Here is a 72,089-nt window from a genome sequence, read left to right on the forward strand (position 1 = left end):
AATTTACTTAAAATAAAATTAAAAAAAAGAATGAATGAAATTATTTTAGTGCTGTGAAGTGTGTAAACCTGGTGATTCACAGACCTGTACCCCTGGGGATAAAAATATATGTTTATAAAAAATAAAAAATTATATTAAAAAAATAAATAATCATTAAAAAAAAAAGACAGATTGAAATCTAAAAAAAAAAAAAATAAAAACATAGGTGGGAAAAATACAAGTTAAAAAGCTACTGTGAGGGGCACCTGGGTGGCTCAGTGGGTTAAAGCCTCTGCCTTCAGCTCAGGTCATGATCCCAGGGTCCTGAGATCAAGCCCCACATCTGGCTCTCTGCTCAGCAGAGGGCCTGCTTCCTCCTCTCTGTCTGCCTCTCTGCCTACTTGTGATCTGGGTCTGTCACATAAATAAATAAAATAAATAAAATCTTAAAAAAAAAAAGCTACTGTGAAATATAAGTTGATATAATAAACCTCTAGTTGGAATGAAAGATTAAGAAAACAGCAGAAGGAAAGCATAAGAAAAAGAAAAAGAAAGAAAAGGAGTGTTTTATCTGAAAAATAAACAAGCCTGGAGCTCAATATACAATTTTCCCCTGGCAGTGGAATTTTACAGTCTTTTTTTTTTTTCCTCCCAAGATTTTATTTATTTATTTGTCAGAGAGAGAGAGAGAGAGAGAGAATGAATGCACAAGCAGGTAGAGTGGCAGGCAGAGTCGGAGAGAGAAGCAGGCTCCCTGCTGAGCAAAGAGCCTGATGCCCAGGACGCTGAGATCATGACCTGAGCCGAAGGCAGCAGCTTAACCCACTGAGCCACCCAGGCGTCCTGGGATTTTACAGTCTTATGGGGTCATAGGGGAGGGGACATATGGGGAGGGGACAGCCTCGCTGTTTCTCAGGCATCCCTGCCTGGGCAGAGTTTTCCCATCCCATTAGGGGGATCAGCTCATTGGAAACCCATCCTCTGTACTTTTTCTTCCCTGGTGGCTTTCTTTGCTTCTTCCAAGGGTCAGAGCAGAAATGGCTGCAGCCAAACGTCTGGCCCAGAACAGAGAAATTGCAGTATGCTCTCTTCGGTAAACCCTCCAAGACAAACCACATCCATATCTGTCTGCACTGCTGAAAACCACAGCGTCCTGTTGTGTGCACCCATAGCGGCTCTCTCAGTGGTGGTCACAGGAGCCCAGGACTGCCTCTGCCGTCTATGCATCTAAAACCGCAGGTGGCCATGGGCATACACAGGTGCCTGAAGCTTCTGGATCAAGTCCTGGATCATGGCTCACTCCATCCTTCCTTCCTTCCTACTTTTCCTACTTTAAAGACTTTTCCTGGCACTACCACCCTAGGAGTTTTTGCCTATTCACCAGGTGCACGTTCCTGATTTTTTTCAGGCTACTCAAGAGAAGAGCGATTCTCATCTCACCTGGCTTGTGGTTTATGACGATCTGAGCTGAGAGTCCCTTCCTGGGCTCACTGACCATACCTGCTTTTTGGCTCCACTTCTTGGACACTCTGCTACCAGGAATCTTCTTTGGTTCTAAGGCTTTTTGTACCAGGAGACTGCAATACCCTACATAGAATTCTGACTTTTCATTTCCAGAGCCCCTTTCAGAGAGGGATGTCTCTCTTAGAGCAGGTTTCTAAGGGTTCTGATTTTGCGCTCCAGTGTTCTACCACTTTCCGGGAGCCGGCTTATGGAGGCTCCCTCCCCCTTCTGTTTATCTTCTGATAAGTCCCTGCAGATTCAGGATTCTGCACATCCTACCTTGCAAAACACGGCCGCTTTTCTGCTTGTTGAGATCCAGATATGTATTCTTACATCTTAGGCTGATTTTGTTGGTGTTCAAAATGGTTTTGTAGATATCCTGCTAAATTCAGGGCGCCGGTGAAATGGGATCCCATACTCCTCCAAAATCTTGCTTCTCCCTTTAAGGGTTTTTTAGGTAGAGTTTCAGTCACTGTTCAGTCATGGAAGAAATATAAGCCGTTTCAATGAAAGCATGTTTAAGATAAAAATACTTCGAGTAGATGTTGGTAGTCTTGTCAAGTGCAGGAAACACTGAAGTGTCTGCATGTTGAGTGTAGGAACCCGCTTCTAGCCCAGGGCTGGGGTATAAGGGCAGAGAGCCCAGGTGCTTTGTGCAGGGCCAGGTAGAGCTGGGACTCAAGACTACCCACTAGACGTTCCTCCTGGCTGCAGCAGTGCCTGCAGAGCACTGAGAAGGGGGCACTTTCCTGTGGGTGCTGGTGAATCTGAAGAGCTTCCGTGTGGTGGTGGTAGGTCAGTGACTACATGGAGACTGGATTATGTGGTGTCACTGGGGATGCTCACAGGAACAGAAACAGAGTAATGAGGAAGTTCTTCCTACTTTATACAGCCTTCGAATACCTATTTATGGCTGTCTGATAGAATCCAACTAGAAGTGCCTTGGCAAAGAAAAAATGTCATTTTAGGTGACCCAATCCAGCACTGCAAAGCCCGGTACAGAAAGTTAGGTTCAGAGTAGAAAGTTTAGTATGTGGCACTGGCTAGCTGTATGTCCTGTGTAATGCTCAACTCATCTTTAGATTCTCAGCATCTATACATCTCCTTGCACACTAGCTTAGCAAACTAGCATAGCAACTTTCTGCTTCTGCCTAACCTGAGCAATTGTTCAGACAAATAAAAATGCTCTCATCATCTCCCCCAAAAGAGGAGACAAAGTCTCCAAAGTCTTTTTATTCATTTATGGGAATTTTAATTACCCTTCTAATTCAGTCATAGACCATTCGTATATATAGCAAACTAAGAGTGGGGTTTGCATTTTATTTACTTATTTATTTGTTTATTTATTTAATTCAATTTTATTAAGGTGTATATTTTTACCCGAAAGTTTAATTTAAAGTGTAGTTAGTGGATGTGGTGCATGAACAATGAATCTTGGAATGCTGAAAAAAGTAAAATTAAGATGTTAAAAAAGTAAAAAAATAAAAAGAAAAAATAAAGTCCAGTTAGTTAATACATAGTGCAATATTAGCTTTGGGTGTAGCATTTAGTGATCCATCACTTACATACAACCACCTGTGCTCATCATAAGAAGTGTCTTCCTTCATACCGCCGGCCATTTAACCTATCTTTTCCACCCTCCAGCAACCCTCAGTTTGTTTTCTCTAGGTAAGTTTGTTTTCTGGTTGCCTCTCTATTCCCTCTCCCACATGTTCACTTGTTTTGTTTCTTAAATTCCATACATGAGGGCGCCTGGGTGGCTCAGTGGGTTAAGCCACTGCCTTCGGCTCAGGTCATGATCTCGGGGTCCTGGGATCGAGTCCTGCGTGGGGTTCTCTGCTCAGCGGGGAGCCTGCTTCCTCCTCTCTCTCTGCCTGCCTCTCTGCCTCCTTGTGATCTCTCTCTGTCAAGTAAATAAATAAATAAAATCTTTTTTAAAAAATTCCATACATGAGTGAAATTGTATTGTATTTGTCTTTCTCTGACTTGTTCCATTTAGCATAGTGCTCTCTGGTTCCGTGCACATTGTTGCAAATGGCAAGAGTTCATTCTTTGATTGTGCTTCGGTCATTCCTATTGATGCTCAGCTGCTGCTTGGGCAGGTGAAGTACTTTCAAAATGGCCCGCCCCTCCCTCCCTCTGTTCCTTCCTTCCTCCATTCCTTTAGGAAAACAGTCCAATGATCTTAATATTTTCCTGAACCCACTGAGAATAATTTGTAGCCATGATGCCCCCTCATCACACCTGAAAATATGTCATGTATTTCACGACATAAGGGCATTCTTTTACATAATCACTGAATCCAAGACCTCACCATGGGCAGAATGCCCTTCAGTTTTTGTTTGATGTTTTCTTATTACATTCAGGTTATGCATTTTTGTCAGGGACATTACAGCAGTGGTGCTGGGTTCCTTTTCTTGTGGAATATCAGCTTGTACACAATTTTGGTATGTCATATTAATGATGTAACCCGTGATCACTTGGTTAATGTGATACCTGCTGGTTTTCTCCATATAAAGTTGATCAGTTTTAATAAACAGTAATCAGAATTTGGAATAAAGTTCTGTGGGGAAGCAATTTCAGAATGTGTAAATAACCCAGTGCCCAACAAACTCACCTGCCAGTTAAACATCCAATTATATTTCTTGCTTGAATTATTTCTATCGTGATTTTCCTAACCCTATCTTATCATATCCCACCATTCTGTCTTCCTGTATTCATTGGTTGGTATTTACTTCACATCTTATCATATCCCATTTTTTAATTTGTATCTGTGTAGACTGATGGATTCCTATTTTGTTCAGTGATCTGTAAGCTGTGATTATTTTTATTTATTTTGATGTGCAAACTGTCTAAGATTGTACCACTGGGCACCCCTTCAAGCCAGTTTCTCTGTCTTTCCTACATATCTCCATTATTTGAGTATTACTTTCTGGTAAAAAAAAAAAAAAACTTCCTGGGGCGCCTGGGTGGCTCAGTGGGTTAAAGCCTCTGCCTTCGGCTCCCGTCTTGATAATAGAATCCTGGGATCGAGTCCCGCATCAGGCTCTCTGCTCAGCAGGGAGCCTGCTTCCTCCTCTCTCTCTGCCTGCCTCTCTGTCTACTCGTGATCTCTGTCTGTCAAATAAATAAATAAAATCTTAAAAAAAAAAAAAAAAAGAACTTCCTGAGTTATCCACCTTTCCCTGCCCCAGCCCTGGGATAAGGCATTTGTCTAAAATTTCTGGTTTAGCAAGGCTGCCATTCAGAATAGAAGAAGAGATAATCAAATTCCCAGAGGAAAACACCTGAAGGAGTTTGTGACCACTATACCAGCCTTGCAAGAAACATTAAAGGGAACTCTTTGAGTGGGAAACGATATATCATGCCACCCTGAGATCTGCTGCTAACCCTACTCGTCTTTCCTTGTACCTTAGGGAGCCTCTTTTTTCTTTGTTTGTTGTTGTTGTTCATCTCCATATTTTGCAAATTTAGCTAAATATGTCTTGGTGTTGGTCTGTTCTTGGGGATTTTGATGGAATTTTCTGTGCTTCCTGAATTTGGATATATGTTTCCTTTCCTAGATTAGGGAAGTTTTGAGCTGTTATTTTCTCAAATAAACCTTCTGCCCCCATTTCTCTCTTCTTCCTTTGGGACTCGTATGATCTGAATGTTACTGTGCTTAACGGAGCCACTGAGCTCCTGAAGTGTGCTTTCATGGTCCAACACCTTTCTTTCGCTTCCATGTCACTTATTCATTCCTCCGCTTCTTCCATCCTTGTGGTCCTTAGCTCTAGTCTGTTTTGAATCTCCATTATATTTTTCATTTTGGCTGATTAGTTTTTTTAATTTAATTTCTTTTCAGTGTACCAGTATTCATTGTTTTTTTATTTTATTTATTTATTTATTTATTTATTTTTAAAAAAGATTTTATTTATTTATTTGACAGAGAGAGATGACAAGCAGGCAGAGAGGCAGGCAGAGAGAGAGGAGGAAGCAAGCTCCCCGCTGAGCAGAGAGCCCGATGCGGGGCTCGATCCCAGGACCCTGAGATCAGACCTGAGCCGAAGGCAGTGGCTTAGCCCACTGAGCCACCCAGGTGCCCCCCAGTATTCATTGTTTATGCACCACACCCAGTGCTCCATGCAATCCATGTCCTCCATAATACCCACCACATGGCTCCCCCAACTCCCACCCCCACCCCTTCAAAACCTTCAGATTATTTTTCAGAGTCCATAGTCTCTCATGGCTGATTAGTTTTTAATTAATTAATTTGACAGACAGAGAGTACCAGTAGGCAGAGAGGCAGGCAGAGAGAGTGGGGGGGAAGTAGGCTTTCCGCCGAAGCAGAGAGCCTGATGCGGGACTTGATCCCAGGACCCCAGGATCACGACCTGAGCTGAAGGGAGTGGACCAACCCACTAAGCCACCCAGGCACCCCGCTGATTAGTTTTTAAGTCTTTTATCTCTGTGGTAAGAACCCTCCTGGTGTGTTCTATGCTTTTCTCAAGACTAGCGCGTATCCTTATGATTGTTGCTTTAAATTCTGGATCAGGCACATTACTTATATTACTTATATATGATTAGATCCTGGCTGTCACCTTTTCTTGGTCTTTCTTTTGGGACGAATTTCTCTGTGTTGGCATTTTATCTAGTTCTCTGTCTTCTTCTCTGGGTTAGAAGAGCCTGTTAATGTGTTCCTGCTCCTGAGAGTAATGGCTTTGTAAGAAGAGGTCATATATTGTTCAGGGCCTGGTGCTTCAGGAAGTGTCTATGATGTGTGCTGCTTACACCCTGCTGCTGTGTTATGGCTGCTTTTACCCTCAGGCCAGTCCTCTACAGAATTTCTTTGTGCCTGCAGCAGGGACCTTGGCCAGAATGTGGATGTGCTCTTGTCTGCTTGTTAAAAGAGACCTGATGCTATTTCCACTAGAGCTGAAGCTTTGCAGAACTCTGTGGTCAATAAACATCATGCGTATGGGTGGGTTTTCTTCTGGGAGAGAGTCCCACTGCTCTGGTTCTCAGCACACTTGCCTGAGAAAAGGAGTAGCAGCAGATGGTGAGGAGAAGGCAGGACTTGGTGTAACCAGTTTAGGCTGTGCTGTTGGTGCTGTGTTTCTTGCTGAAGTTAGTTTATGTTGAGGGATGGGGGAGGGAATTGACACAGGTTGCCTCACTCATGTTGGAGAAGGGAGCTTCCACATGCTGTTGTTGGGGACAGTTCACTTCCAGTGAACTACCTTCCCTGGTATGTCCCAAGAATGCCTCAGATCCCTGCATTCACCCTATCTGTGTCCAGACTGTCTGACTCCCAGCAGTGCGATGCACCTATGTTCTATCCTAGACAGGCTGGCTGAGTTTTTAAACTCCAGCTTTAGGGACTGGCATGGTCCTCTGTGGGGAGGATCTTACTGTACTGGGACTGATGCAGGTTTGTCCCAGAAAGACAGTCCCACCAAAGCTCAGGAACATGACATTTGGAATAAAGTGCAGCAAAGAGCTATCCAGGTTAGCTGCCCTCAGCAGGTGTCTCTGTGCCTATGCTGAGGTAGGTGTGAGGGTAATGACGTCTGCCAGTTCTTTTTTCTCTGCAGAGGCAATATTGCTTCTCCCAGATATGCTCCGAGATGGGGGAGCCTTCTCTCCCTGTGCACACCATCTCCTCAGTTCACACCATCTGCTACTGGGCTATCTGCCCTCCTCCACAGGAGTACTGCGGCTCCCTCAGGGCTCCACACCGCCCTTAAGCCAGACATCTAATACTCCAGTGTTTGTATCCATTTTGTAAAGACGCATGAAGTTTAGCTCCTCTCACTTTCCGTGTCGGTGGCTTTGGGGGAGTGTTTTCCAGGCGTGATCCCCTGTTTTCCTCTCTTTCTTGCTTCTGTCTGTGACCAGGGCTCCCTCCTCTATGCAGCTCCTTCGATCCATTTATCAATGAAAACGCCATTCTGCCCCTCCTACTTTCCACAACGTGACCTCTTACCTCCCTCTAGTTTGAAGTTTGTTCTTCTGGTCTTCAGATTGATTTCTCAGGTGTTCAGAAAGATTTCATATTTATCTAGCTGTGTTCCAGGAATGGGGCAGGCCGAGGGTCCTCCTGCTACTCTGCCGTCATAGCTTCTCATGATCACATTGAGAATAAACATCATGTGAAGTAGAAGCCCTCTCATGAGTAGTTCTTTCCTTGCTGCTGCTGGTGTGTCTTCTATGACTCTGCCACTTTCCCATTTTCTTGCTGTTAGCAAACACATGAAGTATATCCGTTGCAGCTTCCTGGGAATCATCTTCCCACTACTGTCTTGAGACTGACCCCTTGCTCTACTCAGATGTCTGGGCAGAGAGCCCTCCCGGACCACCCATTCTAAAATAGCATTTTCTACTACTCTCCCCTAACTCTCCTTTATTTTTAATGTCTTTTTAAAAATTAGGGTTTATTGAAATATAGTTGAGATATAAAATTGTAAGATATTTAAAATAAACATCATCGTGATTTGCTGTTTTATATATATATTGTGAAATTATATCTCTCCCCAATTAATTAATGAACTTATCCATCACCTCGTGTTTTTGGTTTGGTTTGTTTTGGTGAGTATCTCAGTTCTATTCTCTTAGCAATTTCAATGATAAAATACACTATCACCATGTTCTACATGAGCTCCTCAGACCTATTTATCTTATAGCTGAAGTTGGTGCCTTTTTATCAACCTCTGTTTCATTCCCCAACCCCTGCCAACTTTTTCACTACTCTGTCTCAATGAGCTTGACTCTTTTTTTTTAAAATTTATTTTTTATTTATTTTCAGCATAACAGTATTCATTATTTTTGCACCACACCCAGTGCTCCATGCAATCCGTGCCCTCTATAATACCCACCACCTGGTACCCCGACCTCCCACGCCCCCACCCCTTCAAACCCCTCAGATTGTTTTTCAGAGTCCATAGTCTCTCATGGTTCACCTCCCCTTCCAATTTCCCTCAACTCCCTTCTCCTCTCTAACTCCCCATGTTCTCCATGCTATTTGTTATGCTCCACAAATAAGTGAAACCATATGATAATTGACTCTCTCTGCTTGACTTATTTCACTCAGCATAATCTCTTCCAGTCCCGTCCATGTTGCTACAAAAGTTGGGGATTCATCCTTTCTGATGGAGGCATAATACTCCATAGTGTATATGGACCACATCTTCCTTATCCATTCGTCCGTTGAAGGCTTGACTCTTTTATAAAGATCCACATATAAGTAATATCATGCAGTATTTGTCTTTAACTTATCTCACTTGGCATAATGCCCTCAAGGCCCATCTGTGTTGCCAGTGTCAAGGTGTCCATTCTCATGGATAAGTAATAGTCCTATTATGTATATATAATAAAAAATTAAATGCCCGTATTATGTATGAATTTCTTTCTGGGATTTCTCTATTATTCCATTGATCTATGTGTATGTTTTTATTTAATACCACACAGCTGTAGTTAGTATGGCCTTGTAATGTAGTTGACATCAGGAAATGTGATGCTTTAAACTTTGTGGTTCTTTCATGATTCAGGTTCTTTTGTGGTTCCATACAAATGTTAGGACTGTTAGTTTGTATTTCTGTGAGAAATGGCATTGGAATTTTGGTAGGGATTGCATCGAATCTGTAGCTCGCTTTAGGAAGTATGTTCATTTTAACAATATTTTTCCAAGCCATGATCATTTATTTGTGTCTTCAATTATTATAATCAATTCTTACAGTGTTCAGTGTGTAGATCTTTCAGGTTCTTGGTGAAATTTATTCCTACCTCTTTTATTCTTCTAGATGCAATGGTAAGTGAGATTAATTTTCTTGATTTCCCTTTCTGGTAGTTTGTTATTAGTCTATACAAATGATGTATATTTGTATATTGATTTTATATCTGCAACTTTACGGAATTTGGTCAGTAGTTCCAACAGTTTTTTGGTGGAGTCTTTAGGATTTTCTATGTAGGATATCATGTCATCTGCATATACAGACAGTTATTTCTTCCTTTCTGATTTAGATGCTTTTATTTCTTTTTCTTGCTTTGTTCTTCTGGCTAGGACTTCTAGTAAGTACTGTGTTGAACAGAAGTGGTCAGGGTGGACATCCATCGTTGAGTGTGATGTTAGCTGTGGGCTTGTCACAAAGGCCTCTATCATGCTGGTGTATCAGCCAGCTCAGAGACTGAACACAGGGCTCACTGGGATGCACTGTCATGAAAATTTGGAGAGGGAGTGTGCCTTCTGAGGAGGTCCACTGAAGCTGGTTCAGAGACTTGGAATACTGGTCCTCCTTATGATAGGAATGGTCAGGGCTTATACCTAAAGAACCATCATCCCACACAGGTTCCTGTGCACCTGTGGGATCCCAATAGGCACCATGGCACATATGGCACTAAGCAGTAATGGAATTAGTGCACTTAACACAGGGTGTTTCCTGGTTGGCATGCACACTGAGACACTTACTTTTGGAATTTGAAATTTGGTGACCATTCATGGGGAAGGGGAGCCCAAAATGCAGGCACTGAACATTCTGGTAATACTACAACTGGGGGCTGATGAATATATTGGAAAGTAATGATAGTAAAGAAAAGCAATAGGCCATATTTGTGCTCAGAATTCATGGAACATTTCTTCCCTGAAAGATAACTGATACAAAGGACAGAAACTTTCCCACTGATATTTTTTTTTTTGAGAGTTTTTAATTTTTTATTTTTTATAAACATATATTTTTATCCCCAGGGGTACAGGTCTGTGAATCACCAGGTTTACACACTTCACAGCACTCACCAAATCACATACCCTCCCCAATGTCCATAATCCCACCCCCTTCTCCCAAACCCCCTCCCCCCGGCAACCCTCAGTTTGTTTCGTGAGATTAAGAGTCACTTATGGTTTGTCTCCCTCCCAATCCCATCTTGTTTCATTTATTCTTCTTCTACTCACTTAAGCCTCCATGTTGCATCACCACTTCCTCATATCAGGGAGATCATATGATAGTTGTCTTTCTCTGCTTGACTTATTTCGCTAAGCATGATACGCTCTAGTTCCATCCATGTTGTCGCAAATGGCAAGATTTCATTTCTTTTGATGGCTGCATAGTATTCCATTGTGTATATATACCACATCTTCTTGATCCATTCATCTGTTGATGGACATCTAGGTTCTTTCCATAGTTTGGCTATTGTCCCACTGATATTTTTGTTGACTAACATGAACATAAAATGTGACCCATCCTTTTCACATGGCTACTCTAAATGTGCACTTAAAATGATGAACTTTAAGTTATTCTTTCACATATTTCCTTTGATTCCACCAGTGCATCTAAAACAGAGTCTAATTTCTTTTGAATCCTCCAAAGAAAATGCATAGTTTTATAAAGTGTTAATAATGAGTATTCTCTGAAGAAATGACAAATGACATGTAGCTAATATTATTCTCTATTGCAAAGGAATTGTTTGAACACTGATCTGACTTTGTTTAACTGAACTGAAAGCTGGGAGCAGAAATAGCCTCATATCTATTTAGGACAGGTTTGCTGCCAACAGAGTCATGAACAGAATTTTAGTTTCAGAATTGTGAGGAAGGGATATTCAACCTATTCTGTCATTTCTTCTTTTCCCTAATTAAAAAAATTCTTTTAAATCCAGTATAGTTAATACCCAGTATTATATTAGTTTCAGGTATACAATATGCAACAATTCTCTATATTCCATAGATTCAAAAATTCTATACATTACTCAGTGCCCATTAAGATAAGTGTACTCTTGCTGTGAAGTGTGTAAACCTGGCGATTCACAGACCTGTACCCCTGGGGATAAAAATATATGTTTATAAAAAATAAAAAATAAAAAAAAAGACTTTTGCATTAACCCCCCCCCCAAAAAAAAAGATAAGTGTACGCTCCATCTGCTTCACTTGTTTCACCCATCCTCCCACCACCTCTGTAGTACCCATCAGTTTGTTCTCTATAGTTTGGTTCTTGAATTCCACTTCACGTGAAGTCATAATGGTATTTGTCTCTCTCTGACTCTCATTTTGCTTAGCATTATGCTCTAGATCTACCCACATCATTGCAAATGTCAAGATTTCATTCTTTTATATGGCTGAGTAATATTCTATTACATATGCTGTATGTTATAACACAATACTAATATATAATAATATATTTCTAGCCGTCCTGCTTTATCTTTAAAAAAGTATGTATGTGGCTCATTGAGTAGCTCTGTTTTTATCTTCTTGAGGAACCCCCATGCTGTTTTCCAAATAGAGCTACCCTATAACCCAGCAATTATACTACTAGGCATTTATCCAAAGGATACAAACATAGTGAGTTGAAGGGACACCTGCACCCCACTGTTCATAGCAGTAATGTCCACTGTAGCTAAGATATGGAAAAAGCCCAGATGTCCTTTGAGATGAACGGATAAAGAGGATGTGGTGTCTATAGAGAATAGAGTATCACTCAGCCATCAAGGAGAGTGAAATCTTGCCATTTGCAATGATGCAGACGGAACTAGAGAGTATTATGCTAAGTGAAGTAAGTCAGGCAGAGAATGACAAATACCATATGATTTCATTCATATGTAGAATTTAAGAAACAAAACAGAGAAGGGAAGGAAAAATAAAACACAATAAAAATAGAGAGGGAGGCAAACCATAGAAACTCTGAGCTATCGCGAACAAACTGAGGGTTGCTGGAGTGGAGGTTGGTGTGCGGATGGGGTAACTGGGTGACGGGCATTAAGGATGGCACTTGATGTAATGAGCACTGGGTGTTATATGAAACGGATGAATCACTGAACTCTACTCCTGAAACTAATAAAATGGTATATATTAACTAAGTTGCATTTAAATAAAGAATTAAAATAAGTGTTTATGTGGCAGCAGATAACTGATACAACCAGGAAAAGTGAGATGTGTGTTTCCCCAAACTCACAATTATTCTTTGTGTTATAAAACTTTTAAATGTTATTCCAGGGAATCTCCAGCACTTGGCCCTGATTAACTGAAGCCATCCTTGGGTCCAAGATGTCAGTCACTTACCTAGAAGACCATTCACACTTTCCTCCAGGTGCTGTAGCCTGGGTATGTTTCCTCATCCATCATGTTGTCTCACAGGAGATCTCTGTCATCTGTGTGGACAGGGACAAGCATGTGCTATAACAGTGTAACATTGTTTTTCCAATCTTGTCACTGTCAACTTCTTCCCTGTGACATTTTCACATCACAGTTATACCGCATGTCTGTTCACATACAGTTGCTCTTTCAAAGGCCACCAATCACTTGCCCTTGGGAGTGATTTATCTGATGTGAATTCATACCTTGGGAGAAATACAAATTTTAGGATTATTTGTTCCAGCTCTTTGAAAAATGCCAGTGGAATTTTGATTGGGATGGCATTGAAAGTATAGATTGCTCTAGGCAGTATAGATATTTTAACAATATTTATTCTTCTGATCCATGAGCATGGAGTGTTTTTTTCATCTTTTTATTCCTTCTTCAATTTCTTTCATGAGTGTTCTGTAGTTCCTCGATTACAGATCTTTTACCTCTTTGGTTAGGTTTATTCCCAGGTATCTTACAGTTCTTGGTGCTGTAGTAAATGGAATTGATTCTCTAATTTCCCCTTCTGTGTTTCATTGTTATTGTATAAGAAAGCAACTGATTTCTGTGCATTGATTTTGTATCTTGCCACATTACTGAATCGCTGTATGAGTTCTAGTAGTTTGGGGGTGGAGTCTTTTGGGTTTTCCATATAAAGTATCATGAGAGAGTTTGACTTCTTCCTTGCCAATTTGGATACCTTTTATTTCTCTTTGTTGTCTGATTGCTGTTGCTAGAACTTCTAATCCTATGAATCAGCTACTCAGTGTGACTAAAACTTTAATATGGAAGGAAATAATTTAAAAGGAAATCAACTAAAGAGTTAGCAGTCATTATTTCTAGGTTATGAGATAATTGAGAAACTTTTTCTTTTATTCTTCCTGTTTTTCTCACGTCCAAATACACACTTAAAAGGATTCCATAATATTATGAGGGTGAAAGAAAACCTAGAGTATCTTTCCCTTCTTTTAGTTGTCAGGTGTTGCAAATGTTCTAAATGTTTAAAGCCTAAAGATGTTGCTCCTGTATTCATTGCCCAATGAATATTTGTTATACTCTGTAGAATAAGAACATTTCGGGGCTCCTGGGTGGCTCAGTGGGTTAAGCCGCTGCCTTAGGCTCAGAGTCCTGGGATCAAGCTCCGCATCAGGCTCTCTGCTCAGCAAGGAGCCTGCTTCCTCCTCTCTCTCTGCCTGCCTGTCTGCCTGCTTGTCATCTCTCTCTGTCAAATAAATAAATAAATAAAATCTTTAAAAAAAAAGAATAAGAACATTTCATGTATATTTATTAAGAAAATATCCATTCACTTATTCATTCTCTGTATTTATTAAACATGTAGTTCATGTCAGAAGCCAATTTAGACACAGGATAATCACACATGAGTAAGAGGTTCTATGTTGTTGAAAAGCTCACCAATGCCTTTCCCCAAACATACATACAGACAAGTATATAAAATGAGGTAATGCCATAATAGTGGCAGGGACTGGTTTTGGAGGGAATTCAAAGGGCAGATTGATGAGATTTGTAAGAATTTCTATGCAGAGGTAAGATTATAACTGGGTTTAGGAGTCTCGTGAGAGGTTTGTAAGTGATAAATCAGTAGGTTATCAAGATTGGGGACAAGCATGTCACCACAAAGAAGAGGTGATATTCATTTCCAAGGGCCACACTGCCACCATTCCGTACATTCTCCACCCAAGTCCTTAGAACACCATAAAGTTTCTATTGTCTTTAGGGCTTCCTGTCTTTGGGTATCATCACCCTCTCTCAGATTCCTCATTATTGCCAAGGCTTACACATCTGATGATTTTAAAGTTACCTGCAAAAAGGAATTAAAACTATAAAGGTATAGTGTTTTCCCTGTGGAATCCGGGGAACCACAAGGTTTGAAGACAGGAGAGAAAAGACCGTTAAGCCTTACAAACCCTGTACTCCCACCCAGTACTCCAGGTGGATGGCAGTTTACTTGACCTTGAAATCACAGAGCAAGGACCCTATAAATGTGAGGACTGTCTTGCGCAGAGAGGATTTCCAGTCTCTTGAAATGGTCATCTTGTATAGAAGGGAGTATTTCTCTCTCCAGCGTCCAGATTATCAGAGTTTGAATGTATTTACCAGTAAAGCAAAGTAAAAACATATGGGGAACAAACATGAGATTGCTAAGTTCTTTTGCCAAATAAGAACATCAAGCCCCTTTCCAAAAAATTACCATCTATTACCACCTTAACTTAGTAAAAGAAAAAAATATAAAACCAGAGTAAGAAGATACTATTAAATAAGGAATACCCTTTTATATGGATTTCTTTTAGGTGATACTCCTCATTTCCTTCATTTCTCTTATCTAAGAGCCTAGAGAAACCATTACTCACCTACTTTCACCGGTGTTTGGGAAGGAAATTAATTAAAATCTGTAAAGCCCTGTTAATTTTCTGTTTAGAGACTTAACATCTCCCTATTCTCTATAATAGTGGTTCTGAAAGTTTAGACTAATACCTTTAGTGTTTGTTAAAAATATCAGTTGCTGGGTCCATTGTAGATGGTTGGTTCAGTAGGTCTGAGGAGGGCCCAAGAGTGTGCATTACTGATAAGGGGCCAAGTGATGCTATTGCCGGTGGTCCAAGGGCACGCTACCTTACAGGAAACACTCAAACTCCTTATCAGGCCACAGAGGGTAAAAGTTAAGCTACTCTAACAGAGAGAGCCTAAAGTAAAGAGCTTAATTAATATTAAAATAATATAGAAGCTTTTCCTCCTGTAATAGTCTAGAGACATTCTCTGTTGCAGGGATGGATGTTTCCATGTTATTTTTCCATTCCTTATTAGGGCTTTTGGTAAAGCTCGGTACGCTCCACATTGACATTCTACCCAAGATGAAGGGGAGTGAGAAGGGTGAGAGCAAGTGGCTTCATATTTGAGAAGATAACCCAGGAGTTACACACATTGCTTCCCTGGCATTGTGTTGGTGAAGGCCAGGCTCAGAAATGCGATACACACTTTGTGGCCCTGTGTCCAGTTAAAACTAGGAGAAGTTGGAATGGGTATTAGTGGGCAGATGATCTCCAGTACAGAAGCCCCAATATCAGTATCAGGTAGATGAAGAGAGGGTATGCCTATAAAATTGGTCAGTGAGGAAAGGAAAAAATTAGTGTAAGGTGTAATCCTATATTAAAATAATTTCTATGTGAAATGTTAATACTTTGTACATCTCTCGATAACTGTATTTAACCACATTTCATAATTATATGTTTAGTTGTCTACTGATCTTGATTAGTCTTGAAGGATTCTAAGTGTATGAATTGAAGTTTCTTTGTGTGTCTGTATCTCTATCTCCTTAAAATTTTTCTCTCTTTACACTTATTTACAGTGCCATTAATTAGTACAATTCTTGGTACAGTGTTAACACCCAATAAATGCTCTTGCAGAACAGAATCAATTCATCTTTTGTTGGTAAAAGTCAGTATTATTTACTAGCTCTCTTCCATGTAACTCACGACTTGACTGGTCATTTTTCAACACACAGTATTCTCTTTACTGCTCTCTTCACATCTTTGTTTCTTAAAGTGTAGATCAGAGGGTTAAGGGTGGGTGTGATGATTGTGTAAAAGAGAGTAAAGAACTTTCCTTCATCTTGGGAGGTGCTATTCTGTGGCTTCATGTACATGTAAATGGCTGTTCCATAAAACAGAGTTACTACTGTGAGGTGGGAACCACATGTGTTAAGGACCTTACTCCACCTTGCTGCTGACTTGATCCTCACGACTGCTTGAGTGATTACTGCATATGAGATGAGAATTAGTGATAGAGGTACTAGAAGAAATATCACCCCGAGAGCAAAGAGAATGACCTCAATTACTTTTGAGTAGACACAAGACATCTTGATCAATGCTGGCATCTCACAGAAAAAATTATCCACTTCCCGGTGGCCACATCTTGGTAATTTCAAAGTCAGGGAGCAAAGAATTAACGCACTGCCAAGGCCACCTAACCACGTGGTGAGCACCATATTCTGGCAAAGCTGAGGGTTCATTATGACCGTGTAGTGAAGAGGTTGACAGACAGCAGCATAGCGGTCATAGGCCATCACAGCCAAGAGAAGACATTCGGTGGCTCCCAGGTCAAGGGCAAAGAAGAATTGGAGCACACACCCTCCATACGTAATAGACCTTGTCGGACCCCATAGATTTACCAGCATCTGGGGGATAATGCTAGTCGTATAGCAGAGATCCAAAAAAGACAAATTGGATAAGAAGAAATACATGGGCGTATGGAGCTGGGTGTCTAGGTAAGATACCAGAATGATGGTTGTGTTTCCTACCAGAGTCACAATATAGAAGATGAAGACCACCCCAGAGATAATGGGTTCTAATTGGGGCCGATCAGAAAAGCCCAGCAGGATGAAATCTGTGGTGGAACTTCCATTGTTTGTGTCCATGGCTCCTTAGGAAAGTCTAGGAGACAAGATTGTGGTCATCAAAATAGCATCAGCCCTAGGCAGAAATAGCTTGCCATGTAGCTTACCATGAGTATCCCCAGTTCAGTTGTTTGTGTGCTCTCTCCCATTTGGACCACCTCTGTTAACACTCTCCTTGTGCTCCTTGCCCAAAGCCTCTCTGTGTTTACTCATAACCAGAGTGGTTCTAAAAATAATATATGGCAAACCCAGTCGCACCGAGTTATAAATCATTGAAATGGTTTAATGATGCCATGTCACCTATGTTTCTGTGTGATTTGGTTAAGTGATAAATCCATAAATTTAAGATTAAGATTGGAAGAGTTGTTCCTTGTTGAAATTGTGACATAAGCATACGTGGTCATGACAAATTTTTGCCTTACCCAAGAAGTGGAATTTCAGGTAAAAAGTTAAGGGACCCACTTCCTAGGGACAATCTTTAGTATTTGGCAGCAGGATCAGTTTCCATATTCATTTTCAAATGTGTTCATTCCAGCCATTACGGTCACTGTCCCTTCCTTGATTTCCCTCCTCTTCAACATGGCAGACACTGCTGTTCCTTTATCAGTTTTGCTGTTCCCCACTCTACTGACCTTTTTTGATGCCAGGAGAAATCATCTTTCCTATTAACCTTCTTTTCTGTGTACAGAGGACCCATATTTCCTAGAATGCCATTCATGACTGCTGTATAGCATTTAAATAGCCTTACTGATTTGTTGCAGAGTTAAAGATTGAACTAATTCCAGAAACGTTTGGTTACCACCCACACACAGCAACCACCTGAGTTAGCTCCAACTCACCTGGCCATACTGCAAAATTATGTTGGCAGGTAACTGGAACAAGAAGCAGCTCAGTAAACAGTCAGTGAGTTGTCTTTCTTTGTGGAATGTCCCAGTTCCACAAATGAGTCAATGTTCTGCTTGCTTCAGACCTCTATAGGTAAAACCATTTTAGTTCTCTAAGAATTCAGAAAAGAGATAAGGAACACATAAATTTCACTATTTCTGAATAGTTTATCATATCACTTTATAGACAGAATTTTATTGATTGAATTAGTTTATAAATGTTTTTTAGTTTTTATTTATTTTTTTGATTTGTAAATTTGTGTTTTTTTGCATAGAATTTCTGGCCGTAAACATCAGACATACGGTAGTTTATATTTGTTGTGTGTTTGTGACCAGGAATAATAACTTTACTTGCTGTCATTACAGTAAAATAAGGTGAATTAAATTACCTACCATAAATGGTTGTTACAAGCAGTTTAGTCAGAACATGAAAATAGTATTATCATGAAAAAGAACTGTTCCTACCAAGTAGCATGAGATAGGGATATAGCTTTTCTCAATACAAAATGGAATTTAATTTAATTAATGAATGTGATGTTTTTATGTGATGGATGACTGCTAAGTTGGGCAGAGTGGTTAAGTGCACAGATTTTAGACTCAGAGTTTGGTGTCAAAGCCCAGGTTCACTAGTTGGCGGTAATGTGTCCTTGGGCAGTTATGTTATTTTTTCACACCAACTTCCTTATATGTTCAGTGAAGATAATAATGTTCCTCAAAAGGAGGTGGTGGGATTTAGTAATTGTGAAAGCACTAGGAACTGTGTTTGGTTCATATTAACTCTCAAAATTAAAAATTGTATTAACCTACCCACAAATTATTATTGTCACTGTATTCACTCCTTCCTGTCATCATTTTTCACTGGTGATTCTACCATGATGGTCTGGAACTGAACCTGAATGCCTAAAACTTCATGTTTGCATAACTTTTCAAATGCACACACACTCATATATACAAAAGTGACCACAAGCACGGTGTACATACTAAACCGATAAACCCAGAGGCAGGAGAGGACAGAGGACTTAGCTCCCAACCTGTGTAGGTTACAAAATGCACTGGGCATCCTTTGACCACATAAGGCTGGGATAGTGCTGGGAATTAAAAGGTCACAGAACTTTAGAGCTGAAATAGACTTAGAAAGTGTGATCCAGCCTTCTGCCTTAGGATGGGGGCCTTCCACGGAATACCCACAGACTCCAGTTTTCAGAGCTTCATAGCTCTGCGCCTTTAATCTGTGCCTCATCCCTACTCTTTGTGTTGAGCTCAGAGATGCCTCCTTAACATCCAAGACTGATGCTTTTTCTTTATTCTGGAAATAACAGAGAATATGTCAATTCAACATGGCTTCATTATGAAGAACAGTTTTATTATACAAAAAAACATAGATGCAGAAGAAAACAAAGGCTTGATGAGTGAAGGTGAATGTTCTTGTAACTAACAGGCACATCAAGAAATAGAATCTTGCCAAGCACCCCAGGAACTTCTCTTCATGACGGTCCTGATCATTACACTTCCCTCTTTCTCAAACTATCCACTATTCTTTTTTTTTTTTTTTTTTAATTTATTTTCAGTGTAACAGTATTCATCGTTTTTGCATCACACCCAGTCTCTATGCAATCCATGCCCTCTCCAATAACCACGACCTGGTTCCCCCAACCTCCCACCTCCCGCCCCTTCAAACTATTGATGTTTATAATACTCACCTAGTTTAACATTTTTTAAAAAAATATATATTTTAGAGAGTGTGAGAGAGAGAGAGCATGGGGGGAAGGGGCAGATGGAGAGGGAGAGAGAAACTCACGCAGGCTATGCTGAGCACAGAGGCTGAGGCATGTATGGCTCGATCTCATACGCTGAGCTCTCACCCTGGCCCCAAACCAAGAGTCGAACCCTTAAACAACCGCGCCACTAAGGTGCCATTAGTAATCTTCTTGTATTTAGTAGCTTGATTATGCAAATGTGCACCTGTAGACAATATTGTTTAAATTGGGCTCATTAAAAGTTTTTTATATGTCTTTTGAGTTTCTTTTAATATTGGAATCTCTTATCAAATATACTTTTAGGTCTATATTCCTAGACTAAGTGTTTGATTTTGATGGCTTTCGGCTGCTTCTAACACTGTATTATGTTCAATTAGTACACTTCCCGGTGGCCATCCATTGGACTCACTATGGTTTATCACATACCTTTGATTATGAGCTGAGCCGTGAACACTATACCATAGGTGTGTGAAGAAGACAGTGAGCATCCATGAGACGTGTATAGTTCCTAAAATATATGTTTGCTTGGTTTAACAGGGGGAAAAACATTAACAGCTGAGTTGGCACTTTGGGTCACATGGGAACTCAGGTACTCACTGGAAGTGTTAAGCTGGAATTATCCTTCATGCAATTGTATGTTGTTCTATGAAACATAACACAAATGAAGCAAACATATTTAAACATAATTTGAATGTACAGAATGATGTGGAGAGTAAACTAGAAGGAAAATTAGAACATATTTACATTTCAGGAGGGAAGAGTTCACAGCTGTCATATTCTTACATAGTCCAAAGGTAGCCATCTTCCCATGATGACGAGCCTTCATTTCAGCGGTAATCAGAAGGATTCTTCTTTGACAAGTTACTGAGTTCATGAAATACTGATTAGTCCCGACTACTTGTTCTAACAATTAGATCACTTTTGTGTTTAAATGCAACAGCTGCACTAATGTTCAGTGAGGTCTCTAATGTGAATGTTGAAGAAAAACTAAATGTGGGACTGGTGGAAAAGCTGATGAATTTCGTTCGTTGAATGTATTTTTGATGGGATATTTGCAATTTTTTTGTATATGCTCCTGTTAGAGACACATTTGTGGGTGGATCTCTGCCTAATTAAACCAGGAGAGCCCTACACTTGTTCATGTGTACTCCAAGAAGTGTTTATGTAGGACTTAAAGGCTAGTAAGTTAAGGTGGTGTAGACCCTAGGGACTAGTGCCCCACAGAGGGATTAATAGGACTTAGACCATGGTCAGAGGCCTATCCAAATAACCATTTTAGGAGCGATTCCCTTAAGACATTGGGTTTCACCTGTTCTTTTTGTCTTTATTTTTCCTTTTAGATTCCTCCATGGAAATTAAATTCAGAAATGGGTTTGTTTATGTATGTAATTTACTATTGAAGATTGAAAATATAATATTAATCATTTATATAAAAATTAACACATTTAGCTGGACTTTTTGTTTTGTTTTAATTTTGTAAGGGATTTTTAATTTTTTCCATTTAAAAAAATTTAAAATCAAGTAATTAACATATGATGCGTTATTGGTTTCAGAGGTAGAGGTCAGTGATTCAGCAGTCTTAAATATACTCATTACATCATGTATATAACACTCATTACATCATGTGCCCTCCTTAATGTCTATCACTCAGTTACCCCATCCCCTCATCTCCCTCCCCTACAGAAGCCCTCAGTTGTTTCCTATGATTCAGAGTTTCTTATGGTTTGTCTCCCTCTCTGATTTCATCTTTTTTTTTTCATTTTTTAAAAATTAATTTATTTTCAGGCAACAGAATTCATTGTTTATGCACCACACCCAGTGCTCCACGCCATACGTGCTCTCCATAATACCCACCACCTAGCTCCCCCAACTTCCTACCCCCCCCCCGCCCCTTCAGAACCTTCAGATTGTTTTTCAGAGTCCATAGTCTCTCATGGTTCACCTTCCCTTCCAACTTCCCTCAACTCCCTTCTCCTCTCTAACTCCCTATGTCCTCCTTGTTATTTGTTATGCTCCACAAATAAGCGAAACCACATGATAATTGACTCTCTGCTTGACTTATTTCACTCAGCATAATCTCTTCCATTCCCATCCATGTTGCTACAGAAGTTGGGTATTCATCCTTTCTTTATTTTTTATTTTTTCAGCATAACAGTATTCATTATTTTTGCACCACACCCAGTGCTCCATGCAATCCGTGCCCTCTATAATACCCACCACCTGGATCCCCCAACCTCCCACCCCCCGCCCCTTCAAAACCCTCAGATTGTTTTTCAGAGTCCATAGTCTCTCAAGGTTCACCTCCCCTTCCAATTTCCCCCAACTCCCTTCTCCTCTCCATCTCCCCATGTCCTCCATGCTATTTGTTATGCTCCACAAATAAGTGAAACCACATGATAATTGACTCTCTCTGCTTGACTTATTTCACTCAGCATAATCTTCTCCTGTCCTGTCCATGTTGCTACAAATGTTGGGTATTCATCCTTTCTGATAGAGGCATAATGCTCCATAGTATATATGGACAATATCTTTATCCTGAATATTCTTCTTTTATGATTTAATTTTATTTTTTCAGTGTTCCAGGATTTATTGTTTATATCCCTCCATATCCTCAAACCATAGTGTTTAAAACTTGAACTTAATAGCAGGAGAAATTTTGGAAGGAACACAGGTTACAGAACATCCTAGTAAAGAATGAATGTGTCAACCAGGAAATTAAAGAAGAATTAAAATATTCATGGAAGCAAATGAGAATGAAAAAACAACAGTTTAGAACCTTTGGGATGCAGCAAGGCCTGCCCTAAGAGAGAAGTATAAAGTAATACAAGACCTTTCTCAAGAAACAAGAAAAATTTCCTGTCTTGCTAATTTTGGCCATTCTAACTGGTGTAAGGTGATATCTCAATGTAGTTTTAATTTGAATCTCCCTGATGGCTAGTGATGATGAACATTTTTTCATGTGTCTGATAGCCATCTGTATGTCTTTATTGGAGAAGTGTCTGTCCATATCTTCTGCCCATTTTCTGATATGATTGTCTATTTTGTGTGTGTTGAGTTTGAGGAGTTCATTATAGCTCCTGGATATCAACCCTTTGTCTGTACTGTCATTTGCAAATATCTTCTCCCATTCCGTGGGTTGCCTCTTTGTTTTCTTGACTGTTTCCTTTGCTGTGCAGAAGCTTTTGATTTTGATGAAGTCCCAAAAGTTCATCTTTGCTTTTGTTTCCTTTGCCTTTGGAGACATATCTTGAAAGAAGTTGCTGTGGCTGATATTGAAGAGATTACTGCCTATGTTCTCCTCTAGAATTCTGATGGATTCCTGTCTCACATTGAGGTCTTTTATCCATTTTGAGTTTATCTTTGTGTATGGTGTAAGAGAATGGTCGAGTTTCATTCTTCTACATATAGCTTCCCAGTTTTCCCAGCACCATTTATTGAAGAGACTGTCTTTTTTCCACTGTATATTTTTTCCTGTTTTGTTGAAGATTATTTGACCATAGAGTTGAGGGTCCATATCTGGGCTCTCTAATGTGTTCCACTGGTCTGTGTCTGTTTTTATGCCAGTACCATGCTGTCTTGGTGATCACAGCTTTGTAGTAAAGCTTGAAATCAGGTAACATGATGCCCCCAGCTTTATTTTTGTTTTTCAACATTTCCTTAGCGATTCGGGGTCTCTTCTGATTCCATACAAATTTTAGGATTATTTGCTCAAATACAGAACCTAATCTTATACCTAAAGGAGCTGGAGAAAGAACAGCAAATAAAGCCTACATCCAGAAGGAGAAGAGAAATAAAGATTAGAGGGAGTTGAGGGAAATTGGAAGGGGAGGTGAACCATGAGAGACTATGGACTCTGAAAAACAATCTGAGGATTTTGAAAGGGTGTGGGGTGGGAGGTTGGGGGAACCAGGTTGGGGGAACCAGGTGGTGGGTATTTGGAGAGGGCATGGATTGCATGGAGCACTGGGTGTGGTGCAAAAACAATGAATACTGTTATGCTGAAAAGAAATAAAAAATAATAAAAAAAAGAAATCAAAAGAACAGTAGAAAAAATCCCACAAACTGGGAGCTGATTATTTGAAAGAATTAATAAGATTGATATATCCCTGGCCAGACTTAACGAAAAAGAAAAGAGAAATGACCCAAATAAGTAAAATCACATGAATGAGGGAGAGATCACAACCAACACCAAAGAAATACAAGCAATTATAACAGAATATTAATGTTATGACCAATTAATTCTATGCCAAGAAATTGGGCAGTCTGAAAGAAGTGGATGCATTTTTAGAAACATATAAACCACCAAAACTGAAACAGGAAGAAATAGAAAGCCTGAACAGACCCCTAACCAGCAAAAAACTGAAACAATAATTTAAAAAACTCCCAATAAACAAGAGTCCAGGGTCAATGCTATCCCATTGGAATACTCCCAAACATTTAAGGAAGAAATAATACTTATTCTTATGAAGGTGTTCCAGAAAAAGGAGTGGGAGGAAAACTTCCAAACTCATTTTATGAGGCCAGCATTACCTTGATCCTGAAATCGCACAAAGACCCCATCAAAAAGGAGAATTACGTCCAATATCCTTGATGAACAAGGATGCAAAAATTCTTACTAAAATAGTAGCTAGTAGGATCCAACGCTACCTTAAAAGAATTATTCACCATGACCAGGTGGGATTTATTCCTGGGAGGCAAGTTTGGTTCAACATTTGCAAATCAGTCAAAGTTATACACAATATTAGTAAAAGAAAGGGCAAGAACTATATGATCCTCAAAAAAAAAAAAAAAAAAAAAAAGAACTATATGATCCTCTCCATAGATGCAGAAAAAGCATTTGACAGAATACAGGATCCTTTCTTTCTTTTTTTTTTTGTAAATTTTTTATTTCTTTTCAGCGTAACAGTATTTATTGTTTTTTCACCATACCCAGTGCTCCATGCAATCTGTGCCCTCTCTAATGCCCACCACCTGGTCCTTTCTTGATAAAAAAAGGATGAATACCCAACTTTTGTAGCAACATGGACTGGACTGGAAGAGATTCTGCTGAGTGAAATAAATCAAGCAGAGAGAGTCAATTATCATGTGGTTTCACTTATTTGTGGAGCATAACAAATATCATGGAGGACATGGGGAGTTAGAGAGAAGGGAGTTGGGGGAAATTGGAAGGGGAGGTGAACCATGAGAGACTATGGACTCTGAAAAACAATCTGAGGGTTTTGAAGGGGTGGGGGGTGGGAGGTTGGGGTACCAGGTGGTGGGTATTATAGAGGGCACGGATTGCATGGAGCACTGGGTGTGGTGCAAAAATAATGAATACTGTTATGCTGAAAATAAAAAATAAATTTAAAAAAAGTCTCCACAGTGTAGGGATAGAGGGAACATACCTTAATTTCATGAAAGCCATATACTAAATATTCACAACAAATATCATACTCAGTGGGGAAAAACTGAGCATTTTCCCTAAAGTTAAGAATGTGACAGGGAGGGCGCCTGGGTGGCTCAGTGGGTTAAGCCGCTGCCTTCGGCTCAGGTCATGATCTCAGGGTCCTGGAATCGAGTCCCGCATGGGGCTCTCTGCTCATCAGGGAGCCTGCTTCCCTTTCTCTCTCTCTCTGCCTGCCTCTCCATCTACTTGTGATTTCTCTCTGTCAAATAAATAAATAAAATCTTTAAAAAAAATGTGACAGGGATGTCTGCTTTCACCAATATTGTTCAACATAGAACTGGAAGTCCTAGCTTCAGCAATCAAAAAACAAAAAGAAATAAAAGGCATCCAAGTAGGCAAAGAAGAAATTTAACTTTTACTCTTCACAGATGAAGTGATACTCTGTAGAAAATTCAAAAGACTCCACCCCAAAATTTCTAGAACACATACAGAAAATTCAACAATGTGTCAGGATATAAAATCAATGTACAAAAGCAGCTTGCATTTCTATACTCTAACAGTGAGAACAAAGAAAGAGAAATGAAGGAATCAGTTCCATTTACAATTGCACCAAAATCCATAAGATACATAAGATACCTGGGAATAAATCTATTCAAAGAGGTAAATGATCTGTACTCTGGAAACTGTAGATCTCTTATGAGAGAAATCAAGGAAGACACAAAAATATGGGAAAACATTCCATGCTCATGAATTGAAAGGATGAATATTGTTAAAATGTTTATGCTACCCAGAGAAATCTACACATTCAATGAAATCCCTATCAAAATACCACCAACTTTTTTCACAGAACTGGAAAAAAAAATCCTAAAATTTGTATGGAACCAGAGAAGACCCGAATAGCCAAAGAATGTTGAAAAAGAAAATCAGGGGTGCCTGGGTGGCTCAGCTGGGCATCTGCCTTTGGCTCAGGTCATGATCCTGGAGCCCTGACATTAAGCCCCACATTGGGCTCCCTGCTTGATAGGGAGTCTGCTTCTCTCTCTCCCTCCACTGATCCCCATGCTCATACTCTTTTGTGCTTTGTTGTCGCTCTCTTTTTTTCTCTCTCTCAAATAAGTAAATAACATAAAGTCTTTTAAAAAAAGAAAGAAAGACTTTCATAAATAGATTTTATGAAGTTCAGGAATGTTCCCTCTATCCCTATACTTTGAAGTGTTTTAATCAGGAATGGATGCTGGATTTTGTCAAATGCTTTTTCTGCATCAATTGAGAGGACATTGCCAAACTGTGGAAAGACCAAGATGCCCTTCAACGTACAAATGGATAAGGAAGATGTGGTCCATATACACTATGGAGTATTATGCCTCCAACAGAAAGGATGAATACCCAACTTTTGTAGCAACATGGACGGGACTGGAAGAGATTCTGCTGAGTGAAATCAGTCAAGCAGAGAGAGTCAATTATCATATGGTTTCACTTATTTGTGGAGCATAACAAATAGCATGGAGGACATGGGGAGTTAGGAGAAGGGAGTTGAGGGAAATTGGAAGGGGAAGTGAACCATGAGAGACTATGGACTCTGAAAAACAATCTGAGGGGTTTTAAGTGGTGCAGGGGGTGGGAGGTTGGGGTACCAGGTGGTGGGTATTAGAGAGGGCACGGATTGCATGGAGCACTGGGTGTGGTGCAAAAATAATGAATACTGTTAATGCTGAAAATAAAAAATAAAAAAAAATCACAATGAGATGACACCTCACACCAGTTAGAATGGCTAAAATTAACAACTCATGAAACAACATATGTTGGCAAGGATGTGGAGAAAGGGGAATCCTTTTACTCTGTTGGTGGGAATGCAAGCTGGTGTAGCCACTCTGGAAAACAGTATGGAGGATCGTCAAAAAGTTAAAAATAGAGCTAATTTAAAACCCAGCAATCGCACTATTGTGTATTTATCCAAAGGATACAAACACATTGATGTGAAGGGACACTTCCACCCCAATATTTATATCAGCAATTTCCACAGTAGCCAAACTATGGAAAGAGCCCAGATATCCATCAAGAGATAAATGGATGAGGAATGGATGGTGTATATATACAATGTAATATTAATCAACCATCAAAAGTAATGAAATATTGTCATGTTTGATGATGTGTATGGTCCTAGTGGGTATTATGCTAAATGAAATAAGATAGTAAAGACAATTATCATACGATTTCATTCATTTGTGGAATTAAGGAGTAAGACAGATGAACATAGGGTAAGGAATGGACAAATAGTATAATAATGATAATATGAAAAGTGAGAAGGAGGCAAACCATGAGAGACTCTTACTCTAGGATACAAACTGAGGGTTGCTGGAGGGGAGATGAGTGGGAGGAATGGGTAATTGATTAATGGGCAGTAGGAGGGCACTTAATAGAATGAACAGTAGGTATTATATTTGACTGATGAATCCTTAAATTCTACCCCTGAAATTGATGATACAGTATATTTTAACTAAATTAGATTTAAATAAAGGTGTTAAAAAGACTACTTTGTAAAAAAGGGAAGAATATTGTAAAATTAAAGGGCTAGAAGATAGTATTAAATAAAGAATACCCATTTATATTGATTTCATTTAGAGAAAACTCCTTATTTCCTTGATTTCTTCTAAGAGCCTTGAGAAACCATTACCCACCTTCTTTCACACATCTATAGGAAAGAAATTAAAGTCCACAAGACCATTTTAGTCTTCTGTTTAGAAACTCAACATCTCCCTATTTTCTGTAACAGTTGTTCTAAACTTTTGTCTGATCACCTGAACTGTTAGTTAAAACATATCAGTTTCTGGATCCTTTCTCAGATGGTTGGTTCAGTAGGTCTGAGGTGAGCCCAAGAGTGTCCATTCTGATAAAGAGCCAAGTGATGTGGTTGCTGCTAACTGAAGGATCATGCTACCTTACAGCAAAAAGCCCAACATCTTCATCAAATCATGGAGGGTAAAGTTAGGCTACTCTAACTAAAAGACCACCAAAATAGAGTGGCTTTATTTAATATTCAATAATATAGAAGGATTTCTTCTGTAATCATCTGGTGACACTGAGAGGTGGTGGGAGGTTCTGATTCCATTTTATTGTTCTATTCCATGTTGTTTTTTCCACCAAAACTAGTTATCTCCACACTCTCATTGCAGCCAAGAGGATTGGGTGTGATGGGGAAGGGGGAGGGCAAATGGCTTCATATTTGAGAAGATAACTCAGGAGTTGCACACTTTGCTTCCCTGGATTTTTGTTGGTGGAGGCCAGGCTCAGTAATGTGATACGCAGTATGTTGACCAGGTGCTCAATTAAAACTATAAGCAGAAGGTGGAATGGGTATCAATGGGTAGTTGGTCTCCACCATAAAGGCAATGTTGGAAGTATCAGGTTGATGAGAGAAAGTGTTATTTTAAAAAAAATGATAATTCTGCAAAGAAAGTAATTAGTATCCTGTTAATCCTATATTAAAATAATGTGAAATATCTTCTTAATACTTTCTACATTTCTCTATTACTATACTTAATCACATCTCATAACTATATGTTTACTATTCTGTGGCCTGTGATTAGTCCGGAAGCGTTTTAAATGTATGAATTGAAATTTCTTTATGTGTCTGTATCTCTCTCTCTCATAATTTCTTTTTTTCCCCCATTTTAAACAGAATTCATTATTTATGCACCACACCCAGTGCTCCATGCTATACGTGCCCTCCATAATACCCACCACCAGGCTCCCCCAACCTCTCACCCCCTGCCCCTTCATAACCCTCAGACTGTTTTTCAGAGTCCATAGTCTCTCATGATTCATCTCCCCCTCCAATTTCCCTCAACTCCCTTCTCTCATAATTTCTGTCTAGTTCCTACTTATTTAGAAAAAAAAAAAAAAAGAAAGTCAGTACCTAATATTCAATAATGATTTTTTAAAATTTATTTTTTATTTATTTTCGGCATAACAGTATTCATTATTTTTTCACCACACCCAGTGCTCCATGCAATCTGTGCCCTCTATAATACCCATCACCTGGTACCCCAACCTCCCACCCCCCGCCCCTTCAAAACCCTCAGATTGTTTTTTAGAGTCCATAGTCTCTCATGGTTCACCTCCCCTTCCAATTTCCCCCAACTCCCTCTCCTCTCTAACTCCCCATGTCCTCCATGCTATTTGTTATGCTCCACAAATAAGTGAAACCACATGATAATTGACTCTCTCTGCCTGACTGATTTCACTCAGCATAATCTCTTCCAGTCCCATCCATGTTGCTACAAAAGTTGGGTATTCATCCTTTCTGATGGAGGCATAATACTCCATAGTTTATATGGACCACATCTTCCTTATCCATTCGTCTGTTCAAGGGCATTTTGGTTCTTCCCACAGTTTGGCGACCGTGGCCATTGCTGCTATAAACATTGGGGTACAGATGGCCCTTCTTTTCACTACATCTGTATCTTTGGGGTAAATACGCAGGAGTGCAATTGCAGGGTCATAGGGAAGCTCTATTTTTAATTTCTTGAGGAATCTCCACGCTGTTCTCCAAAAAGGCTGCACCAACTTGCATTCCCACCAACAGTGGAAGAGGGTTCCCCTTTCTCCACATCCCCTTCAACACATGTTGTTTCCTGTCTTGTTAATTTTGACCATTCTAACAGGTGTAAGGTGATATCTTAATGTGGTTTTAATTTGAATCTCTCTGATGGCTAGTGATGATGAACATTTTTTCATGTGTCTGATAGCCGTTTGTATGTCTTTATTGGAGAAGTGTCTGTCCATATCTTCTGCCCATTTTTTGATATGCTTGTCTGTTTTGTGTGTGTTGAGTTTGAGGAGTTCATTATAGATCCTGGATATCAGCCTTTTGTCTGTACTGTCATTTTCCCCAAAGATACAGATGTAGTGAAGAGAAGGGCCATCTGTACCCCAATGTTTATAGCAGCAATGGCCATGGTCACCAAACTGTGGAAAGAACCAACATGCCCTTCAATGGACGAATGGATAAGGAAGATGTGGTCCATATACACGATGGAGTATTATGCCTCCATCAGAAAGGATGAATCCCCAGCTTTTGTAGCAACATGGACGGGACTGGAAGAGATTCTGCTGAGTGAAATAAGTCAAGCAGAGAGAGTCAATTATCATATGGTTTCACTTATTTGTGGATCATAACAAATAGCATGGAGGACATGGGGAGTTAGAGAGGAGAAGGGAGTTGGGGGAAATTGGAAGGGGAGGTGAACCATGAGAGACTATGGACTCTGAAAAACAATCTGAGGGGTTTGAGGTGGCGGAGGGGTGGGAGGTTGGGGTACCAGGTGGTGGGTATTATAGAGGGCACGGATTGCATGGAGCACTTGGTGTCGTGAAAAAATAATGAGTACTGTTATGCCAAAAATAAATAAAAAATAAATTTAAAAAAAGTACTTATTATTATTCTTAGTACATGGTAAACATCCAATAAATAGTCTTTGCATAAATGAGTTGATTCATGTTCTGTTGGTAAAGGTCAATATTATTTTGTTAGTTCTCTTCCATCTAATTCATGACTTGGCTGACCGGTTTTTGTCACAGAGTACTCTCTTTACTGCACTCTTTACATCTTTGTTTCTTAAAGTGTAGATCAGAGGGTTAAGGGTCGGTGTGATGATTGTGTAAAAGAGAGAAAGGAACTTCCCCTCATCTTGGGATGTGCTGTTCTGTGGCCTCATGTACATGTAAATGATTGTTCCGTAAAACAGAGTTACTACTGTGAGGTGGGAACCACATGTGTTAAGGACCTTACTCCACCTTGCTGCTGACTTGATCCTCACGACTGCTTGAGTGATTACTGCATATGAGATGAGAATTAGTGATAGTGGTACTAGAAGAAGTACCACCCCGAGAGCAAAGACAATGACCTCCATTACTTTGGAGTAGACGCAGGCCATCTTAAGCAGGGCTGGCATCTCACAATAGAAGGTATCCACTTCCTGGTGGCCACATCTTGGTAATTTCAAAGTCAGGGAGCAAAGAATTAACGAACTGCAAAGGCCACCTATCCACGCAGTGAACACCATATTCTGGCAAAGCTGAGGGTGCATTATGACCGTGTAGTGAAGAGGCTGACAGACAGCAGCATAGCGGTCATAGGCCATCACAGCCAAGAGAAGACATTCGGTGGCTCCCAGGTCAAGGGCAAAGAAGAATTGGAGCACACACCCTCCATACGTAATAGACCTTGTCGGACCCCATAGATTTACCAGCATCTGGGGGATAATGCTAGTTGCATAGCAGAGATCCAAAAAAGACAAATTGGATAAGAAGAAATACATGGGCGTATGGAGCTGGGTGTCTAGGTAAGATACCAGAATGATGGTTGTGTTTCCTACCAGAGTCACAATATAGAAGATGAAGACCACCCCAGAGATAATGGGTTCTAGTTGGGGCTGACCAGAAAAGCCCAGCAGGATGAAATCTGTGGTGGAACTTCCATTGTTTGTGTCCATGGCTCCTTAGGAAAGTCTAGGAGACAAGATCGTGGTCATCAAAATAGCATCAGCCCTAGGCAGAAATAGCTTGCCATGTAGCTTACCATGAGTACCCCCAGTTCAGTTGTTTGTGTGCTCTCTCCCATTTGGACCACCTCTGTTAACACTCCCTGTGCTCCTTGCCCAAAGCCTCTCTGTGTTTACTCATAACCAGAGTGGTTCGAAAAATAATATGGTCAACCTGGTCACACTGAATTGTAAATTATTGAAAGGGTTTAATTATGCCATGAAACTTATAGTTCTGTGTGCTTTGGTTAAGTAATGAATCCATGAAATTAATAATATGATTTAAGATTCAGATATATTTTGAGAAAAACGAGAAATGTGTCCGATATATTTTTCCTTCTTGAATGTGTGACATAAGCATCACTTGATCATGACAAAAATTTCCCTTTTCAAAGGAGTGGCATTTGGGATAAAAAGTTAAATGATCCAATTTCTTGGAGTAAGACCCACCATTTGGTAGCAGGATCGGTTTCTATATTCATTTCCAAATGCTTTAATTCCACCCATTATCACCACCACCACCAACCCTCCTCTTGTTGTCCTTCCTATTGAACATTGTAGACGCTGCTGTTCCTATATCAATTTTGGTGTTCCCTACTATTGCCCCATTTTATGCATGCATTTTGGTGCTAGGAAAACTCATCTTTCTTATTAGCTTCTATTGCCATGTACAGAGGCCCTGTGTTTTTTGGAATATTATTCACAACTGCCAATAAAGTATTTAAATAGCCTTCCTGATTTGTTTCAGAGTTAAAATATGAAGTAATATCCGGAATCCTCCGGTTACCACATACATGCAGCAATCACCTGTGTCATCTCCTGCTCACCTGGCCATGCAGCAAAAGTAGCAAGGTAGGTAACTCGATAAAAAACAGCTCGTATAACGGTCAGTGAGTTGTTTTTCCACATATAATATACCAACTATCTGAGTCAATCCTCTGGTTGCTTTGGAACTCTACAGGTAAAACTCCCATTTCAATTCTAAATGAATACAGAAAGGTGACAGATATATATGTATTTCCCTATTTTTGAATGATCATATCATTAAATATATGGAAGTTTTAATGACTGAATTAGTTTATAAATATTTTCTATTATTTTGGTTTATAATTCCTTATGCCTATAATTTCTGACCATCAACTACAGATTTAGGGTGTTTTATAGTCATGTGTGTTTGGGGCGAAGGAAAAATAAATTTGTTTGTTGCATTTACAGTGAAATAAGGTAAATTACTTACTGTATATCATTGTTACAAATAGTTGAATGAAAACATGAAAATGTTACAATCATGAAAAAGGAGCTGTTATTACCAAGTAGTATGTTATCACCATGCTACCCAGGTAGTATGGGTTAGGGATATATTTTTTCTCAAAATGGGAATTTTATTTAATAAATGACTGTGAAGTTTTCATGTGGTGGATGCCAGCTAAGTTGGGCATAGTGATTAAGTGCAAGCTTCTGGACTCAGAGCTTGGTATCAAATCCCAGCTTCACTACTTGGCAGTAATGTGTCCTTGGGCAGTTATGTAATTTTTTTTACAGCAGCTTCTTTATATGTTCAGTAAAGATAATAATATTCCTCAAAAGGTGGTGGTGAGGGTTAGTATTTGTAAAAACTCTAGAAACTGGGGTGCCTGGATGGCTCAGTGGGTTAAGCCTCTGCCTTCCGCTCAGGTCATGATCTCAGGGTCCTGGGATCGAGCCCTGCATCAGGCTCCCTGCTTGGCAGGCTCCAGGGAGCCTGCTTCCCTCCCTCTCTCTGCCTGCCTCTCTGCCTACTTGTGATCTTTCTCTCTCTGTCAAATAAATAAATAAATTAAAAAAACACACTAGAAACTCTGTTTTGTTTGTATTTAATTCTCAAAAGTAAAAATTGTATCCACCTTCATATGTGGAACACAAGGATTAGTGCAGAGGACAACAGGGGAAGGGATGGAACACCTAGGGGGAAGAAATCAGAGAGGGAGACAAGGCATATGAAACTCTTGACTCAGGGAAACAAACTGAGGGTTGAGGAAAGAAAGGTGGGTGTGGGGGCGTGGAGTAACTGGGAGATGGCCATTGAGAGGGGGTGTGCCGTGATGAGCACTGGGTTTTATGTGCAAGTAATGGATCATTGAAGATTGTATAAAAAACTAATGATGTACTATACCTTGGCTAATTGAATATAAATAAAAAAATAAAAGATTAGGGCTCCTGGGTGGCTTAGTAGGTTAAAGCCTCTGCCTTCGGCTCAGGTCATGGTCCCAGGATCCTGGGATTGAGTCCCGCATCGGGCTCTCTGCTCAGCGGGGAACCTGCTTCCCTTCTTCTGTCTCTGCCTGCCTCTCTGCCTACTTGTGATCTCTGTCTGTCAAATAAATATATAAAATCTTAAAAAAATAAAAAAATAAAAAATTGTATTCAGCTACTCACAAATTATTATTATTCTATTCACTCCTTATTCTCTGCATTTTTCACGCTGGTGATTTCACTATGATGGTCTAGAACTGAACTTGGAATGGTTAAAATTTTACAATTATATAACTTTTCAAATATATGGCCACTCATGTACACAAAAGTGCCCACAAGCTCGATGTATTACTGAACTGATAAACCCAGAGGCAAGAGATGACAGAGGACTTAGCTCTTAACATGCCCTGATTACAAAATGCACTTGGCATTCTTTGACCAAGCAAGATTGAGATCGTTTTGGGAATTAAAAGGCCTTAGAATTTTGGAGTTTAAATAGACTCAGAAAACATGATCCAGCCTTCTGTCCGACAAAGGAGGTCTTCCACAAAATGTTCACCTTTCTTCTATTTTCAGAACTTCATAGCTGTCCTTTAATCTTTGCTTTTTACTTACTCTTTATGTTAAGTCAGAGATTCCTCTTTGACAGAGCACTGGATCTTTTTCTTTATTCTGGAAATAACACGGAATAAGTCAATTCATCATTATTTCTTTATAAAAAAGTTTTGTTGCACAATGAAAGATAGATACAGAAAAATACAAAATCCTCAAGGAATTAAGGTGAATATTATTATAACTAACATGCAGCTCAAGAAATAGAACCTTGATAAGTACCCAGGAGCTTCTCTTTGTGCCTCAACCAATCATTAGCCATCCCTGTCCCTAAAGTATCCACTATCCTGATGTTTATGATAATCACCTCCTAGTATTTAATAGCCTGATTACCCATATGTGCTTCTCTAGGCAATATTGTTTGGTTCAGCTCATTAAAAATTGTTTATATGTCTTTTGCTTATATGTCTTTTTAAAAAAAATTTATTTTTTCAGTGTTCCAAGATTCATTGTTTATGTACCACCCCCAGTGCTCCGTGCAATATGTGCCGTCCTCAATACCCACCACCAGGCTCATCTTACCCCACCATTTCCCTCCCCTCCAAAACCCTCAGTTTGTTTCTCAGAGTCCACAGCCTCTCATGGTTCATCTCCCCTTCTAATTTCCCCCAATTCACTTTTTTATATGTCCTTTGATATTAGAGCCTATTATCAAATATACACTTTGATTTATGTTTCTAGACTAAGTGTTTGATGGTTGTCAGCTCTTCCTAACACTGTATGATGTTTAATTACCGTGTTTTTCTGTTTGCTATCCCTTTGACTCACCATGGTTTATTAAATGACTTTGGCTTTTGGTCCCATATTGAACTCGAGTTGGAAGAGGTGAGTCCAGTTCCAAAACGGAGGGCCTTGATCCAAAGGAATCAGAGCAGTTGAGAAAACTGTTTATTGGTGGTTTGAGCTTTGAAACAACAGATGATAGTTTAAGAGAACATTTTGAAAAATGGGGTACACTTACAGATTGTGTGGTGATGAGAGACCCCCAAACAAAACGGTTCAGAGGGTTTGGTTTTGTCACTTATTCTTGTGTTGAAGAAGTGAATGCAGCAATGTGTGCCTGACCACACAAGGTTGTTGGGCATGTATTAGAGCCAAAGAGAGCTGTTTCTAGAGAGGATTCTGTAAAGCTTGGTGCCCATCTAACTGAAGAAAATTTTTTGTTGGTGGTATTAGAGAAGATACAGAAGAATGCTGTTTGAGAAATGACCTCCAAAAATATGGCAAGATTGAAACCATAATAGTTATGGAAGACAGGCAGAGTGGAAAAATGAGAATTTGCTTTTTTAAGTTTTGATGATCATGATACGGTTGATAAAATTGTTGTTCAGAAATACCACAGTATTAATGGGCATAACTGTGAAGTGAAAAAGACCCTTTCTAAACAAGAAATTCAGGGGTGTCTGGGTGGCTCAGTGGGTTAAGCATCTGCCTTCAGCTCAGGTCATGATCTCAGGGTCCTGGGATCAAGCCCCACATTGGACTTTCTGCTCAGCAGGGAGCCTGCTTCCCTCTCTCTCCCTGCCTACCTCTGCCAACTTGTGATCTCTCTCTCTCTCTCTCTGTTAAATAAATAAATAAAAAAATCTTAAAAATATAAACAAGAAATGCAGTCTGCTGGATCACAAAGAGGTCTTGGAGGTGGATCTGGCAACTTTATGGGTCATGGAGGAAATTTCAGAGGTGGTGGTAACTTTGGCTGTGGTGGATACTTTGGTGAAAGAGGAGGCTATGGTAGTGGTGGTGGCAGTAGAGGTAGTTATGGAGGAGGTGATGGTGGCAACTATGGTGATGGTCCTGTTGATAGTAGTAGAGGAGGCTATGGTGGTAGTGGACCAGGATATGGAAACCAAGGTGGTGGATACGGAGGTGGTGGTGGAGGTTCTGATGGTTACAATGAAGGAGGAAATTTTGGAAGTGGTAACTCTGGTGGTGGTGGGAACTATAATGATTTTGGGAACTATAGTGGGCAACAGCAATCAAATTATGGACCCATGAAGGAGGGCAGTTTTGGTAGAAGAAGCTCGGGAAGTCGCTATGGTGGTGGTTGGATCTGGTGGTGGAAGTGAGGGATATGGTAGCAGAAGGTTCTAAAAAAATTTTCAGAAGAAAAGGGCTACAGTTCTTAGTAGGAGAGAGAGCAAGGAGTTGTCAGGAAGGCTGCAGGTTCCTTTGAGACAGTTGTCCCAAATACATTAGAGGAAATGTAAATTTTGCCACAGAAGGAAGAATGATCTGTAGTCAGAAAAGTTACTGCAGCTTAAACAGGAAACCCTTCTTGTTCAGGACTGTCATAGCCACAGTTTGCAAAAAGTGCAGCTGTTGATTAATGCAATGTACTGTCAATTAGATGTACATTCCTGAGGTCTTTTAGCTATTGTAGCTTTGTCTTTTTTCCTTTTCATTGCATCAGGTAAATTGCCGTGTAAATTGTGGTAGTGGTACCAGGAATAAAAAATTAAGGAATTTTTAGCTTAAAAAAAAAAAGCCTTTTGTTATGAGTTGAGAAGTGAACACAGTACTTTAGGTTTGCTATACCACTAAGAAGGCAGCAAACATCCATGATACACGTAGTTTCTAAAATTTATGTTAGTTTACCAGGTGGAAAACATTACCAGGTCAGTTTATGCCTTGGGTCCTATAAGAACCCAGGTATCCTTTTCAGAAGGGTCAAGCCTAGAGTTATACTTCATGGAATTTAATGTTATGAAACCAAATATAGGAATTTTCATTCTGTGCTTGTGAATATTTTCCATATTGGTTTTAGCCTTGGGCCAACTTTTAACTATTATTATAATTTTAATCTGAAGGTGAATGTGACAAAAAATAAGAGAGCACAAGCTGAAGAAACAGATGTTAAAAAAGATGTGCAGGGGCCCCTGGGTGGCTCAGTGGGTTAAAGCCTCTGCCTTCAGCTCAGGTCATGATCTCAGGGTCCTGGGATTGAGCCCGGCATCCAGCTCTCCGCTCAGCAGGGAGCCTGCTTCCTCCTCTCTCTCTCTCTGCCTGCCTCTCTGTGTATTTGTGATCTCTGTGAAATAAATAAATAAAATCTTTAAAAAAAAAAAAGGTGTGCAATGTTTTCACTGAAACAGGTTTTTCATTTTTCATAGTATAGACTCCATTTTCTAATACTGTAGCATGAATTTACAAATTAATTTTTTCCTTGAAATGTAAGATGAATGAAGCAAACATATTTAAATATAATTTGAATGTACAGAATGACGTGGAGAGAAAATGATCAAGAAAATTAGAACATATTTACGTTTCAGAGGGAAGAATTCACAGCTGTTGTGTTCTTATGTAGTCCAAAGATACCCATGTTCCCATGATGACGAGCCTTCATTTCACCCATAGTCAGGATTCTCGTTCGGCAAGTTACTGAGTCCATGAACTACTGATTAGCCCCCACTTTTTTGTACTAACACCATGATCACATTTGCATTCAAATGCAACAACTGAACTAAGATTCCATGAAGTCTCTATTTAAATTGGATGTTGGAGGAAAATTAGACGTGGGACTGGTAGAAATGTTGGTGAATTTGGTTTGTTAAATGTATTTTTGTTGTGATATTTGTAGTCTTTTTATATGCACTCCTGTTGGTCACATTTGTAGGTGGATCTCTGCCCAATTAAACTAGGAGAGCCCTCTGCTGGTCTATGCGTGCTCCAAGTAATGTTTATGCAGGACTCTAAAGGCTAGAAGGTTAACATGGTGTAGCCCATGGGGACTGGTGCGCACAGAGGTGATTAACAATTCTTAGACTATTGTCAGAGACTTATCCAAACAACTATTTTACGAAAGCTTCTCTTAAGGCATGTTTCATCTTCTCTTTTCTTTTTAGATATCCTCCATGGAAATTAATTTCAGAGATGAACCTTTATTTTTTTTTTTAAATTATGTTATGTTAGTCACCATACAGTACATCATTAGTTTTTTAAAAAACTTTTTTATTTTTGGGGGCACCTGGGTGGCTCAGTGGGTTAAAGCCTCTGCCTTTGGCTGAGGTCATGATCTCAGGGTTCTGGGATCAAGCCCCACAATGGGCTTTCTGCTCAGCTGCTCAGCAGGGAGCCTGCTTCCCTTCCTCTCTCTCTTCCTGCCTTTCTGCTTACTTGTAATCTCTATCTGTCAAATGAATAAATAAAATCTTTAAAAAATTTTATTTTTTATTAACATATAATGTATTATTAGCCCCAGGGGTACAGGCCTGTGAATCGCCAGGTTTACACACGTCATATCACATACCTTCCCCAATGTCCATAGCCCCACCACCCTCTCCAGAGGGAAGAAGTCTCTCTCCCTGGCAACCCTCAGTTTGTTTTGTCAGATTGAGTCTCTTATGGTTTGTCCCCCTCCAAATCCCCTCTTGTTTCATTTATTCTTTTCCTACCACCCAAACCCCCGACATTGTCTCTCAACTTCCTCATATCAGGGAGATCATATGATAATTGTCTTTCTCTGATTGACTTATTTTGCTGAGCATAATACCCTCTAGTTCCATCCATGTCATTGCAAGTGGCAAGATTTCATTTCTTTTGGTGGCTTTGGCTGCATTGTATATATATATATATACCACATCTTCTTTATCCATTCATCTGTTGATGGACATCTAGGTTCTTTCCATAGTTTGGCTATTGTGGACGTTGCTGCTATAAACATTTGGATCACTACATTTGTATCTTTAGGATAAATACCCAATAGTGCAATTGCTGGATTGTAGGTAGCTCTATTTTCAACTTTTTGAGGAACCTCCATGCTCTTTTCCAGAGTGGTTGCACCAGCTTGCATTCCCACCTATGGAGTAGGAGGGTTCCCCTTTCTCCGTATCCTTGCCGGCATCTGTCATTTCCTGACTTGTTAATTTTAGACATTCTGACGGGTGTGAGGTGGTATCTCATTGTGGTTTTTGATTTGTATTTCCCTGATGCAGAGTGATGTTGAGCACTGTTTCATGTGTCTGTTAGCCATCTGGATGTCTTCTTTACAGAAATACCTGTTCATGTCTTCTGCCCATTTCTTGATTGGATTATTTGTTCTTTGGGTGTTGAGTTTGCTAAGTTCTTTATAGATTTTGGATACTAGCCCTTTATCTGATATGTCATTTGCAGATATATTCTCCCATTATGTCAGCTGTCTTTTGGTTTTGTTGACTGTTTCCTTTGCTGTGCAAAAGCTTTTGCTCTTGATGAAGTCCCAGTAGTTCATTTTTGCCCTTGCTTCCCTTGCCTTTGGTGTTGTTCCTAGGAAGAAGTTGCTGCGGCTGAGGTCAAAGAAGTTGCTGCCTGTGTTCTCCTCAAGGATTTTTATGGATTTCTTTCTCACATTGAGGTCCTTCATCCATTTTGAATCTATTTTTGTGTGTGGTGTAAGGAAATGGTCCATTTTAATTTTTCTGCACATGGCTGTCCAATTTTCCCAACACCACTTGTTGAAGAGACTGTCTTTTTTCCGTTGGACATTCTTTCCTGCGTTGTCAAAGATTAGTTAACCATAGAGTTGAGGGTCTATTTCTGGGCTCTCTATTCTGTTCCATATATCTGTGTGTCTGTTTTTGTGCCAGTACCATACTGTCTTGATGATGAAAGCTTTGTAATAGAGCTTGAAGTCTGGAATTGTGATGCCACCAGCTTTGGCTTTCTTTTTCAACATTCCTCTGGCTATTTGAGGTCTTTTCTGGTTCCATATAAATTTTAGGATTATTTGTTCCTTTTCTTTGGAAAAAATGGATGGGATTTTGATAGGGATTGCATTAAATGTGTAGATTGCTTTAGGTAGCATAGACATTTTCATGATATTTGTTCTTCTGATCCATGAGCATGGAACATTTTTCCATTTCTTTGTGTCTTCCTCATTTTCTTTCATTAGTACTTTATAGTTTTCTGACTATAGATTCTTTGTCTCTTTGGTTAGGTTTATTCCTAAGTATCTTATGGTTTTGGGTGCAATTGTAAAAGGGATTGACTGCTTAATTTCTCTTTCTTCTGTCTTGTTGTTGGTGTATAGAAATGCAGCTGACTTCTGTGCATTGATTTTATATCCTGACACTTTACTGAATTCCTGTACAGGTTCTAGCAGGTTTGGAATGGAGTCTTTTGGGTTTTACACATAAAATATCTTATCATCTGAAAGAGTGATAGTTTGACTTCTTCTTTGCAGATTTGGATGCCTCTAATTTCTTTTTGTTGTCTGATTGCTGAGGTTAGGACTTCTAGTACTATGTTGAATAGCACTGGTGATAATGGACATCCCTCCCGTGTTCCTGACCTTAGTGGAAAAGCACTCAGTTTTTCTCCATTGAGAATGATATTTGCAGTGGGTTTTTCATAGATGGCTTTGATGATGTTGAGGTATGTGCCCTCTATCCCTACACTTTGAAGAGTTTTGATCAGGAAGGGATGCTGTACTTTGTCAGATGCTTTTTCAGCATTTATTGGGAGTATGATATGGTTCTTGTTCTTTCTTTTATTAATGTATTGCATCACATTGATTGATTTGCAGATGTTGAACCAAACTTGCAGTCCTGGAATAAATTCCACTTGGTTGTAGTGAATAATCCTTTTAATGTACTGTTGGATCCCATTGGCTAGTAATTTGGTGAGAATTTTTGCATCTGTGTTCATCAAGGATATTGGTCTGTAATTCTCTTTATTGATGGGATCCTGGTCTGGTTTTGGGATCAAGGCTTCATAAAATGAGTTTGGAAGTTTTCCTTCCATTTCTATTTTTTGGAACAGTTTCAGGAGAAGAGGAATTAATTCTTCTTTAAATGTTTGGTAGAATTCCTCTGGGAAGCCGTCTGGCCCTGGGCTCTTGTTTGTTGGGAGATTTTTGATGACTGTTTCAATCTCCTTACTGATTATGGATCTGTTCAGGTTTTCTGTTTCTTCCTGATTCAGTTGTGGTAGTTTATATGTCTCTAGGAATGCATCCATTTCTTCCAGATTGTCAAATTTGCTGGCGTATTGTTGCTCATAATATGTTCTTATAATTGTTTGTATTTCTTTGGTGTTGATTATGATATCTCCTCTTTCATTCATGATTTTATTTATTTAGGTCCTTTCTCTTCTCTTTTTATAAGTATGGCCAGGGGTTTATCTATCTTATTAATTCTTTCAAAGAACCAGCTCCCAGTTTTGTTGATTTGTTCTATTGTTTTTTTTTTTGGTTTCTATTTCATTGATTTCTGCTCTGGTCTTTATGATTTCTCTTCTCCTGCTGGGTTTAGGCTTTCTTTGTTGTTCTTTCTTCAGCTCCTTTAGGTGTAGGGTTAGGTTGTGTACCTAAGACCTTTCTTGTTTCTTGAGAAAGGCTTGTATTGCTATATATTTTCCTCGCAGGACTGCCTTTGCTGTGTCCCACAGATTTTGAACTGTTGTGTTTTCATTATCATTTGTTTCCATGAATTTTTTCAATTCTTCTTTTATTTCCTGGTCGACCCAGTCATTCTTTAGAAAGGTGCTTTTTAGTATCCATGTATTTGTCCAAATCTCCTCTTGTGCTTGAGTTCTAGCTTCAGAGCACTGTGGTCTGAAAATATGCAGGGAATGATCCCAGTCTTTTGATACTGGTTGGGACCTGATTTATGACCCAGGATGTGATCTATTATGGAGAATGTTCCATGTGCACTAGAGAAGAATGTGTATTCTGTTGCTTTGGGATGGAATGTTCTGAATATATCTGTGATGTCCATCTGGTCCAGTGTGTCATTTAAGGCCTTTATTTCCTTTTTGATCTTTTGCTTGGATGATCTGTCCACTTCAGTGAGGGGAGTGTTAAAGTTTCCTACTCTATGGGGTGCCTGGGTGGCTTAAGTGGATTAGGCCACTGCCTTTGGCTCGGGTCATGATCTCAGGGTCCTGGGATTGAGTCCCGCATCGGGCTCTCTGCTCGGCAGGGAGCCTGCTTCCTCCTCTCTCTCTCTCTGCCTGCCTCTCTGCCTACTTGTGATCTCTCTCTCTCAAATAAATAAATAAATAAATCTTAAAAAAAAGTTTCCTACTCTTATTGTATTATTGTCGATGTGTTTCTTTGATTTTGTTATGAATTGGTTTATATAGTTGGCTGCTCCCACATTAGGGGCATAGATATTTAAAATTGTTAGATCTTCTTGTTGGACAGACCCTTAGAGTATGATATAGTGTCATTCCTCATCTCTTATTATAGTCTTTGGCTTAAAATCTAATTGATCCAATATAAGGATTGCCACCCTAGCTTTCTTTTGATGTTCATTAGCATGGTAAATTGTTTTCCACCCCCTCACTTTAAGTCTGGAGGTATCTTTGGGTCTAAAATGAGTTTCTTGTAGACAGCATATTGATGGGTTTTGTTTTGTTTTGTTTTGTTTTTTTTTTTAATTTTTTATTTTTTATAAACATATATTTTTTATATACATATATTTTTATCCCCAGGTCTGTGAATCACCAGGTTTACACACTTCACAGCACTCACCAAATCACATACCCTCCCCAATGTCCATAATCCCACCCCCTTCTCCCCAACCCCCTCCCCCCGGCATCCCTCAGTTTGTTTTGTGAGATTAAGAGTCACTTATGGTTTGTCTCCCTCCCAATCCCATCTTGTTTCATTTATTCTTCTACCCACTTAAGCCTCCATGTTGCATCACCACTTCCTCATATCAGGGAGATCATATGATAGTTGTCTTTCTCTGCTTGACTTATTTCGCTAAGCATGATACGCTCTAGTTCCATCCATGTTGTTGCAAATGGCAAGATTTCATTTCTTTTGATGGCTGCATAGTATTCCATTGTGTATATATACCACATCTTCTTGATCCATTCATCTGTTGATGGACATCTAGGTTCTTTCCATAGTTTGGCTATTGTGGACATTGCTGCTATAAACATTCGGGTGCATGTGTCCCTTTGGATCACTACATTTGTATCTTTAGGGTAAATACCCAATAGTGCAATTGCTGGGTCATAGGGCAGTTCTATTTTCAACATTTTGAGGAACCTCCATGCTGTTTTCCAGAGTGGCTGCACCAGCTTGCATTCCCACCAACAGTGTAGGAGGGTTCCCCTTTCTCCGCATCCTCGCCAGCATCTGTCATTTCCTGACTTGTTGATTTTAGCCATTCTGACTGGTGTGAGGTGATATCTCATTGTGGTTTTGATTTGTATTTCCCTGATGCCGAGTGATATGGAGCACTTTTTCATGTGTCTGTTGGCCATCTGGATGTCTTCTTTGCAGAAATGTCTGTTCATGTCTTCTGCCCATTTCTTGATTGGATTATTTGTTCTTTGGGTGTTGAGTTTGCTAAGTTCTTTATAGATTCTGGACACTAGTCCTTTATCTGATATGTCGTTTGCAAATATCTTCTCCCATTCTGTCAGTTGTCTTTTGATTTTGTTAACTGTTTCCTTTGCTGTGCAAAAGCTTTTGATCTTGATGAAATCCCAGTAGTTCATTTTTTCCCTTGCTTCCCTTGCCTTTTGCGTTGTTCCTAGGAAGATGTTGCTGCGGCAGAGGTCGAAGAGGTTGCTGCCCGTGTTCTCCTCAAGGATTTTGATGGACTCCTTTCGTACATTGAGGTCCTTCATCCATTTTGAGTCTATTTTTGTGTGTGGTGTAAGGAAATGGTCCAATTTCATTTTTCTGCATGTGGCTGTCCAATTTTCCCAGCACCATTTATTGAAAAGGCTGTCTTTTTTCCATTGGACATTCTTTCCTGCTTTGTCGAAGATTAGTTGACCATAGAGTTGAGGGTCTATTTCTGGGCTCTCTATTCTGTTCCATTGATCTATGTGTCTGTTTTTGTGCCAGTACCATGCTGTCTTGATGATGACAGCTTTGTAATAGAGCTTGAAGTCCGGAATTGTGATGCCACCAACGTTGGCTTTCTTTTTCAATATCCCTTTGGCTATTCGAGGTCTTTTCTGGTTCCATATAAATTTTAGAATTATTTGTTCCATTTCTTTGAAAAAGATGGATGGTACTTTGATAGGAATTGCATTAAATGTGTAGATTGCTTCAGGTAGCATAGACATTTTCACAATATTTATTCTTCCAATCCAGGAGCATGGAACATTTTTCCATTTCTTTGTGTCTTCCTCAATTTCTTTCATGAGTACTTTATAGTTTTCTGAGTATAGATTCTGTGTCTCTTTGGTTAGGTTTATTCCTAGGTATCTTATGGTTTTGGATGCAATTGTAAATGGGATTGACTCCTTAATATCTCTTTCTTCTGTCTTGCTGTTGGTGTAGAGAAATGCAACTGATTTCTGTGCATTGATTTTATATCCTGACACTTTACTGAATTCCTGTATAAGTTCTAGCAGTTTTGGAGTGGAGTCTTTTGGGTTTTCCACATAGAGTATCATATCATCTGCGAAGAGTGATAATTTGACTTCTTCTTTGCCGATTTGGATGCCTTTAATTTCCTTTTGTTGTCTGATTGCTGAGGCTAGGACCTCTAGTACGATGTTGAATAGCAGTGGTGATAATGGACATCCCTGCCGTGTTCCTGACCTTAGCGGAAAAGCTTTCAGTTTTTCTCCATTGAGAATGATATTTGCGGTGGGTTTTTCATAGATGGCTTTGATGATATTGAGGTATGTGCCCTCTATCCCTACACTTTGAAGAGTTTTGATCAGGAAGGGATGTTGTACTTTGTCAAATGCTTTTTCAGCATCTATTGAGAGTATCATATGGTTCTTGTTCTTACTTTTATTGATGTGTTGTATCACATTGACTGATTTGCGGATGTTGAACCAACCTTGCAGCCCTGGAATAAATCCCACTTGGTCGTGGTGAATAATCTTTTTAATGTACTGTTGAATCCGATTGGCTAGTATTTTGTTGAGTATTTTCGCATCTGTGTTCATCAAGGATATCGGTCTATAGCTCTCTTTTTTGGTGGGATCCTTGTCTGGTTTTGGGATCAAGGTGATGCTGGCCTCATAAAATGAGTTTGGAAGTTTTCCTTCCATTTCTATTTTTTGGAACAGTTTCAGGAGAATAGGAATTAGTTCTTCTTTAAATGTTTGGTAGAATTCCCCCGGGAAGCCGTCTGGCCCTGGGCTTTTGTTTGTTTGGAGATTTTTAATGACTGTTTCAATCTCCTTACTGGTTATGGGTCTGTTCAGGCTTTCTATTTCTTCATGGTTCAGTTGTGGTAGTTTATATGTTTCTAGGAATGCATCCATTTCTTCCAGATTGTCAAATTTATTGCCGTAGAGTTGCTCATAGTATGTTCTTATAATAGTTTGTATTTCCTTGGTGTTAGTTGTGATCTCTCCTCTTTCATTCATGATTTTATTTATTTGGGTCCTTTCTCTTTTCTTTTTGATAAGTCGGGCCAGGGGTTTATCAATTTTATTAATTCTTTCAAAGAACCAGCTCCTAGTTTCGTTGATTTGTTCTATTGTTTTTTTGGTTTCTATTTCATTGATTTCTGCTCTGATCTTTATGATTTCTCTTCTCCTGCTGGGCTTAGGGTTTCTTTCTTGTTCTTTCTCCAGCTCCTTTAGGTGTAGGGTTAGGTTGTGTACCTGAGACCTTTCTTGTTTCTTGAGAAAGGCTTGTACCGCTATATATTTTCCTCTCAGGACTGCCTTTGTTGTGTCCCACAGATTTTGAACCGTTGTATTTTCATTATCATTTGTTTCCATGATTTTTTTCAATTCTTCTTTAATTTCCCGGTTGACCCATTCATTCTTTAGAAGGATACTGTTTAGTCTCCATGTATTTGGGTTCTTTCCAAACTTCCTTTTGTGGTTGAGTTCTAGCTTTAGAGCATTGTGGTCTGAAAATATGCAGGGAATGATCCCAATCTTTTGATACCGGTTGAGTCCTGATTTAGGACCGAGGATGTGATCTATTCTGGAGAATGTTCCATGTGCACTAGAGAAGAATGTGTATTCTGTTGCTTTGGGATGAAATATTCTGAATATATCTGTGATGTCCATCTGGTCCAGTGTGTCATTTAAGGCCTTTATTTCCTTGCTGATCTTTTGCTTGGATGACCTGTCCATTTCAGTGAGGGGAATATTAAAGTCCCCTACTATTATTGTATTGTTGTTTATGTGTTTCTTTGATTTTGTTATTAATTGGTTTATATAGTTGGCTGCTCCCACGTTGGGGGCATAGATATTTAAAATTGTTAAATCTTCTTGTTGGACAGACCCTTTGAGTATGATATAGTGTCCTTCCTCATCTCTTATTACAGTCTTTGGCTTAAAATCTAATTGATCTGATATAAGGATTGCCACTCCTGCTTTCTTCTGATGTCCATTAGCATGGTAAATTCTTTTCCACCCCCTCACTTTAAATCTGGAGGTGTCTTCGGGCTTAAAATGTGTTTCTTGGAGGCAACATATAGATGGGTTTTGTTTTTTTATCCATTCTGATACCCTGTGTCTTTTGACAGGGGCATTTAGCCCATTCACATTCAGGGTAACTATTGAGAGATATGAATTTAGTGCCATTGTATTGCCTGTAAGGTGACTGTTACTGTATATGGTCTCTGTTCCTTTCTGATCTACCACTTGTAGGCTCTCTGTTTGCTTAGAGGACCCCTTTCAATATTTCCTGTAGAGCTGGTTTGGTATTTGCAAATTCTTTCAGTTGTTGTTTGTCCTGGAAGCTTTTAATCTCTCCTTCTATTTTCAATGATAGCCTAGCTGGATATAGTATTCTTGGCTGCATGTTTTTCTCGTTTAGTGCTCTGAAAATATCATGCCAGCTCTTTCTGGCCTGCCAGGTCTCTGTGGATAAGTCAGCTGCCAATCTAATATTTTTACCATTGTATGTTACAGACTTCTTTTCCCGGGCTGCTTTCAGGATTTTCTCTTTGTCATTGAGACTTGTAAATTTTACTATTATGTGACGGGGTGTGGGCCTATTCTTATTTATTTTGAGGGGCATTCTCTGAACCTCCTGAATTTTGATGCTCGTTCCCTTTGCCATATTGGGGAAATTCTCCCCAATAATTCTCTCCAGTATACCTTCTGCTCCCCTCTCACTTTCTTCTTCTTCTGGAATCCCAATTATTCTAATGTTGTTTCGTCTTATGGTGTCACTTATTTCTCGAATTCTCCCCTCGTGGTCCAGTAGCTGTTTGTCCCTCTTTTGCTCAGCTTCTTTATTCTCTGTCATTTGGTCTTCTATATCACTAATTCTTTCTTCTGCCTCATTTATCCTAGCTGTGAGAGCCTCCATTTTTGATTGCACCTCATTAATAGCTTTTTTGATTTCAACTTGGTTAGATTTTAGTTCTTTTATTTCTCCAGAAAGGGCTTTTATATCTCTCGAGAGGGTTTCTCTAATATCTTCCATGCCTTTTTCGAGCCCGGTTAGAACCTTGAGAATTGTCATTCTGAACTCTAGATCTGACATATTACCGATGTCTGTATTGATTAGGTCCCTAGCCTTTGGTACTGCCTCTTGTTCTTTTTTTTGTGGTGAATTTTTACGTCTTGTCATTTTGTCCAGATAAGAGTAAATGAAGGGGCAAGTAAAATACTAAAAGGGTGGCAACAACCCCAGGAATATATGCTTTAGCCAAATTAGAAGAGATCCAAAATCGTGAGTGGGGAGAAAGGGGATAAAAAGAGGTTCAAAAAGGAAGAAAGAAAAAAGAAAAAAAAAAAAAAAAAGAAAAGAAAAGAAAAGAATTTTTTTTTAAAAAAGAAAACACCTAAGAAAAATGTAAAAAAATATATATATATATTAGATAAACTATTAAAAAATCGTTAAAAAAGAAAAAGGTAACAGTTAAAAAAAATAAAAAATAAAAAATAAATAAAAAAAAATAAAATAAAAAATAAAATTTTACCTGAAGGCGAGAGAAAAAAAAAAAAAAATGAAGAAGAAAAAATTAAATTAACTGCAAGACTAAAAAAAATCACAGGAAAAAAGCCATGAGTTCCGTGCTTGGCTTTCTCCTCCTCTGGAATTCTGCTGCTCTCCTTGGTATTGAAACCGCACTCCTTGGTAGGTGAACTTGGTCTCGGCTGGATTTCTTGTTGATCTTCTGGGGGAGGGGCCTGGTGTAGTGATTCTCAAGTGTCTTTGCCCCAGGCGGAATTACACCGCCCTTACCCGGGGCCGGGGTGAGTAATCCGCTCGGGTTTGCTTTCAGGAGCTTTTGTTCCCTGAGCGCTTTCCGTAGAGTTCCAGAGGACGGGAATACAAATGGCGGCCTCCTGGTCTCCGGCCCGGAGGAGCCGAGAGCCCAGGGCCGCACTCCCCAGTGCACCCTCAGAGAACAGCGCCCAGTTACTCCCGTCTGCCTGACCTCCGGCCGTGCCCCGAGCTCACCGAGCCTGCGACCGGTTCAAGGTAACACGGAGCTGCGAGCTTACTGTCGGCTCTGCCTCTGTAGCCGGCTTTCCCGTTCCAATACCCGCAAGCTCTGCGACACTCAGACACCCCCGATCCTTCTGTGACCCTGCGGGACCTGAGGCCACGCTGACCCCGCGTGGGCTTCGCCCCGGTTTAGCCTCTGGAGCGATGTCCCTCCGCGGAACAGACTTTTAAAAGTCCTGATTTTGTGCGCGGTTGCTCCGCCGCTTGCCGGGAGCCGGCCCCTCCCCCCGGGGTCTATCTTCCCGTCGCTTTGGATTCACTTCTCCGCCGGTCCTACCTTTCAGAAAGTGGTTGTTTTTCTGTTTCCAGAATTGCTGTTCTTCTTCTCTTCGATCTGCCGATGGATTTTCAGGTGTTTGCAATCTTTAGATAAGCTATCTAGCTGATCTCCGGCTAGCTGAAGCAGTCTCAGCTTGCTACTTCTCCGCCATCTTGACTCCTCCCCCTGTTTTGTTTTGTTTTTATCCATTCTGATACCCTGTGTCTTTTAATTGGGGGCATTGAGCCCATTTACATTCAGGGTAACTATTGAGAGATATGAACTTAGTGCCATTGTGTTGCCTGTAAGGTGACTATACTATATATTGTCTATTCCTTTCTGGTCTACTACTTTTAGGCTTTCTCTTTGCTTAGAGGACCCCTTTCAATATTTCCTGTAGAGTTGGTTTGGTGTTTACAAATTCTTTTAGTTTTTGTTTGTCCTGGAAGGTTTTTATCTCTCCTATTTTCAATGATAGCCTAGCTGGCTGCATGTTTTTCTCATTTAGTGCTCTGAATATATGATGCCAGTTCTTTCTGGTCTGTCAGGTCTCTGTGGATAAATCTGCTGACAATCTAATATTTTTACCTTTGTATGTTACAGACTTCCTGTCCCGGGCTGCTTTCAGGATTTTCTCTTGTAAATTTTACTATTAGATGAGGGGGTGTGGACCCATTATTCATTTTGAGGGGGGTTCTCTGCGCCTCCTGGATTTTGATGCTTGTTCCCTTTGCCATGAGGGAAATTCTCTACAACAATTCACTCCAATATACCTTCTGCTCCCCTCTCTCTTTCTTCTTTTGGAATCCCAATTATTTTAATGTTGTTTTGTCTTATGGTATCCCTTATCTCTCGAATTCTCCCCTCACGGTCCAGTAGTTGTTTGTCTCTCTTTTGCTTTGCTTCTTTATTCTCTGTCATTTGGTCTCCTGTATCACTAATTCTCTCTTCTGCCTCACTTATCCTAGCAGTAAGAGCCTCCATTTTTTATTGCACCTCATTAATAGCTTTTTAAATTTCAATTTGGTTAGATTTTAGTTCTTTTATTTCTCCAGAAAGGGCTTTTATTTTTCCAGACAGAGTTTCTCTAATATCTCCCATGCCTATTTTGAGCCCAGCTAGCACCTTGAGAATCATCATTCTGAACTCTAGATCTGACATATTACCCATGTCCATATTGATTATGTCCCTAGCCTTTGGTGTTGCCTCTGGTTCTTTTTTTTGTGGTGAGTTTTTCTGTCTTGTCATTTTTTTTCTTTTTTAATTTAATTTCTTTTCGTGTAACAGAATTCATTGTTTATGCACCACACCTAGTGCTCCATGCAATACGTGCCCTCCATAATACCCACCACCAGGCTCACCCAACCTCCCACCCTCCACCCCTTCAAACCCCTCAGATTGTTTTTCAGAGTCCACAGTCTCTCATGGTTCATCTTCCCTTCCAATTTCCCTTAACTCCCTTCTCCTCTCCATCTCCCCATGTCCTCCGTGTTATTTCTTCTGCTCCACAAATAAGTGAAACCATATTATAATTGACTCTCTGCTTGACTTATTTCACTCAGCATAATCTCTTCCCGTCCTGCCCATGTTGATACAAAAGTTGGGTATTCTTCCTTTCTGATGGAGGCATAATGCTCCATAGTATATATGGACAACATCTTCCTTATCCATTCGTCTGGTTAAGGGAATCTTGGTCCTTTCCACAGTTTGGCGACTGTGGCCATTGCTGCTATGAACATTGGGGTGCAAATGGCCCTTCTTTTCACTACATCTGTATCTTTGGGGTAAATACCCAGTAGTGCAATTGCAGGGTCATAGGGAAGTTCTATTTTTAATTTCTTGAGGAATCTCCACACTGTTCTTCAAAGTGGCTGCACCAACTTGCATTCCCACCAACAGTGTAAGGTGGTTCCCCTTTCTCCACATCCTCTCCAACATTTTTTTCTTGCTTTGTTAATTTCTTTTAATTTTCAGCATAACAGTATTCATTATTTTTTCACCACACCCAGTGCTCCATGCAATCCATGCCCTCCATAATACCTACCAGCTGGTACCCCAAACTCCCATCCCCCCCACCACTTCAGACCCCTCTGATTGTTTTTCAGAGTCCATAGTCTCTCATGGTTCACCTCCCCTTCCAATTTCCCCCAACTCCCTTCTCCTCTCTAACTCCCCATGTCCTCCATGCTATTGCCTTGTTAATTTTTGCCATTCTAACTGGTGTATGGTGGTATCTCAAAGTGGTTCTATATATATATATATATATATATATATATATATATATAATTTTTTATTATATATATTAGTCACCATACAATACATCATTAGTGTTTGATGTTCTAGGTGTTCCAAGATTCATTGTTTAAATATAATACCTAGTGGTCCATGCAGTACATGGCCTCCTTAATACCCACCGCAAGGCTAAACCATCCTCCCACTCCCCTCCTGTCTAAAGCCCTCAGTTTTTTAAAATTTAATTTTATCTTTTCAGTGTTCCAAGATTCATTGTTTATGCACCACACTCAGTGCTCCATGCAGTGTGTCCCCACCTTAATACCTACCACCAGGCTCACCTAACACTCCACCCCCTCCTCTCCAAAATCTTCAGTTTGTTTCTCAGAGTCCACAGTCTTTCATACTTCATCACCCCCTCTGATTTCCCCTAATTCACTTTTCCTTTCCTTCTTCTAATGTCCCCCGTGTTATTCCTTATGCTCCACAAGTAAGTGAAACCATATGATAATTGACTCTCTCTGCTTGACTTATTTCATTCAGCATAATCTCCTCCAGTCCCATCCATGTTGATACAAACATTGAGTATTCATCCTTTCTGATGGAGGTGTAACTTTCCATTGTATACATGGACCATATCTTTTTTTAATCCATTCATCTGTTGAAGGGCATCTTGGCTCTTTCCACAGTTTGGTGACTGTGGCCATTGCTGCTATGAACATTGGGGTATAGATGGCCCTTCTGTTCATTTTGTCTGTTTCTTAGGGGTAAATACCCAGTAGCGCAATTGCAGAGTCATAGGGTAGCTCTATTTTTAATTTCTTTTTTTTTTTAAAGATTTTATTTATTTATTTGACAGAGAGAAATCACAAGTAGATGGAGAAGCAGGCAGAGAGAGAGAGAGAGAAGCAGGCTCCCTGCCGAGCAGAGAGCCTGATGTGGGACTCAATCCCTGGACCCTGAGATCATGACCTGAGCCGAAGGCAGCGGCTTAACCCACTGAGCCACCCAGGCGCCCCTATATTTTTAATTTCTTAAGGAAACTACCCACTGTTTTCCAAAGTGGCTGTACCAACTTGCATTCCCACCAACAGTGTAAGAGGGTTCCCCTTTTGCCACACCTTCTCCCACACTTGTTGTTTACTGTCTTCTTAATTTTGGCCATTTTAAAAAATTAATTTCTTTTCAGCATAACAGAATTCATTGTTTATGCACCTCACCCAGTACTCCATGCAATACGTGCCCTCCATAATACCCAACACCTGACTCCCCCAACCTCCACCCCCACCCCTTCAAAACACTCAGATTGTTTTTCAGAGTCCATAGTCTCTCATGGTTCATCTCCCCTTACAATTTCCCTCATCTCCCTTCTCTTCTCCATCTCCCTGTGTCCTCCTTGTTATTTGTTATGCTCCACAAACAAGTGAAACCATATTATAATTGACTCTCTCTGCTTGACTTATTTCACTCAGCATAATCTCTTCCCGTCCTGTGCATGTTGATACAAAAGATGGCTATTCATCCTTTCTGATGGAGGCATAATACTCCATAGTGTATATAGACCACATCTTCCTTATCCATTCATCTGTTGAAGGGCATCTTGTTTCTTTCCACAGTTTGGTGACCGTGGCCATTGCTACTATAAACACTGGGGTACAGATGGCCCTTCTTTTCACTACATCTGTATCTTTTATTTTTTTTTAAGATTTTATTTATTTATTTGACAGACAGAGATCACAAGTAGGCAGAGAGGCAGGCAGAGAGTGAGAGAAGGAAGCAGGCTCCCTGCTGAGCAGAGAGCCCATGCGGGGCTCGATCCCAGGACCCTGGGATCATGACCTGAGCAGAGGGCAGAGGCTTTTAACCCACTGAGCCACCCAGGCGCCCCACTACATCTGTATCTTTGGGGTAAATACCCAGTAGTGCAATTACGGGATCATAGGGAAGCTCTATTTTTTATTTCTTTTTTTTTTATTAATTTTTTATTTTTTATAAACATATATTTTTTATCCCCAGGGGTACAGGTCTGTGAATCACCAGGTTTACACACTTCACAGCACTCACCAAAGCACATACCCTCCCCAATGTCCATAATCCCACCCCCTTCTCCCAAACCCCCTCCCCCAGCAACCCTCAGTTTGTTTTGTGAGATTAAGAGTCACTTGTGATTTGTCTCCCTCCCAATCCCATCTTGTTTCATTTATTCTTCTCCTACCTACTTCCTCCAACATGGATGGAACTAGAGCGTATCATGCTTAGCGAAATAAGTCAAGCAGTGGAAGTGTAGACATTTTAACAATGTTTATTATTCTGATCCATGAGCAGGGGATGCTTTTCCATCTTTTTTGTGTCTTCTTCAATTTCTTTCATGAGTGTTCTGTATTTCCTCGAGTATAGATCCTTTACCTTTTTCGTTAGGTTTATTTCAAGGCATCTGTGGACTCCAAGAAACAAACTGAAGGCTTTATAGGGGAAGGGGTGGGGATGGGTTAGCTGGTGATGAATATTAAGGAGGGCACTTATTGCATGAACCACTGGGTGCTATACATAAACAATGAATCTTAGAACACTACCTCAAAAACTGATGATGTGGTTTTAATTTGAATCTCCATGATGGCTAGTGATGATGAATATTTTTTCATGTGTTTGATAGCCATTTGTATGTCTTCATTGGAGAAGTGTCTGTTCATATCTTCTGCCCATTTTTTTGATATGATTATCTGTTTTGTGTGTGTTGAGTTTGAGAAATTCTTTATAGATCCTGGATATCAACCTTTGTTTGTACTGTCATTTGCAAATATCTTCTCTCATTCCGTGGGTTGCCTCTTTGTTTTGTTGACTGTTTCCTTTGCTGTGCAGAAGCTTTTGATTTTGATGAAGTCCCAAAAGTTCATTTTCACTTTTGTTTCCTTTGCCTTTGGAGACATGTCTTTTTTTTTTTTTTTAAAGATTTTATTTATTTGTTAGAGAGAGAGAGGGAGACAGAGTGAGCACAGACAGACAGAATGGCAGGCAGAGGCAGAGGGAGAAGCAGGCTCCCTGCTGAGCAAGGAGCCCAATGTGGGACTCGATCCCAGGATGCCGGGATCATGACCCGAGCCGAAGGCAGCTGCCTAACCAACTGAGCCACCCAGGCGTCCCTGGAGACATGTCTTGAAAGAAGTTTCTGTGGCTGATATCGAAGAAGTTACTGCCTATATTCTCCTCTAAGATTTTGATGGATTCCTGTCTCATGTTGAGGTCTTTTATCCATTTTGAGTTTATCTTTGTGTAAGGTGTAAGAGAATGGTCAAGTTTCATTCTTCTGCATATAGCTGTCCAGTTTTCCCAGCACCATTTATGGAAGAGATTATGCTGAGTGAAATAAGTCAAGCAGAGAGAGTCAATTTTCATATGGTTTCACTTATTTGTGGAGCATAACAAATAGCATGGAGGACAAGGGGAGGTGGAGAGGAGAAGGGAGTTGAGGGAAATTGGAAGTGGAGGTGAACCATGAGAGACTATGGACTTTGAAAAACAATCTGAGGGTTTTGAAGGGGCGGGGGGTGGGAGGTTGGGGGAACCAGGTGATGGGTATTGGAGGGGACACAGATTGCAAAGAACACTGGGTGTGGTGCAAAAACAATGAATACCGTTACGTTGAAAATAAATTAAAATAAAAAAAAAAACTGATGATGGTGGTTGGGTGAGCCTGGTGGTGAGTATTTTGTAGGGCATATATTGCATGGAGCACTGGGTGTGGTGCATAAACAATAAATTCTGGAACACTGAAAAGAAATTAAAAAAATAAATAAAAATTTTAAAAAACAATGTACTCTATGTTACTAGTCAAAAACTAATGACTAATATAACATAATAAAAAAGAAAAATAACCAGTAGAAAAAAGAGAGTCTCATCAATAAGTGGTGCTGGGAAAATTGGACAGCCATGTGCAGAAGAATGAAACTGCACCATTCTCTTATACCATACACAAAGATAAACTCTAAATGGTTGAAAGTCCTCAGTGTGAGATGGAAATCCATCAAAATCCTAGAGGAAAACAGAGGCAGTAACCTCTTCGACATCAGCCACAGCATTTTTGCTAGACACATCTCTAAAGGCAAGAGAAACAAAAGCAAAAATGAACTTCTTAGATTTCTTCAGGGTAAAAAGCTTATGCTTAGCAAATGAAAGAGAAAATAAAACTAAGAGGCAGTCCTTGGAATGAGAGAAGAGATTTGCAAATACATTACAGATAAAGAGCTGATATCCAGGATCTATAAAGAATTTCTCAAACTAACACCCAAAAAACACATAATCCGGTCAAGAAATGGGCAGAAGACATGAACAGTCAATTCTCCAGGGAAGACATACAAATGGCTAACAAACACATGAAAAAATGTTCAACATCACTTTTCAGGGAAGTGTAATCAAAACCACAGGAGATAGACCTTACACCAGTTAGAATGGCAAAAACTAACAAGGCAGGAAACCACAAATGTTGGAGAAGTTGTGGAGAAAGGGGAGCCCTCTTACACTGTTGGTGGGAATGAAAACTGGTACATCCACTTTGGTAAACAGTATGGAGGTTCCTCAAGAAGTTCAAAATATAGCTACCCTATGACCCAGCAAGTGGACTATTTGGTATTTACTCCAGAGATACAGATGTAGTGAAAAAAAGGGGAACAGGCACCCCAATGTTCATAGCAGCAATGTTCATAAAAGCCAAAGTGTGGAAGGAACCGAGATGCCCTTCAGCAGATGAATGATAAAGAAGGTGTTATCCATATATGCAGTGGAATATTACTCAGCCATCAAAAGGATGAATAACTACCATTTCTATCAGTGTGGATGGAACTCAACAGTATTATGGTAAGTGAAATAAGTCAATCAGAGAAGGACAATATTCATATGCTTTCACTCATATGTGCAACATTAGAAATAGTGCAGAATATCATATGGCAAGGGAGGGAAAATTAAATTGGAAGAAATCAGAGAGGGATACAAACCATGAGAGACTCTTTACTCTTGTAAACAAACTGACAGTTGCAGAAAAGGAGGTGGCTGAGGGATGTGATACCTCCTTGATGGACATTAAAGAACACATGTGGTGTGATGAGTACTGGGTGTTATACACAATGGATGAATCATTGAACACTACTTCAGAAACTAATGATGTACTATATGTTGCCTCATAAAATTTAAATAAAAAAATACCAAATCTGGAAGCATCACAATTTGGACTTCAAGTTATATTACAAAGCTGTAGTCATCTACCCAGTATAGTACTTGCACAAAAAAAGACACATGGATGAATGGAACAGTACAGAAAGCCCAGAAATAGACTGATAACTGTATGATAAACTAATCTTTGACAGTGCAGGAATGAATATCCAATGGGGGGAAAAACAGAGTCTCTTCAACAATTGGTGTTGGCAAAATAGGACAGCATCACTCAGAAAAAAGAAACTGTACCACATTCTTACACCATGCACAAAAATAAATTCAAAATGGATAAAAGACCTAAATGTGAGATAGGAAACCATCAAAATCCTAGAGGAGAACACAGGCCATAACCTCTTTTTCATCGGCTGTAGCAACTTCTTACTAGATATTTCTCCTGAGGCAAGGGAAAGCAAAACAAAAACAAACTATTGGAACTTCATCAAGATGAGAATCTCTGCACAGTAAAGGAAACAATCAACAAAACAAAAAGTCAATCTATGGAATGGGAGAAGATCTTTGCAAATGACAAAATCTATAAAAAACATAGGAAAGAATAAATGAAACAAGATGGGATTGGGAGGGAGACAAACCATAAGTGACTCTTAATCTCACAAAACAAACTGAGGGTTGCTGGGGGGAGGGGGTTTGGGAGAAGGGGGCGGGATTATGGACATTGGGGAGGGTATGTGCTTTGGTGAGTGCTGTGAAGTGTGTAAACCTGGTGATTCACAGACCTGTACCTCTGGGGATAAAAATATATGTTTATAAAAAATAAAAAATTATTTAAAAAAACATAGGAAAATCAACACCCAAAAAACAAATATTTCAGTTATGAAATGGGCAGAAGACATATCTCAATGTGGTTTTAATTTGAATCTCCCTGATGGCTAGTGATGATGATAAAATGGACAACAGATGCATGAAGTGATGGTCAACATCACTATCATCAGGGAAATGCAAATCAAAACCATAATGAGATACCACCTCACACCTGACAGAATTTCTAAAATTAACAGCTCAGGAAACAACAGATATTGGTGAGGATATAGAGAAAGGGGAACCCTTTTACACTGTTCATGGGAATGCAAACTGGTGCAGCAATTCTGGAGAACAGATTGGAGATTCCTCAAAAAGTTAAAGATAGAGCTACCCTATAACCTGATTACACTAGGAGAAATTTACTCAAAGGATACAAATGTACTTATTCAAAGGGATACAGGCACCATGAAATTTATAGTAGCACTGTCAACAAGGGCCATACTATGGAAAGAGTCCAGATGTCCATCAATTGAATGGATAAAGAAGATGTGGCATATATATATACGCAAGGGGATATTATTCAGCCACAAAAAAGAATGAAATCTTGCCATTTGCAATGATGTTGCTGGAGCTAGAGTATTACACTAAGCAAAAAAGGTCACAGAAATAAAAATACCATAGGATTTCATTCATATGTGTAATTTAAGAAACAAAACAGATGAGCACGGGGTGGGGGGAAAGAGACAAATCAAAAGACAAAGGATAGACTCCTTTTTTTTTTTTTGAACTAACGTGAATTTATTATATAATTTTGTAGATGATTATTACAGGTGCAGTCAGCTGGTTTCTCTACTCCAGGTCTACAAGACTGAAATCCAGGTGTTCCTGCCTGAACTTTTATCTGTGGGTTTTATTAACATATAATGTATTATTTGTTTCAGGGGTATAGGTCTGCGATTCACCAGTCTTACACAATTCACAGCACTCACCATAGCACAATATCCTCTGCAATGTCCATCACCCAGCTACCCCATCCCTCTGATTCCCCTCCCTTCCAGCAACCCTCAGTTCATTTCCTGAGATTAAGAGTCTCTTATGGTTTATCTCCCTCTCTGGTTTTGTCTTGTTTCATTTTTCCTTCCCCTATGATCCTCTGTCTTGTTTCTCAAATTCCTCATATCAGTGAGATCATATGGTAATTGTCTTTCTCTGATTGACTTATTTCACTTAGCATAATAGCCCCTAGTTCCATCCATGTCATTGCAAAGGGCAAGATTTCAGTTTTTTTTATGGCTGCATTGTGTGTGTGTGTGTGTGTGTGTGTGTGTGTGTACACACACACACACACATATAATAAATTTATATATATAAAATAAATTTATAATTTATTTTATAACTATATTATAAATATATTTCTATATATAGCTACACTATGGAAGGAGCCTAGGTGTCCATCAACAGATGAATGGATAAAGAAATGTGGTATACCACATTTCTTTATCCATTCATCTGTTGATGGACACCTAGGCTCCTTCCATAGTGTGGTTATTGTGGACATTGTGGACATTGCTGCTATAAGCATTGGGGTGCATGTACTCTTTCAGATCATTACATTTGTACCTTTGGGGTAAATACAGTAGTGTGATTGCTGGGTCGTAGGGTAGCTCTATTTTCACCTTTTTTTGATTTTTGTTTTAAAGATTTTATTTACTTGACAGAGAGAGGTCACAAGTAGGCAGAGAGGCAGGCAGAGAGAGAGGCGGAAGCAGGCTCCTTGCTGAGCAGAGAGCCTGATGCGGGCCTTGATCCCAGGACCCTGAGATCATAACCTGAGCTAAAGGCAGAGGCTTAACTCACTGAGCCCCCCAGGTGCCCCTATTTTCAACTTTCTGAGGAACCTCCATGCTTTTTTCCAGAGTGGATGCACCAGCTTGTATTCCCACCAACAGTGTAGGAGGGTTCCCCTTTCTCCGCATCCTCACCACCATCTGTCATTTCCTGACTTGTTAATTTTAGCCATTCTGACTAGTGTGAGGTAGTATCGTACTGTGGTTTTCATTTGTATTTCCCTGATGCTAAGTGATTTTGAGCACTTTTTAATGTGTCTATTGGCCATTTGGATATCTTTTTTTGCCGAAATATCTGTTCATTTCCTATGCCCATTTCTTGATTGGATTATTTGTTCTTTGGGAACAAAGAACGAACTCGAGTTTGATCAGTTCTTTATAGATTTTGGATATTAGCCCTTTGTCTGATACGTCATTTGCAAATATCTTCTCCCATTATGTCAGTTGTCTTTTGGTTTGTTGACTGTTTCATTTGCTGTGCAAAAGCTTTTTTTTTTTTAATTAAAAATTTTTTTGTTTTTTATAAACATATAATATATTTTTAACCCCAGGGGTACAGGTCTGTCAGTCGCCAGGTTTACACACTTCACAGCACTCACCAAAGCACATACCCTCCCCAAGGTCCATAACCCTATCCCCCTCCCCCAACCCCTCCCCCCAGCAACCCTCAGTTTGTTTTGTGAGATTAAGAGTCACTTATGGTTTGTCTCCCTTCCAATCCCATCTTGTTTCATTTATTCTTCTCCTACCCCCTTAACCTCCCCATGTTGCATCTCCACTTCCTCATATCAGGGACATCATATGATAGTTGTCTTTCTCCGCTTGACTTATTTCGCTAAGCATGATACCCTCTAGTTCCATCCATGTCGTCACAAATGGCAAGATTTCATTTCTTTTGATGGCTGCATAGTATCCCATTGTGTATATATACCACATCCTCTTGATCCATTCATCTGTTGATGGACATCTAAGTTCTTTCCATAGTTTGGCTATTGTGGACATTGCTGCTATAAACATTTGGGTGCACGTGTCCCTTCAGATCACTACGTTTGTATCTTTAGGGTAAGTACCCAGTAGTGAGATTGCTGGGTCATAGGGTAGTTCTGTTTTCAACATTTTAAGGAACCTCCATGTTGTTTCCCAGAGTGGTTGCACCAGCTTGCATTCCCACCAACAGTGAGGGGGGGGGGTTCCCCTTTCTCCGCATCCTCGCCAGCATCTGTCATTTCCTGACTTGTTAATTTTAGCCATTCTGACTGGTGTGAGGTGATATATCATTGTAGTTTTGATTTGTATTTCCCTGATTCCAAGTGATATGGAGCACTTTTTCATGTGTCTGTTGGCCATCTGGGCCTCTTCTTTGCAGAAATGCCTGTTCATGTCTTCTGCCCATTTCTTGATTGGATTATTTGTTCTTTGGGTGTTGAGTTTGCTAAGTTCTTTATAGATTTTGGACACTAACCCTTTATCTGATATGTCATTTGGAAATATCTTCTCCCATTCTTTTGGTTTTGTTAACTGTTTCTTTTGCTGTGCAAAAGCTTTTGATCTTGATAAAATTCCAATAGTTCATTTTTGCCCTTACTTCCCTTGCCTTTGGTGATGTTCCTAGGAAGATGTCTGCGGCTGAGGTCAAAGAGGCTGCTGCCTGTGTTCTCCTCAAGGATTTTGATGGATTCCTTTCTCACATTGAGGTCCTTCATCCATTTTGAATTTTTTTACGTGTGTGGTGTAAGGAAATGTCCAATTTTCCCAACACCATTTATTGAAGAGGCTGTCTTTTTTCCATTGGACATTCTTTCCTGCTTTGTCAAAGATTAGTTGATCATAGGGTTGAGGGTCTATTTCTGGGCTCTCTGTTCTGTTCCATTGATCTATGTGTCTGTTTTTGTGCCAGTACCATGCTGTCTTGATGACAACAGCTTTGTAATAGGGCTTGAAGTCCGGAATTGTGATGCCACCAACTTTGGCTTTCTTTTTCAGTATTCTTTTGGCTATTTGAGATCTTTTCTGGTTCCATATAAATTTTAGGATTATTTGTTCCATTTCTTTGAAAAAGATGGATGGTAATTTGATAGTAATTGCATTAAATGTGTAGATTGCTTAGGTAGCGTAGACATTTTCACAATATTTATTCTTCCAATCCAGGAGCATGGAACACTTTTCCATTTCTTTGTGTCTTCCTCAATTTCTTTCATGAGTATTTTATAGTTTTATGAGTATAGATTCTTTGCCTCTTTGGCTAGGTTTATTCCTAGGTATCTTATGGTTTTGGGTGCAATTGTAAATGGGATTGATGCCTTAATTTCTCTTTCTTCTGTATTGTTGTTGGTGTAGAGAAATGCAGCTTATTTCTATGCATTGATTTTATTTATGTATTTATTTATTTATTTAAAAATATTTTATTTATTTATTTGACAGACAGAGATCACAAGTAGGCAGAGAGGCAGGCAGAGAGAGAGGGGAAGCAGGCTCCCTGCTTAGCAGAGAACCCGATGTGGGACTCGATCCCAGGACCCTGGGATCATGACCTGACCTGAAGGCAGAGGCTTAACCCACTGAGCCACCCAGGTGCTCTGTGCATTGATTTTATATCTTGACACTTTACTGAATTCCTGTACAGGTTCTAGCAGTTTTGGAGTGGAGTCTTTGGGTTTTCCACATATAGTATCATATCATCTGCGAAGAGTGACAGTTTGACTTCTTCTTTGCTGATTTGGATGCCTTTAATTTCCTTTTGTTGTCTGATTTCTGAGGCTAGGACTTCTAGTACTATGTTGAATAGCAGTGGTGATAATAGACATCCCTGTGCAAAAGCTTTTGATCTTGATGAGTCCAGTAGTTCATTTTTGCCCTTGCTTCCCTTGCCTTTGGTGATGTTTCTTGGGAGAAGTTGCTGCAGCTGAGGTCGAAGAGGTTGCTGCCTGTGTTCTCCTCAAGGATTTTGATGAATTCATATGTCACATTGAGGTCCTCCATCCATTTTGAGTCTATTTTTGTGTGTGGTGTATGGAAATGGTCCAGTTTCATTATTCTGCAGGTGGCTGTCCAATTTTCCCAACACCATTTGTTGAAGAGACTGTCTTTTTCCATTGGGCATTCTTTCCTGATTTGTCAAAGATTAGTTGACCATAGAGTTGAGGGTCCATTTCTGTGCTCTCTGTTCTGTTCCATTGGTTTATGTGTTTGTTTTGTGTCAGTACCATACTGTGTTGATGACTACAGATTTGTAATAGAGCTTGAAGTCCAGAATTATGAGGCTACCAGCTTTGGTTTTCTTTTTCAGCATTCCTCTGGTCTTTTCTGGTTCCATACAAATTTTAGGTTTGTTTGTCCCATTTCTTTGAAAAATAGTTGATGTTATTTTGATAGGGATTGCATTAAATGTGTAGATTTATCTGGGAGCATAGACACAAAAGACAGGCTCTTAATTAGAGAGAACAAAGCAAGGCTTACCAGAGGGCATGTGTGTGGGAGATGGGTGAAATTGGTGTTGGGGATGAAGAGGACACTTGTCTTGATGAACATGGAGTAATATATGATATTGTTGAATCACTGTATTGTGGACATGAAACTGCTATAACACTGTATGTTAACCATGCTGGGATTAAAATTTTAAAAAACACACAAAAAGAATAGGTCAGAAAATAAATATTACAAAAAACTTATTACATATCATCTCTGGATATGCAGGTATATCATCATTCCTCTGGATTGGCAAGCAGTATTATACATACAATATGCCTAGAGATTAAATCTGATTTTGACCAGCATGGAATTTGCCTCATTGTAAAGTAATTCCCAGAATCACTCTGACAACATATGTCATGAATTAACCACATCCACATTTTTCTGGCTACCTTTGTGAGAGTCCTGTAACTTGACACAAGCCAACTCCTGAAAGTTCCTAAGATTAAAAACAGTGACTGTACTTTACAGATTATGTTTACTGATGATTTTTTCAAGTTTGATACTTTTGTTCAATGGAGAGGCCTCCTCTGACTAGGGACAGCCCTACCACCCCACTCCCCACCTCCATCACATACCATCTGCTCCTTGCCTCACTTCCCTTAGCACTCATCACAGTCAAGCTCACTGTACTTGGTGCATATTTGCCTGTCTTCCCCAAATGAAAGTAAGATCTGTGGAAGCAGAGACTTTTCTCTTTTGACTATTTTGTTCTTTGCTATGCCTCTTTTGTTCATCAAATATAGGTGCTCAGTATTTGTTGAGTGATCATTTGGGTAGAGTGGTAAATAAGAGATATAAGATACATTCTTTAGGACCTTATGTTTTAATTCTAGGAGGGTACATGTTATGGAGTGATCTTTCTGTCCCCACAAAATTCACGTGTTGACATCCTAATACACCCTGTGAAAATGTTAGGAAGTAAAGCTTTGTGGGCTGATTAGCTCATGAACAAGCACTCCTCATGAATGTGATTAATGCCTTTATAAAGAGGACCCAGAGAACTCTCTTGTCTGACCCCCGTGTGAGGACTCAGTGAGAAGATGGCTGTCTATAACCAGGAAGCAGACTTCACAAGACACCAAATCTGCCAATACCTTGATCCTGTCCTCTTCAGTCATAACAGTTTTGTTACAGCAGCCCATATGGACTAAGACAATATATTTTTTTGAGGTATATATATTTTTTTATTTTTTATTTTCAGCATAACAGTATTCATTATTTTTGCAACACACCCAGTGCTCCATGCTATCTGTGCCCTCTATAATACCCACCACCTGGTACCCCGACCTCCCACCCCCTGCCCCTTCAAAACCCTCAGATTGTTTTTCAGAGTCCATAGTCTCTCATGGTTCACCTTCCCTTCCAATTTCCCCCAACTCCCTTCTCCTCTTTTTTTAAGTTTTTATTTAAATTCCAGTTAGTTAACAGGCAGTGTAATGTTAGTTCAGATGTACAATATCATCATTCAGCACTTCCATACATCACACGGTGCTAATCACAACAAGGGCATTATTTAATTCCTTTCACCAATTTAACCTATCCCCCTCCCCCTCCCCTCTGGTACCAACCATTTGTTCTCTATACTTAAGAGTCTGTTCTTTTGTCTGTCTTGTCTTTCTTTGATTCTTTTAAAAAGATTTAAAAAGATTTTATTTATTTATTTGACACAAAGAGAGAGATCACAAGTAGGCAGAGAGGCAGGCAGAGAGAGAGGGGGAAGCAAGCTCCCCGCTGAGCAGAGCCTGATGCGGGGCTCGATCGCAGGACCCTGAGATCATGACCTGAGCTGAAGGCAGATTCTCAGAACAGAAGGCAGAGCCACCCAGAGCACCTCTTTGATTCTTTGGTATCTTGAATTCCACATATAGGTGAGATCGTATACTATTTATCTTTCTCTGACAGACTTTGCATTAGATTTAAAATGGTACCCACAAGTTGGGCTAAAACTATCAAGAAAAACAATGGGCCAATGAAAAGGGGACAGAAAAACATTTTGATTTAGTCAAAGAGGTTCAAAAGACATTATATTATACATGTAAGGCAAAAGCACCTTCTTCACAATCTAGCTTTGCTCATTTCTAGATAACCAGCGAGAAATTTTTCTTTTTTAATTTAATTTTATTTTTTTAGTGTTCCAAAATTCCTTGTTTATATACCACACCCAGTGCTCCATGCAATATGTGCCCCTTTAGTACCCACCACCAGGCTCACCCATCCCCTCACCTCCCTCCCCTCCAAAACCCTGTTTGTTTCTAAGAGTCTACAATCTCTCATGGTTCATCTCCCCCTCTGACTTCCACCAATTAACTTTTCCTTTCCTTTTCCCAATGTCCTCCATGTTATTCTTTATGCTCCACAAGTAAGTGAAACCATATGATAATTGACTTTCTCTGCATGATTCATTTCACTCAGCATAATCTCCTCTAGTCCTGTCCATGTTGATATAAAAGTTGGGTATTCATGCTTAATAATGGATGAGTAATATTGCGTTGTATATATGGACCACATCTTCTTTATCCATTTGTCTGTTGAAGGGCATCTTGGCTGTTTCCACAGTTTGGGGATTGTGGTCATTGCTGCTATGAGCATTGGGGTACATATGGCCCTTGTTTTCACTACATCTGTATCTTAGGGGGCAAATACCCAGTAGTACAATTTTAGGGTCATAGGATAGCTCTGTTTTTAATTTCTTTCTTTTTAATTAAATTAAATTTTATTTTATTTCAGTGTTCCAAAATTCATTGTTCATGCACCACACCCAGTGCTCCTTGCAATACGTGCCCTCCTTAATACTCATCACCAGGCTCACCCAATCCCCCACTCCCACCCTCCAAAACCCTCAGTTTGTTTCTCAGAGTCCACAGTCTCTCATGGTTGTCTCCCCCTCTGAAAGGAATCTCCATACTGTATACTGTCTTTTAAAGTGGCTGCACCAACTTGCATTCCCACCAAGAGTATAAGAGGTTTCCCTTTTCTCCACATCCTCTCCAACATTTGTTGTTTCCTTTCTTGTTGGAGAAATTTTTCAAAAATTAAAGAATGCAGATGATTTCTCTCATGTGTCCAGCATAGCAAATTTATGGACTATAATCACAAAACAAGGTGTGAGGGACAAAGAAATCACTATGTTGGAATGTAATATATATATAAATGTATACACACATATATATAATATAATGTATATTATATAATGTAATATATATTATATACACACGTATATATAATGTATAAACTCACTATACACACACATGATCTCCTCTTATGAAATACAATTTCAACTTTTAAAGAATTAAAAAAAAAACTAAAAAAAAAAGAGCTATGGAAAATTTAACTAAAACGGAAAAGAATAAAACACAAGATTGCAAATTGAGATCTTTAGTCAAGGTGCATATTTTCAAGTATCCATATGTGAAAATTTTGATAGATAAAAATGTGCCATTGGCTGATTTTATATTTCTTATTGTCATCATTACTAATAATGGTATTTATACAGGATATGTACACAAATGTACATATGCTATCCCTGTATATAATCTTAAAAGAAGTGGCTGAAAGGGGAAAGTGTTTACCAGATATTTTGTCAAATACTGGTATGAGCTTTCCCAAAATTGATAAAAGTCTCTTTACAGCATAGAGACCCCTGAATTGATTGCAATAATAATAGTTAATGCTGATTTGAATGCTTACTGTATGCCTGCCAATATGGCAGTATTTTACATATGTTAAATTTATTTAGTCCTCATACTAATACTTTAAAATATATATTACTTATCATCCTCCTATTATAGACAAGAAATCTGAGGCACTGAAAAGTTAAGTAATTTTCACAGGTTCACGCAAACTGGTGACTAGAATCAACAGGATTTCAGCCCAAGACATCTGGCTCCATCGACATCATACTGTAGTATATCTCAAATATAGAATACTCTGCTTACTATCCTACAGAATCAGGTACTTAAAATGGTATTATTTAGAGTTGGGAAGTTATTTCAAGATGTATTTAAAGATGTGTCACGAGTCAGTTTGTGCTCATGTATTTTATATGGTGTGCAACTTCAACTTACAATTGCAAAGCAACCCATAAATGTCTTCAGATAGATACTTGTTTCAGGGTCTTGGGTTTAGATAGTGACCTCAGACACAACGAAACTAACTGTCATAGACACTGAAGCACACAAGTCATTTATCGTGGTCATCAAGACAAAGGCACATTAGAAGTGAATAAAAATACAAATCTTGTGATCCTCAAGTTGTCATTTAGGGCTGTGCAGATTGAACATCTTCTCTTTCACACATAACTGTTTCAACTTGACTATCAGATAACTATTATAGGTTCTTTAAATGATATTTGCTTCAGCCAAATTATTTTCAAATCAAATATGTGCCTTTAATAGTTAAGAGTATCTTAAAGACTGATATAAACTATAATTCTAGAATTTAAAATGCACATTTAATTGTGCATTTTATTTGTAACATATTCACTAGCTAGAGAAAAACTTCTGAATATACATTTTCTCCCCACCTCACCCCCACCATCCACCTTATAGTTTTCCTTCATATTGGCATAACTTTGGTATCTATTTCATGTCCCCTAGTGAACGACTGGGATTTGGTCCAATTGTCCAACCTTTATATGAACTGACATTTTCTGTGATACTCTGTGGACATCAGTTGGATGCAGGTCAATGGTTTAGAAAATCTTTCTTGAGGATCTGGGTTTTCAGGCAACATTGGGAAATTTTTTTCAATTCTTTTTCTGAATTAATGGTTGCTTTTATAAGGTGTCTCTGGGACTAAGAACTATTTGCAGGTTAATTTAAAGTCAGAACAAGTAGTAAGAATCTGTGATAGGTTTCATCCCCTTATGTGAAGTCACATGTTCAAGAAGGAGGAGTCCTGTCCAGAATCAGTTCCCTAACCCACTTGGGGAGCAGCAGAACTCACAGATGCATTGCAGGGAAGACATGAAGGAGCCACAGTTCTGGACAGCAAATGTGTAACTTTCCCACACATTGTGGGATCCTCACTAGCCAAGAAGCGGGATATCAGGGGAACTCTCTCTGGATCACAGTAATGTTAATCTTTAATATCTTTTGGAAAATAATGTGCCTGGCATGGTAGAACAACTTACGGGAGGGAAAAGGAAAGAAAAACAAAAACCCTAAGACTTATATGGACTAATTCTTCTGGTTTTCTTTTAGAATTCTTAGATTTAAAAATATTGTAAATATCTGTGGAGAAATTCTCCTTCTTATCTCTATTATAAAGATTAAGTGCATTTTCCACTATAAGAGAAGGAGATGAAACGATTTCTTTTTTTCTTTCTTTTTTTTTAAACTTTATTTTTTCAGTGTTCCAAGATTCATTGTTTATGCATCACACCCAGTGCTCCATGCAATCTGTGCCCTCCTTAATACCCACCACCAGGCTCTTCAGACCCCCCTCCCCTCCCCTCCAAAACCCTCAGTTTGTTTCTCAGAGTCTACAGTCTCTCATGGTTCATCTCCCTCTCTGATTTCCCCCAATATCCTTCTCCTCTTCTTCTCCCAATGTTTCACTTACTTGTGGAGCATGAAACTATTTCTTCATTTGTGATTTCAAACATTTTGATCTGGCAGAAATACAAGAGGGAAATGTAAGTTAAATTGCAGATGAAGAACTAAAAGACAATATTTTATTCATGAAGACTGTGGAGCTAGGAAGGAATTACATATTTTTTATTTGTCTGTAAATCTCATGATAACCATGAAAAATTATTTAAAGACTGCATGTGTCAGGTTTTTAATAGGCAGAAGATGGATTTTTTTCCTCTCCTTAATTACTCTGAAGACTATAGTGATGATGGAAATAACTAACCAACTAACAGCATGGCAATGGCTTTCATTTTAAAAGAATTTTCATTTTTGTTTTCATATAATTTTAACCAAAGTCTGTCTTACTCAGAAGTTAGGCACTATTACACACACCAACTTGTCTGTCAAAAAATAAAGAAGTATTGGGTGTTAGATACAACGAATGAACAATTGAACAGTACATGAAAAACTAATGGTAGTGCTGAGTGAAATAAGTCAAGCAGAGAGTCAATTATCATATGGTTTCACTTATTTGTGGAGCATAAGAAATGGCATGGAGGACAAGGGGAGTTAGAGAGGAGAAGGGAGTTGGGGGAAATTGGAAGGGGAGGTGAACCATGAGAGACTATGGACTCTGAAAAACAATCTGAGGGATTTGAAGTGGCGGGGGAGTGGGAGGTTGGGGTACCAGGTGGTGGGTATTATAGAGGGCACGGATTGCATGGAGCACTGGGTGTGGTGCAAAAATAATGAATACTGTTATGCTGAAAATAAAAAAAAAGAAGAAGAGTAAAAACAAACAACCAAAAAAAAAAAAAAACGTATTAATTATGTATTCATTCCCCTGCTCAGACATTGCATACCTCTAATGGTGTATAATACACTTCAGAGTTATTTTTTTCTTTTTGACTCAAAACAACTACCTTAGCCAGTATATCAGCTGGTCTTCTAAACAGTCCACTTTTGAATCACAGCCATATTTTGAAGTAATTTCTTATGATGTCCAGGGAACATATTTGAAATGACATTATAAGCATTAAGCATAACTTTTTGTACTATATCTACACAGAAAAAGAGAAAGAAAAAGTCACCAGTTTGACATTTAACTGTTACTTTTCAATCATGGATTTTTGTCTTAGTTATATTTAATAGACGCATTCTGGATGTTACTATGGCTTCAGGTGGTAAGAAGTTATCATTTTATACTTAGTGATAGGAAACTGTGAAGGACTACTGACAATCTATTCAGCTATTAAAAATTTAGGCAGTTCTGCCTCATGCATGATTGTTGGAACTCTGCCTGTATCACAGTACTGAACAAGGCTGAGCTTATTATTCATCCAAGCCTCTCTCAAAAAAATTGAAAAATCCATAATACACCAGCTGTCTCTACACCTTAAAGAACTGGAGAATCAACAACAAATTAAGCCAACTACACACACAAGAAGGGAAATAATCAAGACTAGAACAGAGACCAATGAGATAGAAACTAGAGATACAGTAGAATGCATCAATGAAACTAGAAGCTGTTTTTTTGAAAGAATAAATAAGATCGATAAACTATTGGCCACACTAATCCAAAAGAAAAGAGAGAAGGCCCAAGTTAATAAAATTATGAATGAAATGGGACAGATCACAACTAACACCAAGGAAATAGAAACAGTCATCAGAAGTTATTATCAACAGTTATATGCCAGTAAGTTAAGCACCTAGATGAAATGGATGCATTCCTGGAAAACTATAAACTTCCAAAACTGAACCAGGAAGAAACTGACAACCTGAATAGACCAATATCCAGTAACGAGATTGAAGCAGTGATCAAAAACCTCCCTTAGAGTAGAAACCAATGTCTTAGGTTACTTTCCATCAAACTGAATAAATCTTATTTATTACTGTATAGATTTAACCACAGATCTTTTCCATTTGTCTGCCACTTCTATCATCCCATCCAGGTAACTTCAGAAACACCAGCATAAATTCTTAAACAAAATGCTAACCAAAAATGCTAACTAACAACTTTTTTTTTTTTAAAGATTTTATTTATTTATTTGACAGAGAGAAATCACAAGTAGATGGAGAGGCAGGCAGAGAGAGAGAGAGAGAGGGAAGCAGGCTCCCTGCCGAGCAGAGAGCCCGATGCGGGACTCGATCCCAGGACCCTGAGATCATGACCTGAGCCGAAGGCAGCGGCTTAACCCACTGAGCCACCCAGGCGCCCGCTAACTAACAACTTTAAGTGATTTTTCACCATTATTTATACAGTGACATTTTGTCTTTATTCAAAAATTATGTATAAATATAGAGGTTAAGTAAGAGGATAGGTGGCATGATATGTACACAGGTAGATGGATGCACAGATACACAGATACGTGGTTAGATAGGTATTGCGGGGAATACTTCAGGTGTCATGGATTGAGTGGAGAGCAACAGACACTAGGCACAGTTTTTTTGTTTGTTTGTTTTCTATTTCAGTATTTTTCTTTTACATTAAACATTTTTTAAAATTTCTTTTCAGCATAACAGTATTCATTATTTTTGCACCACACCCAGTGCTCCATGCAATCCGTGCCCTCTGTGATACCCACCACCTGGTACCCCGACCTCCCACCCCCCGCCCCTTCAAAACCCTCAAATTGTTTTTCAGAGTCCATAGTCTCTCATGGCTAGGCACAGTTTTTAACACTTATGAACAACCATGGGGGGCTGTTAAACAACTTTTTACTTAAAGAATACATGATTATAATTGGTTAGCTTTTTTCATTTTTCAGATTTTTATTTAAATTTCAGTTAGTTAACATACAGTGCAATATTAGTTTCAGAGGTACAATTTAGTGATTCAAAATGTCTATAAACCACTTGGTGCTCATCACAAGTGCACCCTTTAATCCCCTTCACCTATTTCTCCCAACGCACCCACCTTCCCTCTAACCATCAATTCGTTCTGTAGTTAACAGTGTATTTCCTGGTTTTCCTTTCTTCCCCATGATGCCTCACTGTATTCATCTGTATTGTTTCTTAAATTCTCTATGTGATGAAATCATATGGTATTTGTCTTTCTCTGACTGATTTATTTTGATGAGCAAAATACTACCTAGTTCCATCCATAACATTGCAAATAGCAAGATTCAATTCTTTTTTATGGCTGAATAATATTATATAGGTAAATATGTATATATTTACATATATACATCATATATACATGATATATGTAAACGTGTATAATGTAATAGTATATCTGAATATACTGTAATATTCCTTTGTGTATATAGGTATGTACCATATTTTCATTATCCATTCACCAACTGATGGACATTTGGGCTCTTTCCATGATTAGGCTATTGTTGATCATGGTGCTATTAACATCAGGGTGAATGAATCTCTTCATTAGTATTTCTGTATCCTTTGGGTAAATACATCCTAGTGCAATTGCTGGATCCTAGGGTGGTTCTATTTTGAACTTTAAAAAAAAATTATGTTATGTTAGTCACCAAACAGTACATCATTAATTTTTGATGTAGTGTTCCAAGATCATTGTTTATGTATAACACCCAGTGCTCCATGCAATTTGTGCCCTCCTTAACACCCACCACCAGGTTTTTGAGAAACCTCCACACTATTTTTCAGAGTGGCTGCACGAGTTTGCATTCCCACCAACAGTGTCAGAGGGTTCCTCTTTCTCCACAGCCTCACCAATACCTGTTGTTTCCTGTGTGTTAATTTTAGACATTCTGACCTGTGTGAGATGCTATCTCATTGTACTTTTGATTTGTATTTCCCTGATGATAAATGATGATGAGCATCTTTTCCTGAGTTTCTTAGTCATCTGGGTGTCTTCTCTGGTGAAATGTCTATACATGTTTTCTGCCCTTTTCCCCCGCCAGACTCTTTGTGTTTTAGGTGTTGAGTTTTACCAGTTCTTTTTTTTCTTTCATTTTATAATTTCTTCATATATTTTGGATACTAGCCCTTATCAGATATGTCATTTGCAAATATCTTTTCTCATGTTATAGGTTACCTTT

The 72,089-nt window shown here is 39.3% G+C and overlaps 2 protein-coding genes across 2 annotated transcripts; both read right to left on the minus strand.

The window, feature by feature from the left end:
- Positions 1-16,067: 16,067 nt before the first annotated feature.
- On the minus strand, positions 16,068-16,997 carry LOC131833300 (olfactory receptor 2W1-like). The gene has a single exon (XM_059176418.1). It carries the CDS (start codon positions 16,995-16,997, stop codon positions 16,068-16,070), a length of 930 nt encoding a protein of 309 aa, XP_059032401.1.
- Positions 16,998-30,555: 13,558 nt separating this feature from the next.
- On the minus strand, positions 30,556-31,500 carry LOC131833302 (olfactory receptor 2W1-like). Its single transcript, XM_059176419.1, has one exon. The coding sequence runs from the start codon at positions 31,498-31,500 to the stop codon at positions 30,556-30,558; it is 945 nt and encodes a 314-aa protein (XP_059032402.1).
- Between the last annotated feature and the right edge of the window lie 40,589 nt (positions 31,501-72,089).

This window comes from Mustela lutreola, chromosome 6, assembly GCF_030435805.1.
Source record: "Mustela lutreola isolate mMusLut2 chromosome 6, mMusLut2.pri, whole genome shotgun sequence".
NCBI classification, from domain to species: Eukaryota; Metazoa; Chordata; class Mammalia; order Carnivora; family Mustelidae; genus Mustela; species Mustela lutreola.

Coding starts and splice junctions, on each gene's coding strand:
- LOC131833302 (XM_059176419.1), bottom strand. CDS start 31,500: ATGGACACAAACAATGGAAGTTCCACCACAGATTTCATCCTGCTGGGC.
- LOC131833300 (XM_059176418.1), bottom strand. CDS start 16,997: ATGGACACAAACAATGGAAGTTCCACCACAGATTTCATCCTGCTGGGC.